This window comes from Euprymna scolopes, chromosome 1, assembly GCF_053919585.1.
Source record: "Euprymna scolopes isolate OS-2025 chromosome 1, ASM5391958v1, whole genome shotgun sequence".
In the NCBI taxonomy this organism is placed as follows: domain Eukaryota; kingdom Metazoa; phylum Mollusca; class Cephalopoda; order Sepiida; family Sepiolidae; genus Euprymna; species Euprymna scolopes.
Window position 1 is genome coordinate 58,752,774 of NC_136482.1, and position 72,089 is coordinate 58,824,862.

The following is a 72,089-nucleotide window of genomic DNA, read 5'->3' on the forward strand; positions in this document are numbered from 1 at the left end:
CCAGTAATTGTTTTTAGAAGGTGAAAAGTGAACCTGGTCTTTATCTAACAGTACTCTGCAATGCTTTCACTCACCATCTAATATATAAGGCTTACATCTATGTTGATACTTGACGAATTACGTTGCCTTTTCTAACGCCTTAAGAAATACGTCGTAGTTGTGTATTTGATTTATATGAGTAAGATATATAGCAAGATAGATTGGTTATACAAAATCTATCAATATGCATATTATAACATATTTACCGTGATATAATTTAGAGCTGACATCAACATTTCTTTAAGGGCTTTAAAATGGCTGACGACAGAATCGTTCAGCGAGGCATTGCAGAAGTTGCTCTGATACGCTGTCGTTTCGCCAGAGTTGTTCAGGATCATATCGCTGAGGTTGTTGTTGATGTGTTGTACAGTTTATTCCGCAGTAGAGAGAGGTTGCCAACCTCTCTGTAAACCCTCATTTTAGTAATATGTGATAGATTGGCTCAAGTTTTTACACACTTTGTTAGATAGTAACAGGCAAAAAAGCTCCGTGTCTTATTAAACGAATCTATCATTTAATTTCGATCAGTGTGCTGGAGTCAGGCTAACATTTCATGAGCAAAACTTTTTAACAAGATCACTGGAGCATTCGATGTAAAGAATTTAATATTTAAGCGTTGAAAGATCAGTCGAAGGCACAGTTGATTTCAATAAACACTCCTAGTTATGAAAATAAAATTGAATATGTTTTAAAAAAATTTGAATAATGATATTTTATTCGGGAAATACAGTTTTTTTATATTTATTTTGTGTTTCCTACGCATCATGTTGGAGACGGAACGCCCTTAGAGGTTGAAAAATTATGTTGAATGATTTAAATGTTCGATAACTGACCTTACGTTTAATCGAACGCAGGGCCAGATAATAATAGAATAATAGAAATCCTACTGTTTGAAAAACAATCGATATAAAGAACTTGATATGTAACGGGAGAAAACCAGAAAAGTGAAAAACGAATCTTAATAAACATTTGCCTGTATTGAAATAAATTTGAATTCTTTTTCAAATTCTCGGATAACAAATTTACATTTATTGTTCTTCTTATGCATCAAGGTTAGGATATCACATTCTCAGAGGTTGGAAGGTACACTTGACTGATTTTTAATGCAAGGTATGAGTTATAACGTCTGGTTTAACGCATGTAGCTGCTGGTGGCAGTTATCTCTTTTTTTTCTTTCTTTTTTTTTGCAAAATTCGTTTTTTTTTTAGTTCTGTAATGGTGATAATTCATTTGTTGTTGTTCCAATTGTTTTAATGTCTATATACTATTTTATAATGTATCCAAACACGGTTGCTTTTTAGAGGTAACCAGAATGAAATATTATCTTGTCAAAATGAGTATTCATGAAATTCAAAGAAGTCTTAAAGGTTTTTTTTTAAACATGTCCTGGTATGTTTATAATCCTACAATGTCATATTTCGTAACACCCCACCGTTTTGCGGTTTTCGGCATTAAAATTGTTCAAGACACTTGACAACCACTAAAAACAATATAAGAGTAAGGGATTCTAAGAAATAACTTTCATAGAGCGTAATAATGATCACCCTTGTACAAATACAGTTTAACGTATAAAATATATTAAGGCGATTCTCAATTATTTTTTATTTCAAAACTGGGTGAAAAACCTTCTCTTTTTTATTGCTACCATATACAATCCTGTTTTTTCGTATGTGTACGTGAACAAAGAACAATAAATAGGTATTAGTATATACAAACGGCATTAAAATTTTACAACTTTAACAATTATAGAAAACAAAAATGTCGCACAATCTAATATATAGCATGTAAATCCAAAAGTTTTGTTTTACTCCCTGAATAAAGTATAGCTTGCTGCGTTTATATATAAAATTCGACGTGATGATATTTCCTGTTACGTTTAAATGCACGATGAACATTGTTCTCAATCCATAATATGAATAACTTCGTTTTTTGCCATTAGTAATGTATTTTCCTAAATGCAATGATGATCGATTCGAGATTCCTTGAGGACAAAATTGTCAGTTTCTATTTGATACAAGTAGATATGATTTTTTAAATTTAATTACATAGTGAGAATTATGGAACCCACGTTCTCAAGTCATTATTAATACAATTGAACCTATTTTTCCTGTGTATTGATGTTCTTGTCATTGGTTGACAGAATAATCGTTAGCCAGTTGCTATTAGAAAAATGGATACTTTCATTTTATTAGTCATCGCGCAAATTTTCGGAATCTTCTGTCGATAGGTATTATAGCCGAGATTATGAAAACACAAACAGACAGGGGTGCAGATAATATGTTTAAAATGTATATTCTTCCCTAAAAGATGCATAAAATAACAAGCTACCGAGAGTAACGTTTCTCGGTTTTCTCTGACGTACTTGTCGCTAAATCTATTAGCGCAGCCCTTACTCTATGTTCATTTGTAGTATTTATGGTGGGCGGAAGAGTTCATTGGGGGGTAGGTACCAATAAAATTAGATATTCACAAAAATAACACCACCAGTGATTTTCTCTGATATAAACTTTTATCGCAAGAAAGTACACGTGTTCAATCAAAAACGTATGATTTATAATGATTATGATAGTCTGAACAAATTATTTTTACATAGTTGTCATTACTTATCAAGGCCTAGAGGGCACTCGAGAATAAGGGTTGAAGTGTGTACAGCAGTCAATTGAACCATGTAGTAATAGATAATAGTGGAAATTCAGTATTTTTTTTAACTTAAGTGGAACGGCCCATCAAAATCTTGTTTACGTTGGAATTGAAACCACCCATTCTGCAGTCAGCTGGAATGCAGGAAAACAGCAGACTATTCCACAGGCATGCAGTTCTAAGAAAGAAGCATTGTTCGTGTAATCTACGTTCAGATTTAAGCACAGATAAAGTGTGGGGGATTATTGAGATTTTTTCCAACTAGATAAGTGTTTCTTGTTAACGTTTGAAGGGGAGGAACCATAGATTGGAGCTCATTCGATCACTTGCCATGGAACTTACGATAAAGCGAAGACAACCGCGCAATATATTTTCTAGCAGCTCCTGCCCAGATGTAGCAACGGTATTCCATCCTTGGACGTACATGGATCTTACATAGATAGATAATTGCATTAGCAGTTACATATCTACTGGATCGATAGAAGGATCCCACCTTTTTCCAGATGCTTTGGCAACATATTTGATATACGTGTTCCATTTACGATCAGGAGTAAAGGCCAATAACAAAAGCTTGTCAAAACATGAGACCCTACTAAGACGAGAGCCATTCATTTCAATTGATGCCAGATGGGGATCAAAGCGTTGATGATGTAAAGATAAAAGTTTGGTTTAGATGCATTAAAAGTAGCCAGCCACTTCTTTCCCCAGGGTAACACAGTCTTAAGATCAGAAGAGAGAGGACCAGAGAGAACTTAATCGTTTACGGTATTAGCTGTGTTACCATAGATGGTAGTGTCATCAGCATAAATGTCTACGAACGATGTAAGGATGTGGTTTGGAAGATCATTAATGTAGATAAGAGGAAGATTTAGGCCCAGGATGGATCCCTGAGGGACCCCAGCATTAATACTGTGAGCTTCTGGTTTCTACCCATCAACTACTACTCTTATGAACCTATCAGAGATAAATGATTTAATAATTGGGGATACATTATCAGCTATAACATAGCTGGAAATCCTGTGGAGTAAACATTTTTGCCATCCCCTATCAAAGACCGTTGATATGTCAAGAGCAATTGCCATAGAACAGTTCCCTTCGCCGAGAGATTCTCATGAGATATAACGGTAAGCACATCCGCTGTTTATTTAGCAGTATGGAAACCATATTGTAGTTCACTAAGAAGGTTGTTTTTGCTAGGATGCTATATATATCAGCAATGCCTTAAAAAATCAATTGAATTCCTCATATAAATAAATTTTAATAAAAATACAAGTTCTATAACCTAAAAGAAATGAAATGTCAATATGTTATTTTAAAATAATATTTTATTTTAGACCTGCATTTAACAGCACCAGCTCGCTTTCCTTGTGTCCAAATTCACTATTTAATAATTTTCAATAAACAACCTTAATATTTTTAAACATTTAGAAAGTAATTAAAAAATGATATCGTTTTGAATATAATGCATTTCTGTAATAAATTAATTGGCACTTGCTGGTGTCATTAGAAAGTATACATTTTGAGACATATTCATATGAAATCGTTCTTTAAAATATCATTTATTTAAGTAAGGAAATGATTATTGTATACCTATAATTACGTCTTCGTAATTTTTAGACGCATCTAAAGTTATGAAATTTATTTTAATCGCTTTCAAATGAAAAGTGAAAAATAACAATATCCTCATTGCATTAAAAATATAAAAATATAATAGGGAATGAAAATGCCTCACATCAGAGGATAGCGACTCCAAAAATACAGTCAGAGATGTTCCATAGAAAATAACAAGTTATAATGGCGGCGAAGAATTATGTAGTAAAAATAATGTGGAACTATAAGATAGTGGCGGTGGTTGTAGTATACCAAAACATTAACTTAATTTTCTATATGTATGCATACAGGCAAGTTTGAAAAAATGAAAATAAATGCAATTGATGATGTTCTCTGAAAGCGTGGCGTGTAGTAAATATGACTACCTTAACTGTGTTTTACTACCGGGGTTGAGGATGATCTTCTAACGTTCAAGAAAACTATAGCCTTGTAGTTATTTATACTAGTAGAGGACGCTGCTTTCGTTATAAAAACCCTATCCTTCTTTGTAAAGAGTGACTTTCTTTTTTCATGTTACCAAACTAATAAGAAGATCTGGAAAGAAGATTGTATTTTTTCGCAACCTCAATTCAGTCTTGATATTCACAGTTATTTATATATTTTTTCAATTTGCGAAAATACAATCCGTTCAACAAGAATTATGTACGAATAATAACAGCAACTAGCGACAATTCTGGAGATTGTTCACTAACTCTTAAAAGGATATGGAAGCCTCTAAATACATCGATTGTGGCAGATTCCAGAGAGAAAATCTTTAACAGGATTTTCATTTTGTAGACGAAAACCAAGGGAAGGTTTCCATTGTCCCATGCCGCAGAAATTACTCCTGCTTTATTTTCAGTATTTCATCAAGAGATTTTGGAGGACATTAACGAGATCGAGAAACCTCCACTTTCCTGTGCCTAGCAGGAGGAGGGTGAGTTCATGGCGTCTGACTAGCTTCACAGTTTTCAATTCAGAATAGAATTAGAATATCTAGCGGTCTCTGCCCCCTTTTCTAATTACATCCTCCGGAGGCTAGTTGTTATTCGGAGCGACCTGCAGTCCTCAATATGCCTGAACCTACTATGGATAATACTCTTTTATAGTTTTCAGTTAGACTTCCTCATGTACAGTTCACGGGACCCACGCTCAGTGCATATGACGTGGAAAAACATCGAACGAGTTTTTACAATTTTTTGTGTAGATTTGAAAATTGTGCTGCAGGCATGGCAAATGAGACATTAAAAAATGAAATTCTTAAAAGGCTCTATGTCATTAAGACATCTACTGCTAATTGATCACTTCCGCTGTGTCAATGCAAATTATCTGCCGGCACTCTCGATAGGAAATAGGGGAATATCTGGATGGCAATTATAGCATGTACAAGATATTTCAAGATATCGATTTCTCCTCCACAAAAGAGGGCTCTCATGAGGATCTGTGGAGTTTTATCAGCAGGAGTACTTCTATTTTGGAAAAAAATGGTCAAATAAATTGATTGCGATTTCTCTGAATATGGTTATGCGGGGGATCGATTAATGGCCCAATCGAGCTGTTAAGTTCTTTCCTTGAATCGAAACAATCCACAGGTGAAGATTTTGAAAATTTAAAGGAGCCGCTACAGGGCGAGATGATTATTTCCGAGTTGTGTCGGGTATGCCGTCTCTCTATGAAGACTCTTGTAGACTACCCCCTTATAATCGTCGAGGGGGGAAGAACTGTCTCTGTGAATTTCCTATTGGATACTGGCAGTGGCCGGACTTATTTGTCTAGTGATGTTTTGCACTCCTTTAGTCCGTTGAGTTATGACAGTTTGGATTGGTATTTGAAATTGACTACCTTGATTGAAAAATGTGAACAGATATACAGAGATGTGGAATTGCACGTTGAGTTGGGGTCTGCCAATTCTGGGCACTTTCCGGTGCTGGTTGCTAGCACACTATCTCTATCTTTACATTTGAATATTTGCACTTGCTCATATAGGAGGTCAAATAGTCTGGATGTTTTCTGGCTGGACGATTTGAGTGTGGCACTGATCTGATGCGCAAAGGTGTAATTATGGGGCAGGATCTATTGTAACATTTACATCCCTTTTAGTCGGACCCTTGGCTGAAAGGTCAGGCTTTCTCTGCCTCTGCTGATTTGATTCCTTTTTGTGAGGTAGACTGTTTTTTTTCTACAAACCCGCTCTATGTTCCAAGGGGTTCTACTTTGTTCAGTTCAGTAATAGAAAATATTCCCCAATTGGAATCAGCTCATGTTTGCTTCGTATTGGAAAATGATTCTTCCTGTGACGATCCTTGGGCGTATGTTTTCCCTTTAGCAATGTCGAGAAAATGTTCAGCATTAATTCGTTGTGCATTTAAGACAGAGATAATATTTCAGGATATGATCAGTGTATGATTCAGGGTATGATTCAGCGGTTTCAGAAATCCATAACATTTAAGGATGTAAAATATCACGAGAGTGATCCAGTAATGCAGATAAACTACTCAGGTATGCAATTGTCTTAGACATTAGACATTTTGGATAATGTCATTAAGAGCCGGAGACATATAGGCTGTATCAAGAGTGTGTGAATCTATTCCTTCAGCAGAACCAGTACGAAATTATTGCGGAAATAGGTGTAGATCCTCAAAAGTTTAGACATTATATCTGGATACCACAATAACCAATTTTAAGGGCAGATCTAACAGCTTTTACTAAGACCAGGTCAGTCTTTAACTGTAGACTGAAGACCACTGACTGTACATTACTAAATGAGGCTGCTTACTCTGATGTAAATATTACGGGAGATATGTTAGACATGCTATCGTCTTTATGTCAAATGAATTTGTCGTGCATGCTGATATTAGGAAACCGTCTTCATTGGTCGCTTTCTATTAAAGAAGGACAAAATAGGTTTTGTTTTTTTCTTTTCTTGTTAAGGATATTGATGTTCCGCTATTCCGAAAGTTGCATACAAGAAGGAAAAGGAGACGCAAACTCGCACAACAGCTCGCAATATCACCGAAACATATGTCTAAGGAAGCAGTACTGAACGCACACCACAATGGTAATTTAAGAAATTCACGGCGTCGATGAACATCTTATAAATTATAAGCATGGTATTCAGCAATCAGATGTGTACAACGATCAAATAAATGCCTACGTTGAAACCATGCCACGCTTCAATGTTCGAACACTTGCTTCTTAATTGGGCATAAAGTATACGACGATTTTGAGAGATATCGGAATTACAAAAAATATAAACGTGCACTTCACGAATTGAAGTAAAACTAAAAAAGAAAACGCCGTTATAAAGTTTCATCCTCCCTACTTATACGCAACAAAAACGACCAGTTTCTCGGCCGGGTTGTGAGTTCTTTAAGTCAACCATCGATGCTTAGGTCAATTGTTAGGCACCTGCGAAGCTCCAAGACATTTTTTAAGACAGATTTGCACCAAAAGAAAGTCATGCTGACCGTTACGTGGTTTGCGACCGATCTCACCCAGTACATTTTTTGGGCAAGCGACACCATTGCAGCGATGAAGTACTGGCAACAAATGGGAAATATGCATCAAAAACGTCGGCAATATCACGGAGCATTAGTCAACAGAAAAGTCCAATGCTCCTCAACATCTATGACAGACAGGACGTTGCTAAACAGACACTGCAGAAGTTGAACGAATTAGTTACTAACTCTGTCTCATCCGTCCCACTCTCTAGAATTTTCACCTACCGACTACAACTTTTTCAAGCATCTTTACAACTTTATGCATGCAAAATATTTCAAAAACCGAAACGCTATTAAAAAAAAACCTGTAGCAACTGCAACGATGTCAGCGACTTCAGCGCAATCAAGGTATTTACGTTAGTGGCATAAATACACTTGATTTCCGTTTGCCAAAATGTGATTTTGATTGTGCCGATTTTCACTCAATATTTTTTTCGTTTCAGCCGAGATATGCCCATCTGAATGTAAATGGTAAAAACATCAAGATACTTTTCAACCTGATATTTAAACATAGATTTAAGCGAAGAATGCAAAAATAACATACCTATTGATGCATCGGATTAAAATTATCAATTATATAGATTTAACACTGTGCTATACAGATGTATTCATTAAATTTTTTATCGGAAATAAGTATTTAACTATATGAGCATAATCAGCTTACATATGTATGGAAGTACATGGCAGCCCGACCTATCGAAATAAGTTCCCAATACTTAGTTACTAAAATGAAAACCAGTGAAGCGAACATTTGTATCCACATGGAAAAAAACAAACAATAAAGGAGTATCCCTTTGTCAATTTTTCTTTTAACAACTGTATGTATATTTTATTATCGATTTTTAAATACGTTATCCTGTTACGTAAATCAAGAGTTGAGAAAACAATTGATATTTTTTCGTTTGCACATCGTAGTCTAGTAATTGAGGACGAAACCCTGGTGTCGTTGCTTTTTTCTGCAGACTACAACGAATAACCTTTAGTTCAATGTCAATTAGCAGTTGCCATCAGGAGTGTACATACTTATGCAAAATGAGTCCATATCATACATAATTTCAAATAGAATTTTTCCAGTCATTCTACTTTAACTGCAAAATATTTTGTCAACCACTAATCTCCATGGTAAATACCATCATATTTGTACACCCATTACAGAAAAAGAAACTAGCACATAATGTTTACGTAAGCTTAATTTGATCATATACACTTAGATATCTAAAGACTCTTTCAAAAATCCTTACTGAATCTAAGGTTCTAGAAAATCACTCACATGAAAGAGGAGCGTATATATTTAGTAGGTTCGAATGTACTCATACATTTAGTATTGCAAGAACACCTTGAATACTACTTCTACATCGGTTATCTCACTTATAGAACGTGCGTAAATAAGTGCTCCAAATTTCATGGGTCTTGCAATACCGGCTAAGCATTTACCTCTGCAAATCATCACAATGTTGAATATCGTTGCCTGTGTTACAAATGCTTTCTATTAATATGCTCTGATGGCGTCAGCGGAATTGCACCCTGTTAATATATATAGTCCGGAATAAGATGACAAGCAGCGATATCTAAGTTCGTAAGTTTTGATACCTCTATATTCCGGATTTTCTAACTTTAATACGTTTCTGCATTAATCATTGTGTTAACCATAAAATTTTAAATGTATTTTAAACAACCAACTCGATTCCTGACTCACCACAATCCCGGTGTAGGCATGATGCTAAATTATATATTTATGTCGCCCAATTCTAACGAGAAAACAGGTTAAAAATGTCATTAATTGACATATGCATTGAGACAAACAGCAATTATTTACGTGCAATTATATTGTCTTTATAATCGTCCGATCAAATTACTGCAGAAATAATCATCTTATGCCACCTTGTTCTGGATGTATTTTAAAGTTACTATTCTTAATGCTTTAAACACATGCACATTTGAATGTAACATTGTTTCGAGTTGATTTCGTCTTTAAAGCCGACGTTTGGTATATAGGAAACGGACGACAAGTACAAAAGAAAGATAGATCTTTGTTAAACTAAACAGTTTCCCATAAAGTGCATAATACAGTGACAGGGAGTGACACTAAACGAAACGCGTGGATTAATAGTGTCTTACCTCGCTATAAAGACATCTTTACAAAGAAGAATTACCCTTGAACCCATCCCGACCGACACCTAATTAATCTACTTGCATTAATACTCTTGAGATGGTAAATAAAACAAGGTCGAGAAACATATGCTCCTCTTGAAGTCAACCAGATTACTCACTCTAATTATACAGGGTTCAAATGTCAACTTTACCATAAAGATGTCGTTAAAAAGATGCACCGCGATTGGCTATATATCGCGTTTAACAGAACTAGGAACATTGTGCTTCGTTGGTAGATAAGGGCAAGGAAATTAGGCCTGATTACTTTTAGAAATTCAAAATAAATTGCTTTCGTCATTCCATGACATCAAGTTTGGGATGAAAATCATCCCGCCGAAATAAACTTACACACACACACACACACACACACACACACACGTGCGCGCGCTCGCGCATATATATATGTATATATATATATATATATATATATATATATATATATATAAGTCTAGTGGTTAAATTTTAAATTCTACAAAACAACATCTAGACACATATATTCGATTTACGAATTTATTGTTTGACAAAAGGAATATACAGAAAGGGTTATGTTAATTTCCTTAATCCACAGATTTTCAATATTATCTCGTATCATCAGAGGAAATGAAATGCGGTTATAAAAATGTTCAGCTGCGAGTGGACGCTATTTTGCTTTTCAGCACAATTATTGAAACTAGTTTTTGGTGGGTGTGGATAATTATATGGAAAAAATTACGAAAACAGAAGTTGATACAACCTGGACAATACATTATCGGAAGGCGTACACAAGTGATATTCCCATATAGCGAAAGCGTATTGCTCTTTATCGCTTTTTCGAAAAGTATACGGGCAGCCTTATTCGTTGTTGTGTTGATTGTGTGTTGGTTGATGTGTTCCAAAAGCTTTCTCGGTGTTGACAAAGTTTATCCGATGTTTGGTGGATATACCATTCAATTGTAATTATCCTCGTGAGAAATAGAATTTGAGCAATGAGTTATGAATTCAATGGACCTGGATATCAATAGTATAGGTAGCAAAATATCAAAATAGCAGAATAATCCGGGAGATGATATTGATTTCGAGGTCCATTGCTCAAATTCTACTACTCACGGGGATAATTACAATGGAATGGTATATCCACCTTACATCGGATACACTCCCCCTCTCTCTTTACCCTCTCTACTTCACCCCAATCTCCTCTTTCCCTCATCTAAAAGGCTTACCTCACCACTATCAACAATAAAGCGAAGTATCTTTACCGGGACTCACACTAGAAGCAAATTGTCCAACGCTCCGCTCTGAATATCATATCCCGGATCATTTTGCTATTTTGCTACCTATACTATTGATTTCGAGGTCGATTGCATACATAATTCAATGCTCAATTTCTATTACTCACGGGTATAATTACAATGGAATGGTATATCCACTCAACATCGGATACACTTTTTCAATACCGAGAAAGCCTTTGGAAAACACAAAACAACACACACTCAACGCCACAACGAATAAGGCTGCCCCGTATACTTTTCGAACAATCAATAAGGAGCAATACGCTTTCGCTATATGAGAATACCATTTTCTCCCCTGTATATATTTTCTACTCACCTGGATTTATAACCCCGAAGGAAATTGTACTCCTTCCGATAATGAATTGCCCAGATTGTATCAACTTCTGTTTTCGTATTTTTTTCCATATAATTATCAACAACTACGGAAAAACTATTTTCAATAATTGTGCTGAAAAGCTAAATAACGTCCACTCGCAGCTGAATATTTTTCTAGCCGCATTTCATTTCCTCTGAGGATATGAGCCAATATTGACAATCCATGGATTAAGGTAATTAACATAACCCCTTCTATATATTCATTTTGTTAAACAATAAAGTCTTAAATCGAATATATGTGTCTATATGTTGTTTTTCAGCATTTAAAATTACACCACTAAACTAATATATTGCTCTATTCTTAAATATTGAGATTTTCCTTTTTGGCTAGGATCACCTTGAAAGTATCACTTCAAGTTATATATATCAGGATTTATCATCTTAATTCTATCGGTGTCTTATCTCGCTTATATATATATATATATATATATATATATATATATATATATATATATATATACACCGTTTTAATAGCCATTTAAAACTTTGAAATTAGCCAACGTTGCAATGGGGTTATAAAGTAAATTCAAACGATGTATAATTTTTTTATTGACATTATATTTCTAATTGCTATTGGACTGTGAAATATATCGTTAGAATATCAATCAGAAAATATCTATACATATTCAAACAGCTATTATACAGTAATGTCTGAAAGCAAATTGACTCGCTTAATATATACAAATAAATTAAATATCTCAAACATAAAAGCTACACAAGACTGGCTTTACAATATAACTTACATATAAAGAGGTTATATTTGTTCAAGAAAATGTCTAGCCTTTGAGAAAATGTGATACATCAGTCGCAGTAATCTCATATTAATCACGTTGAAAGTTGTTTCCGTGTCTCTTTTCTGCAACCAAGCGACTAAGGAACGTCATCAAAAATTGTAAGTAATAACAGGCGAAACAGCATCCTATCAAATAATAGTAAGGTGTAATCATATATATTCCACTTGGACTTTGAAAGTAATAACTGAATTTAGAGCGATTGTTTGAATAAGTAGCCTTACTAAAAAAACGGTATGTTGCATTCTGTTACTATACACTTGAAATCAGGGATATATTCGTTATACGAGTAAAGTTTAATACAATGCGATTACCAAAATGTCATTTAGCGTGTTCTTAATTTAATTCTGAACTCACTTAAAGCCGCTGGATTTTACTTGTATGTATTTCTTGTGAGTGTCAACGATAACATAATGCAATCATAAATATAGAGATTGAAGAAAACGTTTGTTTTGTATAATTCCGTCATTTATTAAAATTCAGTGAGAGACGTTCATAATTATTTTCAATTTTCGAGCATATATTGATTTTGTTAGTATCTTGTAGAACTTTTAACTCTATTGTTTTAAAAAATATATAAATGCACACATAAAATCTTATTGTAGTACTGTCAGCCCGATTTTCTGATTAAGCTTATTTCATACGCCGAGTATTATGCAAGTTTTTGTTGAAATTTTTTCACGAAAAAAAAAATTAGAATTATTTTCTCTTGGTAGAGGGTTAGACATGGGGTATTCTGTATAAATTCCAAAAATTATTTGATATGATATGATACGAAGAGTAATACAAGAAGTTTTTTATGGTATTAAATACCTTAAAATTGGTACAAACATGCCTTCCTTATACCTGCATTTTCTGGTGCAGTCGAAACGAATAAATGCAAAATAATGGATTCCATTTTACTTCGTATGTTTACAATATTGTGACCTTACATGCAAATAGTATTCTTCCGACTTAATATTAAAAAAAAATGATTTCTTCAGATATTGGGTTGATTTTTTATTTGGACGTGGAGTAGCAAGTCTTGAAAGCAGTTCATCAATGTTTATAGTGAACGGTTTTTGACAACATGGCGTCTAATTTTGGAGGTGAGTATTATAGACTAAATTTTGTTGTTCAGAAATAGTTAAGTATAATTAACAATCATTAAAGTTTGCAGTAGGTCCGTTATTTCTTTATTATTGTTACAAAATATATTTCGGTGCAAAGAAATTGTTGACGAAATCGTGTTGGAAAAGGCTGCCATATTGCTGTTTGTGGAGAAGGTGATGTGATCATGTTGATCAAAAAGATACAATAAGTAGCGATGTAACAAAATTTTGAATCCCTTGTGAGTTTTATTCTATTTTCCATTGAAAATGAGCTTGATATTAGATAAAAAAATAGATGTGTAGCTGTTTAAACTAGAGAAGTGACGCCATTTACGGCTCTTTTGAGCATAAAATAACCTAAAGCAGTTCAAGTAGGCAAATGTGTCGCTTCATATTTGAGCAGGCAAGCATGATTACTAGGCATATGTGGTGATCATATATGTTAACTTTCTGTCTGTACGTTATATTGGTACCATAACAACAGTTACACGCCTCGAGATAATGAACGTTAGAAAACTATCATCAACTGTAGGCCTTTAAGTCACCAAAATAATTTTCAAAACAAGAACAGTGGTTCTGAGTACACAAGTCAATACCAAGCGAAATAAAAAAAGTATTAGTATTAAAGATAACAAAAACTGAAATTTATAAAAGATTGTAAGGAGATACCGGAAGGAAAGGGCAACGATTGTGGATAAATTGGGCACATTGCAAGATATTCTCCTCAACGTAAGATAAATGGTCAATCAGGGATATTTTCCTCGAGTAGCTACTTCGACATGAAAATGAAATTGTTGTCCTAGCCTCTTCGGATAAGAAGCGTGATGGTGAAAATTATGGCAATTATGGCATTTGCCCATATTAGGTGCACAGATTCTTTAATCAATTATACACTCATCAGTGCATGCAGTAAAACCAGTTGATGGAACGAATATAAGATGTAAATTAAACTCGCAAATGAATATAAAACACGCGTAAAATTGGAGGCTAATTTTTAGTCAAATTGTTGATAGAATTCACGTCAAAATTTGAATGGATGTGATCAATTAAATGTGACTATTAAGACAAGTAATACAAACTTTGGAGATGTAATCAGTACTGTAGCCGGGCATTAGGCGCACATTTGTTTGATTGAGGATAAGGACTTTGAGGCAATTTTCGATGTAAATTATTGCATATCAGTGCGTGTGAAGTTTCCTCAGCAGCAGCAGTATGTGACCAGCATTCGAAGAGATAAGCAACAAGAGCAGCAACAGCATAAAATCGCGCATATGTAGATTAGTTTACGCGAGCATAGGACAGAAAAGAATAAGAAAAATGCAACAGGTGCTTAGACAGAAAAAAGGTGGGCATCGAGGAGAACGGACGTGATCGGACGCAGGCGAAAAAATAAATTGGCAGGCTGTTTCCGGTATGCTGTGGAAAGAAGAACCGCTATCCAGGCTAAAATGCACATGTGTCATCGGGAATAAAAAAAAAAATATTATTTAATTGGAATTCATTATTGGGATGGGTATTATTAATTAATTTATTTATTGCGAACTAATATCCTCATCTTTCTCTGTTGACGTTTCGCCTAACTTGTACTTTGGCCTTCGTCAGATGGTAGGAACTCCTAATTTCAACAATAACTGCCATCAATAGTTGTTGTTTTCTCACCAGGTTTTGGCCAAGTAAACCTCTGGCCGGCTTGGGGTAGAACTGAAACCGCTATATTCAGACAATTCTCACCTGGAACCGTAGAGATTCAACGTCTGTATTGAATTCACGTCTCTATTACGCCACAGACCCTGAAAGGCGATCGAGGTTGTTTTTGTTTTTGTCGCATAAATCCACGTTTATTTAATATTCAGGTGAGAGATTCGGATTTCCTATCCCGTCGCGCTTACAACCTGGCGAAGGCCGGAGGAATAATTGGCCGAAACGTCGTGAAACATCAACTAAGAAACATGAGGATAATAGTCCGCCAGTAATAAATAAATAAAACAATTTTGTTGAAAAAAAAAAGGTAACGACCTGTGTTTTATTTATATATTGCCTTTCTTTTTGGTAATGGCAATTAGACAAATGGACAGTACAATGCAAATAAATTGTGTGACCCCCGAATATTACGGAAGACTATGTACGAATTTTCTTAGAAAGTGAAAAAGCTCAGAGTTTGGGAATGGTTTTGTAAGACGAATAGCGGAATATATTCTTTTACGATGGGAAGGATAAAAAGTTGTTATCATTTATGACAGTGTTCCGTGCCACAAATTAGAAAGTTGCACCAGTGTAGTATTTTGTGACTTAATATCGTGGCATATCTTTAGCAATATAATAGATGTGTGTAATGACAATATGAACAGATAAAGATGGTTGGTGGGAGAAGCTACGGTTGCGGAACTTAAGTCTACTTACTGGCAAGCACGCCTTCCAAGGGAAATATGGGAGTATCAGAAATGAATGCAATAAATATATAAACAAAACCATTTGCAATACATTTAAACGACTTTGGGATGATAGCAAACTCCTCAGATGCTCTGGACGAAAGATGCATCACCTGGCCTTCAGATAATTACAACAGAATCAGAGAGCTGATATAAAGAGGAGGCATCTTGATTACAGTAAGGGAAAGATAATGACGAGGGTTATTTTTATTTGTGGCTAATTTTTAGGACTATCACGTTTTTGAATTATTGCAACCCTTTTACTGTAGCTTGTTCATATCTGAAACATAAACAGACTTGGTGTGGTGTGTTGCACGCAATTAAGTTATGATCGTATAAATAACGATATTAATGGAGAAGCTGCAGCATGACTATGAAAAACTAATGAGAATGATCCAGTTGACGTGGACAAATATAAGACACTGTTCTAAAAAGAATGAAATGTAACTATAACATTTGACCAGAAAGAAATTGAAGTACCGCAGGACTCGCGGTATTAAGTTGGGTGAACTCTACCGATCATTAGTTTAAAAATGGGAACTAAGCGTACTGGAGAAAGAATTGTAAAACGGGAATTAAAGATGTTAGGAACAGTAGTAACTGTGAATGGAGGCAGTGTTTGTGCTTTCGGAAAGAAACGAATAATAAATATTAACTCGGTTAAAAATAGTGACTTCTTTAGAGAAAAATGACCCAGTATCCCGCGTAAAAAAATCCCTACCGAGAGAAGTAGCATGTCATACACCGAATGGGAGTTGGAAGAAGATTATATTTTGTGCGAAGAGTTGATCCACAAAATAAAAAAAAACGGATGAAGTTGAGAATTTTATTAAAATTGCCCCAAATATACATAATCGTAAAGATATGGAAATTTCAAAGATGGAGATATCACTATTGAGGAATACCATACTAATCAATGATTGGCAGGTTGGCAATATGGTGGAAGGAACGTGCAGAATCTGCATCAGCAGTTGCAGATCGATTGCAAAATGGTGAATTTGCATCAGCAGTTGCAAATTAATTCGAGTCTATTAAAAGAAAGCGGTTATGAGCAATGACACTGTTTTTCGCTCGGTTTTTCAAACAATGTTAAGCAATAGAAATCAAGAATTTATTACTATTGAACTGGAAGAACATAAAACAGGTATGTGATATTATCGGGCAGTGAATACGATAGCTGAGAGTGGAAGCATATCAATTGAGAGGAACTCATTTTGGTTTTACATGCCTTTAAGTCACCAAAATAATTTTCAAAACAAGAACAGTGGTTCTGAGTACACAAGTCAATACCAAGCGAAATAAAAAAAAAGTATTAGTATTAAAGATAACAAAAACTGAAATTTATAAAAGATTGTAAGGAGATACCGGAAGGAAAGGGCTACAATTGTGGATAAATTGGGCACATTGCAAGATATTCTCCTCAACGTAAGATAAATGGTCAATCAGGGATATTTTCCTCGAGTAGCTACTTCGACATGAAAATGAAATTGTTGTCCTAGCCTCTTCGGATAAGAAGCGTGATGGTGAAAATTATGGCAATTATGGCATCTGCCCATATTGGGTGCACAGATTCTTTAATCAATTATACAGTCATCAGTGCATGCAGTAAAACCAGTTGATGGAACGAATATAAGATGTAAATTAAACTCGCAAGTGAATATAAAGCACGCGTAAAATTGGAGGCTAATTTTTAGTCAAATTATTGATAGAATTCACGTCAAAATTTGAATGGATGTGATCAATTAAATGTGACTATTAAGACAAGTAATACAAACTTTGGAGATGTAATCAGTACTGTAGCCGGGCATTAGGCGCACATTTGTTTGATTGAGGATAAGGACTTTGAGGCAATTTCCGATGTAAATTATTGCATATCAGTGCGTGTGAAGTTTCCTCAGCAGCAGCAGTATGTGACCAGCATTCGAAGAGATAAGCAACAAGAGCAGCAACAGCATAAAATCGCGCATATGTAGATTAGTTTACGCGGGCATAGGACAGAAAAGAATAAGAAAAATGCAACAGGTGCTTAGACAGAAAAAAAGGTGGGCATCGAGGAGAACGGACGTGATCGGACGCAGGCGAAAAAATAAATTGGCAGGCTGTTTCCGGTATGCTGTGGAAAGAAGAACCGCTAGCCAGGCTAAAATGCACATGTGTCATCGGGAATAAAAAAAAAAATATATTATTTAATTGGAACATTATTGGGATGAGTATTATTAATTAATTTATTTATTGCGAACTATTATCCTCATCTTTCTCTATTGATGTTTCACGACGTTTCGCCTAACTTGTACTTTGGCCTTCGTCAGATGGTAGGAACTCCTAATCTCAACAATTATTGCCATCAATAGTTGTTGTTATCTCACCAGGTTTTGGCCAAGTAAACCTCTGGCCGGCTTGGGGTAGAACTGAAACCGCTATATTCAGACAATTCTCACCTGGAACCGTAGAGATTCAACGTCTGTATTGAATTCACGTCTCTATTACACCACAGACCCTGAAAGGCGATCGAGGTTGTTTTTTTTTGTCGCATAAATCCACGTTTATTCAATATTCAGGTGAGAGATTCGGATTTCCTATCCCGTCGCGCTTACAACCTGGCGAAGGCCGGAGGAATAATTGGCCGAAACGTCGTGAAACATCAACTAAGAAACATGAGGATAATAGTCCGCCAGAAATAAATAAATAAAACAATTTTGTTGAAAATAAAAAAAGGTAACGACCTGTGTTTTATTTATATATTGCCTTTCTTTTTGGTAATGGCAATTAGGCAAATGGACAGTACAATGCAAATAAATTGTGTGACCCCCGAATATTACGGAAGACTATGTACGAATTTTCTTAGAAAGTGAAAAAGCTCAGAGTTTGGGAATGGTTTTGTAAGACGAATAGCGGAATATATTCTTTTACGATGGGAAGGATAAAACGTTGTTATCATTTATGACAGTGTTCCATGCCACAAATTAGAAAGTTGCCCCAGTGTAGTATTTTGTGACTTAATATCGTGGCATATCTTTAGCAATATAATAGATGTGTGTAATGACAATATGAACAGATAAAGATGGTTGGTGGGAGAAGCTACGGTTGCGGAACTTAAGTCTACTTACTGGCAAGCACGCCTTCCAAGGGAAATATGGGATTAACAGAAGTGAATGCAATAAACATATAAACAAAACCATTTGCAATACATTTAAACGACTTTGGGATGATAGCAAACTCCTCAGATGCTCTGGACGAAAGATGCATCACCTGGCCTTCAGATAATTACAACAGAATCAGAGAGCTGATATAAAGAGGAGGCATCTTGATTACAGTAAGGGAAAGATAATGACGAGGGTTATTTTTATTTGTGGCTAATTTTTAGGACTATCACGTGTTTGAATGATTGCAACCCTTTTACTGTAGCTTGTTCATATCTGAAACATAAACAGACTTGGTGTGGTGTGTTGCAAGCAATTAAGTAATTAATATGATCGTATAAATAACGATATTAATGGAGAAGCTGCAGCATGATTATGAAAAACTAATGAGAATGATCCAGTTGACGTGAACAAATATAAGACACTGTTCTAAAAAGAATGAAATGTAACTATAACATTTGACCAGAAAGAAATTGAAGTACCGCATGACTCACTGTATTAAGTTGGGTGAGCTCTACCGATGAATAGTTTAAAAATGGGAACTAAGCGTACTGGAGAAAGAATTGTAAAACGGGAATTAAAGATGTTAGGAACAGTAGTAACTGTGAATGGAGGCAGTGTTTGTGCTTTCGGAAAGAAACGAATAATAAATATTAACTCGGTTAAACAATAGTGGCTTCTTTAGAGAAAAAATGACCCAGTAGCCCGCGTAAAAAATCCCTACCGAGAGAAGTAGCATGTCATACACCGAATGGGAGTTGGAAGAAGATTATATTTTGTGCGGAGAGTTGATCCACAAAATAAAAAAAAAACGGATGAAGTTGAGAATTTTATTAAAATTGCCCCAAATATACATAATCGTAAGGATATTGAAACTTTAAAGATGGAGATAGCACTATTGAGGAGGAGCATACTAATCAATGATTGGCAGGTTGGCAATATGGTGGAAGGTACGTGCAGAATCTTCATCAGCAGTTGCAGATGAATTGCAAAATGGTGAATTTGCATCAGCAGTTGCAAATTAATTCGAGTCTATTTAACGAAAGCGGTAATGAGCAATGTCATTTTTTTTTTCGCTCGGTTTTTCAAACAATGTTAAACTATAGAAATCAATAATTTTTTTACCATTGAACTGGAAGAACATAGAACAGGTATGTGATATTATCGGACAGTGAATACGATAGCTGAGAGTGGACGCATATTAATTGAGAGGAACTCATTTAGTTTTACATGGCTTTAAATTTCAGAGAGTGACTAAACTCATTGATCAATTATTTATATATAATGGGGATACCCAAACTCCATTTTTACAAAACCCATTTTTTTTTGCAATCAGAAAGCTACCCCAAAATCAAAATAAGAGGAACAGTTTGATTGGAAAGACCGAACGGGGGTATATCCACGCGATGTGTTAAAAGCGTGGTTACTGAGGTATAATATCCTGAAAATCAAGTATATGCGGTATGACGCAGCTTACTTTAAGATACAAACCACGTGGTTCCTGTACGCATAGATGTAAATTCTAGGTCAGATAACAATAGGGTTAAAACAATGAAACTGTACAAACCGCAGAGAGGGCATACTGAGAATATCTGGGTACGAGATTATGTAATTTAAAATGACATTTAAAGTACAGAGGTTGGGTGGTCTGAAATGCTTCCAAAAACAAGACGCATTATTCTTCTGTGATTAACCGCTTAAAAATTGATAAACACTTTTTTTCTGCGCAGCCAGTAGGGTACATTTCAGTAAAAATATCGAAGACAAAAGAAAAAAATGCTAGTTGTTTCCATTTATATACTTGAAATATTATCAACAATTGTGCAAATTAGATGTTTTCCGTTTGAAATTAAAACAAGCTTTTTCAGAGATTGTTTTTCTGCATGTCGATATTGGCGTTTCAAAAATTGCCAGTTATGCTTCGTTTTTTTTAAAGATGAGAGCTGTTGATAGCATATATATATATATATATATATATATATATATATATATATATATATATATATATATATATATATATATATATATATGTTGAAGGAAATTAGAGCATCGTATATATATATATATGATGCTCTAATTTCCTTTAACATACGTGAACAACGTAGTAAGGTCTCAGGTTAAATAACTGATAACCCTGTAACATGAATTTATAAATGACGATGTTTTTACTGCTCTTACGGTAGGCAGAACGCTGTTACCACTTTCAGCGAACATTTTCATCTCTAAACTAAAAAGAAAAATACACTAGTGTTTCCAATAAAAAAAAAACAAATACATATCATTTGCACTGTTTACATTACACTCCCAATATCTTTATCTCCATAGGTAGTCATTTATCGTATAACAACTTTTTAGAGATAGGTAACAACATAATTAATTCGTATTAGTAATAGCCGATAATCATAATCAAAACCAGATGGGTTACATCTTAATTATAACGTGTTTTATATGTGTCAACGGCGGCAGATTTCCTCAAAAATAAATTACATATAGTATCCTTATATTTCATGCTTGATACATAACTTGTAGCATGATATCTAGTAACAATTAACTTCTGTTGCAGCTGGTTAAACACGCCCAACTTGAATACCGTTTTATCTATTTGATGCTATACGTGACAGTCTGATTTTTATGTAGAGAACATAGTTATTGTTTTTTTTTTTTTTCATTAATATACGCACTGTGCTCCTTTATTAAAAGTAAAGATAACGCATTTATTAAACGGTAGAATCTTCATGTTTTTTGATACTACGGATAATTATATTAACAATCTCATCTTATAAATAAAAATGAATAATTAGAGTATGGATGGTCATTTTCAATCTAGCAAAAAAGAATAAGATATGATCCATGTGGACTTCCACCCATTTAGACCGTTGCATACAAAAGTTATTTTCTAAGAAGTATATTGGATTAGCAAAAATAGACTCCGTGTTGGGAAGACATATTAACAGGTCGATTGTTAATAATTATGCATATCTCTGTTTGGGAATGTTACAATACATCAACAAGTAAAGAAGATAATATTACATCCTCACATAAATTACCCCCCTTTTCTGGACGGAATATTAATACAGCTTATTGTTTTTGTACCCACTAATTCTCATAAATTACATCCCCCTAGCTATCACCTGCTCGATGTTTTGGATGAAAAGTAAAGTGCAACATAAATACTATTCAACATTCGTACTCATTAATTGAGTTACTTTAAGCGATAGAAGTAAATTCGCACATCATTAGATCATCCCTTGTATTCGAGGAGGTAGTGCACATGAAAAAGCTCACGTTTAATGCATATTATCATTAGATTGTATGAGAAACATCAGGTTTATAAAAAAGCTATTGCTGTTTTTATTATTTTAATTCAGATGTATATATCTCGGATCAAAAAAAAATATTCATCGAAATAAGCATCCTCAGAGTCAACACACGTTTGAATACGCAGTAAACGTTTATTTATGCCAGAAACCTTAAAATCTTGTGTTCTGATGGTGGTGGAATAGCTGAGGCGTTGTTGATCTCGCTTTGGTTTTTGACGCACTTCCAACGCAGAAAGTTGTCGAGATTTTTGAAAAAAGTGGCAGTCTGTATATGAGAGGTATTGAGAGTATGGGGGATCAGCCCAAGCCCATGTCGTTCAACTCCTTAAGGATCAGTTGAGCAATCTGCTGTCTGGCATTGTCGTGGCGAAGAATTAGGCATAGTGTGTTGGCAAATGTGTTTGTCGAAATTTCTAATGGATTTCTTTTATTTCTTTACAGTCTCTACGCGGTACTGGTTTCGTCTACATACTAAAAAACTGTGTGATGTACGTATCTGGGAGTTTGAGATTTTCTAGAATTATATTTTTTTCTTTTTCAAATAAGCCACTCATGGCAGACCAAGGCGAATGCCACAATATCATTTACTCCATGTGTACTTTTTTATTGATAAAGTTTTTCTATAAATTACAACCAGTTTTACCCGTGCATGATTGTTTGAAATAATAATATACGGTTAAGATAACAACAATATAAATCTGAAAATATTTTGAACATCGGCTTTTTCATTATTACAAATGTAATCGATTAAAATTACTGTTGACATCATCATTATTTCATCGGAAAAATAGTTCGAGAACTCCGTACCAGTTTGTAAGTATTAGCAACATCTCCTATCCTAAACGTGTTTTTCTGTAATATACAGGTATGTTAGAATGGATGGCACACAGGTAATATTGTATAAAAATCGTTTAATATAAGATGTGAAGGGACAAAAAATTGATCATATAGAAGGGGCACTCAAGGAATTAATAAGGGGTTGTGTTGAAATAAAACGGCCTCATCGCGCTAAAGTTGGTTGGTTGTGTTTGTTTTGGGCATATCAACCCTTTTCAGGTTATTTAATGCCGAAACTCGTGGTTAAAAAAAAACCCTTTTTAATAGAATATATTTGTTTTGTTTTTTCAAGTGTTTTTCTATCTAACCCATAGTTTGGACCATAACAGGTATTACCACTCTGGCAATTAGAGGGTGGCTCCACACTCCCCACAGTCCGCAAGCTGGGGTCTCACCATTGGATATAGTTTAAGGTCATATCCAGGACCCCGCGCTAAAGATCTGAGGGCAGAAAATGAGTACGATGCAAAAAATAAGCACGCGCACAATTGTTAAACGACAACGTATGCTCAAACTATGATAGCGTGCGTTGTTTTTTACATGGTAGTCACAGTTTGTCAAAGCCCGAAAGCAACTCGGGGATAAGGGTTATTGCGTGTACAGTAATCAATGGGATAATATCCTAGTAATCGTTAGTAATGGAGATTTGATAAAGTGTCTTACAAAAGGGGTGTATCAGGAACTTTGGGCTGCCTTACCATATGAGAAGCCACGAATGACACAACTTGAATCTAGTAAACTAGATGTGAGTAAAGACCACGATAGAAATTACTTTTTCCATCGCACATTTTTGAAAGGCTCAAATCAATCAAACATCTAAATAGTGAATTAGACGCAAACAACTTCTGTGCGATAACAAAATTTCCAGAAAATATTGAATCAAATAATCTATGATCGATTAAGAAATAAACTGAAGGATTGCGAATCTAACAGGAATATGCTTCCTAGTTGAATCCAGCTAATGATGCATTCAGTAAAATGAATGTAAAACAAAAACCAAAAGAAGGAAATGAATACAAAATAAAAAAAAATAAATTAAAATAATCAAGGTCTCAAATAACCGAATAGAAAAACATATGAACAGAGATTAAGGATTCTTCATTCCTTGACATGTTCGATGTGTTTTCCATCAGTGTTAAGGGCTAGATAATAGATTAGATGCATATCGGCGTGTTTTTTTTTAAATTTCTATGCCTTTTATATCATGAATGGAGCGTATTGAATTGCGAGGCTTCTTTATTTTCGATTATTTATTTTATTTTCCCTCGCGAATATTATCGATTTTGACACATATCCGAATGTAAGAGGGAGTTAAAATGTTTTTATCAATACAAAAATGAATAAAGAAATACAAATGGATTAATAGCATTGGTGATATTATCTGAGTTCAGGCAAATCAGAATAAATAATATAAACATGCAAAACACAGAATTTAAAGTAGTGTGACATTTAAGTAAGTTTATACTATATCATCATTTTCCCCGATTCATTGTATATCACTTCTAATTATAATATCACATACAAACTTGTATTTAATTGATCGTATAGATTCTAAGATAAGAGTATGTGCGGAAGACATATTGGATGCAACTCATTCTCATCGCTGCTTCATATTCTTAGAAACAATCTTTTTTATCGTGTTCATATTTGGATACACGTATAAGAATGTAAGCACGGCGACAATTACTGCAAAATAAAAGACTGAAACCAATACTCGAAACGTACAAGTGATTGGGATTCGTTGTGAATGTAATAGTTCAGATTGCCTCTTTTCTATTAAGCGATGTATTCAGGATAGATACCGTACTAGGTAAAATGCAAGTATATCTAACAGCCAAATATGTTTACGGGATAGAAAATTGTATTATTCTAATGTAGCTTTTATCGAGATTTCTTAATTCTTAGTCAATCTACAACTTTTGTCGATTAAATTTAAATAAATATAGCATTCAAATGAAAATCCATCAATACATATAAAAAGCTAACGCATCCGTTTTAAAAATAGACGTATTTAAATTAAGGCAATCAATTTAAAACCTAATAGTTTCAAAGTAAAACTAACACATACATAAAAAAGACAATATTTTAAAACAATTTTATATCAATTTATTATCACGTGTTAAAGTATATACACACATTTTTACGAACATCTATGCATATACATATATATGCATATATACACATGTATATACATATATATATATGCATATATACATATATATTAATATATAAATGTATATGCATGCATATATACATATGCATATATATATGCATACATATATACATATATATGCCTATATATATACATATGCATATATATACATATATATGCAGATATATATTTATATATACATATATATATGCAGATATATATTTATATATACATATATATGCAGATATATTGATATATATATAAATGTATATATACATATATATGCATATATATGTATATATACATATATACGCATATATATAAACATATATGCACAAATATCGTATATGTGCATATACATATATGGATATGCAAATATATATATACATATATATATATATATGTATATACATCCATATATATATATATATATATATTTACATATTATAATTTAAAATTAAAAGCCAAGAACAATGCGAGATTTTTTATATAGAGTAAAATTAAATGAAAAAAAAGAAATAAATTTCTTTTTTTTGTTGTTTGTTTTTTCTTTTTCACACAAATTTTAACTCTAAACAACATTAAATACTCCCACACTTAACAATAGACAAGAATTGAGCTCCGCTTTTATGATATAAGTTTAAAACATAAGAAAAACAATAATTAAAATACTAAAAAGAAAAAATATTGTTTTAAAATAATTAAAAGATTAATAAAATCTCACAGAGTTACCTCCATTCAACACTTGATTGAATAGTCATCTCCCTTTATTCACAGACGCAACAAGTATTTTAAACACCAACTGATTTATTTTAACGTTCTCCTAACGTTATTTTTTGTTCTATATTTCACGGTATTCCGATGCAAACTCTGTAGCTGCTTTTCCAATTTTGAACACTCTTCCGCTGTCTTCTCTTGAAAAAGGACTAATAGGTCTGAAATATATAGAGATTTATAATACCATAGAATACAACAGAAAAAAAATTACTGTTGTTTAGAGTTAAAATGTTTGTGAAAAAGAAAAAACAAACAACAAAAAAAAAGAAATTTGTTTATTTTGTTTTCATTTAATTTTACTCTATATAAAAAAATCTCGCATTGTTCTTGGCTTTTAATTTTACCTCATAATTTTCTTCCACAATGCTTCAAGCAAACTACAATCTACTTATATATTTACGTATATATATATATGTATATATATACATCTATATATATATATATTTACATATATATATACATGTATATGCATGTATATACAACTATATATGTGCATATATATACATATTGATGTGCATATATATGCGTATATATTCATATATATATATGCATATATATGCATATATACATATGATATATATGCATATATACATATATACACATATACATGCATATATACATATATATGCATATATATGTGTATGCATATATACATATATATATGGATATATAGAATGTATCATACTATGCATATAAATACACGTATATATGTATGTATATACATATATATATGCTTATATATGAATATATGTGCATATATATGCATATATATACATATATATGCATATATATATGTGAATATATATGCATATATATACATATATATGCATATATATATAAATATATATATACATAAATATATATATATATACATATATATATTATGCATATATATAGATATATACATATATATAGATATATATATACACATGTATATACAGATAGATATATACACATATATAGATATATACACATATATATAGACATATATAGATATATGCATATATAGATAGATATATAGATATGGATATATAGATTGATATATACATATTTATAAATATAGATACAGATATATAGATAGATAGATATATACATATACATAAAGATGTACATATATATATATACGTATATATATATATATATACGTATATATACATATGATATATATATATATATATGCATATATACGCATGCTTATGTCTGCATATATATACCTGTATATACATGGATATATATATATAGCCATATTTACATGTTTATACATATATAGGCATACATACATGTGTATACATATATATATACATGTATATACATATAAATGCATATATACGTGCGTATACATATATATGCATATATATGTACAACCAATTTATACGCATATATACACGTATATACATATATATGCACATATACATGCATATACATATATATTCATATACATGTAAATATGCCTATATATGTATATACATGTATATACAGGTATATATATATATATATGCAGACATAAGCATGCCTATATATGCATATATATCCATATATATTATATGTATATATACGTATATATAAATACGTATATATGTATATGTTTATGTATATGTATATATCTATATATATATATCTATATTTATATATATATGTATATATCTATCTATATATCTATATCTATATATCTATCAATCTATATATGTATATATCTATATATGTCTATATATATGTGTATATATATGTGTATATATCTATCTATATATATATACATGTGTATATATCTATCTATATATATGTATATATCTATATATATGCATATATATATATGTATATATGTAAATATATATATGTACATATATATATGTGCGTATATATATGCATATATATACATATATATATACATATATATACATATATATGTGTATATATATATATATGTATATATATATATAAATATATATATTTATTACAAGTTAAATAATGCCATGAAACGGGGTTAATATAAAACAAGAAAAATTGACGGCAAACGCTGTATATCGACGATTCACACATTCGTGGAGATTGTATTACGGTAGCAGAAGCAAATGACTGTAATGAAAGTATTAATACAAAAGTCAAGTACGATGGATAAATTGTGATCCGAACAGAAACATTTTTTCTGGAGCGCCCCGCTCATATCAAATAATCGGTTATTTATTTTATGAAAATGTCCTACTGTTAATGCAATGACAGATACTCTAAAATCTACTTGTGATCTTAGTCTGTATAAGAGGTTTAACATTAGTCAAAATCGGTATATCATTTATTTTATGGTGTTTTACCGATCAGCGATTATCCTAATTCGATGGTAACCTAAAGTATTCTGATAAAAAAATTACACCACTGCCCTACATATAAAGTATTTTTTACTCAAATTAAAAAAAATATATATTGCCCAATTCGCAACAAACACAGGATCACCCACGCCCACCTACAAAATAACTGATACCCACATATTTATTAATGTCCATGATTATTCTACTGACCATTTCAACGTTACCATACAACATTTTGAGAAATTTTAAGCAACGCATCGCAATGATAATATATATGTACAATAAAATATACTTAAATAGCAACACGGGTATTCTGCATAATACATTGATGTGTAAAATCGCAAGAGCCTTAACCTCATCTGGGATATTTACACATGCAATGATTGTAAAAAAGCATATGGATTCTAAAACAACTATTAGATATAACATTCATTTAGAGTATTTCTTGAGACGCTTAATTTCCTTTCTTTTATAAAGGTGACAACATTTGTAAGCTCCGGCGGCAATATTATGTTATGCATTGTAAAATTTGGAGAACTCCAAATGCATCTTGAAGTATTTTAATCGGCAAACCGAAAGTTATACTTAAGAATTACAGTTCCCTTTTAAATCAATGACATGCCCCATAAACATCCCGTAAGGAACTGTCAATAAATAAATCGAGGAAGAAGATTCCAAGAACAAAGTACGCCAATAAGAATAACACGGTATAAAAGACGGAGATTAAGACAACGAGAAAGACGATGTTAAAAACTACATAGATTGTGAAAATGAAGAAACAAGAACGATGTCGAAGACAACAAAAATAATTATTTTTATTTTTTTTATTTTACTTGTGTTAGTTTGAAGAGATCAAGGAGATCCTTCCTGGGGCTAACACTTGATTCTATTATAATTTAAATTTATATCCATTGGTGCTCTTAAGAATAGACACTGTTCCCTTTATGGCTGCTATATGTATTTCCTTACAGCTTGGTTTTCCAAGGATTGCTTCTAAGTATTTTTGAAGGTTCTTTTTTTACTAGCCCAGTTGCTCCTATCACAACTGGTATGATGTTTATTTCTTTCAGAGACTATGTTGATTTTAGATCATTTTATAGGTCCTGATATTTTGTTATCTTTTCCCCTTCTGCTCTATTAAGACCAAAGTCGTTTGGAACTGTGACATCGATAATGAGTGCAGTCATTTGGGGCGTGTCCCATATTACTATATCTGGCTTGATGGCCTTATATTTTATGTATCTGCCTGCCTGTATGTCTTTGTCGTAGAACACTGTCACTTTTCCATTTGATGTTATCGGTGATGGATCATGTTCCCAGATATTCGACGACCTATCTAGTTGCATCTCTCCACAGATCTTCAAATGTAAGTATCTACATACTTTGTTGTGGCGAACAGTGTAATGGCCATCGGCTAGAAGGATTTTGTCATCCAGACATTAGGCGGCTTGGGTTTTCAGCAGCTGAGTGACAGAATCTGCATTGGTCGGCGTTTTGTAGACCATCCATTTGTGAGTAAGCCTTGGTCTTCTGCAGATATCAAACGGACATTTGTCACTTTTAAACCATTGTAGTGAGACTTCCTTGTCAATGTAGTTCTGGTTCAGTTCTTCCATGAACCTGCCTGCTCTCTTATGTTGTTGACATTCTTCTAGTCTTGTCTTCAGTTCCCTTTTTGTATACTCCTTTCTCTTCTTTCGGGTGATTAGGGTTGCTGGGTTGTCATATTCTTCTATTGTGTTTTCCAGTGTGTTACCACTGTTTGTTATTTTTTGTAACTAATTAAATGAGGTTTGGAATTAAATCAATTATGTTTTATTAATAAAATAGCAGACCAAATCATTAAAGGCTACTCATGGAGCATACAGACCGTGATGAATTAATAATGTTATAATTTAGAAACCCAATCTCAGCAGTAATGGACATCATTTTTTTTTAACTAATCGATACATTGGTCTAACAATTTAATAATCCAAAGCTACCTGAATTGAGTTTGACTTGTAACTTCTTATCTTAATATGATACGGTCCGTATTCTGGTTAACTTCCATCAAACATGATATAATTACTTCTGTGTTCGGGAATTAACTCAGCTGAAATGAGACCGGAATAATGTATTGCCATGTTAGCGCCTATAAGCCGAGTGATCGAACAAGCAAGTTGTTATAGGCATTGTCCGCTTAGAAATTGTTTCCACTCAACATTAAACTAGATATATTATACTCTGCAGAACCTTCGCGATGAAGTAGATATATCGTTAAATATTGAATACATAATATTTTAAACAATAGTTTTTATATCAAGAAACAATTAAAACCGAAATGTACCTATGTATCTATGTGAACGCGTTATTTTACAATACTATTTCTGAGAAATTCAATTCATTAGATGTGTTTTGTTTATTTTATTGTTACGTAAAAGTGCAGCTAAGTTACACCACCCCCATTCACATATTAGAAATAGCGTTCTAATTAATAATCCTGGTAAGCTTCATTTATGGAAGGTGGAAATTTGTGCAACCTATAGCGATAATTCAAAAACGTTGCTGTCTTCCAGAGTACGTTTAGGCAAATTAGAAAATAATTTTGAATAATTTACAAATAATTAATCGAGAAAAACCTTTGTACTATTAATAACATATTCTATAAAACTCACAGAAGAAATTATTTATATGTTTTACGTGAATAACTAAGAGCAAAATAAACAACATGGAGAAAATATAATAGGAAAACCACCGCTCTGTCTGTTCTCCTACATAAAACAGTTTGTTTGTTTACGTACGGGCGAAGTAAGGTCTGATCTTCATTGAAAAAAACATTGAATGTGTTTATTTATAGGCGAGGAATACTGACTAAAAGAAGAATAATGGTACAAAAGAAGAGAAATACAGCGACGAAAATTAGAAAAATAGCCTGCATCGTGTGACTGTTTACCTGATGCCATTTTGTTAGCTATTTAACAGTTTAAAAAAAAAAAGAAACCGTTATTCGCAAAATTCGAGGAAATCAAACGAACAGCCAACATGATTGAGCGGGCTTGGTGACGATTAAGTTCATTATTTCACGAACTGGAACAAATAAGTTAATGCCAAATGTCGCTCTAGGTGAATAAATACGAGCGCTGAAGAAGTAAAATTACCGGCGAATGTATCAAACATCCGGGGTTCGAATGGCAAAATGCGAGGAGAAAATTATTACACAAAAGGTATTTTCTACCTGCGTTAAGTAAAACGTGATTGTATTGTGATGCTCTCAAAACAAAAACAAAAATATGATATTACTATAACAGGTAAATGTGACTTCAAATATGTGCTAAACCTATTAATACATAAAATATTGACTGATGGTCTGACAATAATGACTTTATATGTGGCGTCTGCATTTGCTAAAATATATTTTTTTTTCTCAAGGTATATAACTGTTCCCATATAAATATACAAATCGACAAATGAGAAATGCATGTTACATTTACGAGCTGCAAAGATCTTTGAATTTTGAAGAGAAAATATATATGTAGTCTTACAAGAATGCATAAGCATATACTCTCCTTATACTATAAACCATGAAAAAGGTTTTCATGCAAGTATAAAGGACTTGTCCTGTCTTGATAGAGTTCAAAATAGACTTCGTAGCCTCGTAGGAGATGTCCTTTTCTCTTCCTTGCAACCTCTATCTCACAGAAGAGATGTTGCGAGTTTGTCTCTGATGTATCGTTATTTTCATGGAAAGTGTTCGACTGAGCTTCAATCTATGGTCCCCCTCGCAAAACTTTCACAAGAAACGCTCGTCTAGCTGTAAACACTATCAATAATTCCCCCCACTCTTTATCTGTGCCTAAACCTAAACGTAGATTCCATGAACAAAGCTTTTTTATTAGAACTGCACGCCTGTGGAATTGTCTTCCGTTTTCCAGCTTTCCAGCTGACTACAATATGGTTGTCTTCAAGTCTAACGTAAATAAGTTCTTGATGAGCCGTTCCATATAAGTTATCAAATTTAACAAATTTTCATTACTAATGATTATTATATTGTCCAATTTCTACTGTATACTCTTTAACCCTTATCCTTGAGTGGCCTGTTGGCCTTGATAATGTGTTGATACCTATGAAGAAAAAAAGAAAAAGTCCAATGTGAACAAGTTCTAATTGAATCGTCCCCCTAAGTAATCCCAGTTACAAAATTCCCACTGTTTACTATGCTAAAATCACAATGACTAATGTATACCTATTAACCCTTATCCTCGAGTGGCCTCTGGGCCTTGATAAGTGGTAACACCCATGTAAAAAAAAATATCAGAACGGAATATTATATCGCCAAAGTAAATCATACAAGGAATATAAAACAACACAATGTATATCGATGATTTTACTGAAAAATATAAATATGTATAAAAACAAACAAAATAAAACGGCAACGTACACATGTTAAGTGCTTGTAAGTATTTGTTATTTGCAGTAAACCATAGATGGCGGGTTTTGTATTATAAGATATTTCTAAAATAAAAGTGTCAGGTAAATCTGCATAATCTACTTAGAACACCAATTAGTCGACTGTATATATATATATATATATATATATATATATATATATGTGTGTGTGTGTGTGTGTTTGTATGTGTGTGTGTCTGTGTGTATGTGTGTGTATATTTATGTGTATATATATTATACGGGAATATATATATGTATATATATATATATATATATATATATATATATATATATAGTAAGTTATAAAATGTATTTGGCGAGTAAGCTACACTGAATATTCCGCGTTTCATCCACTGCAGGATTCTTCGGGCTTATGCGCGAATTCTGTGTTTTTTTATTGTTTTATATGCGCATCTTCTATTGAAATTTTTGTTAGCCAATCAGAAGATGCGCATAGAAAAACGACAAAAAACACAGAAGTGAAATCATGGAGCACCAGTGAATAATTGAAAGTATGATTCAAACATATTCATTTAATGGTTAAAAATAGTAGTGTAAAACTTACAAAAATATCTATTAACAAGAAAACCAATACCTGAGATGTCTTCTTTTTTTACTTTATAACAGCTTTTATCCGTAGTTGCAGGTGATAGGATGTATTTTTTGCACTCTTCATTAAGTTGAATTTTTATTCTTGTTCATGGAACATTTGTGCATACTCACTCTTTTCCATGTAAGAGACCACGAAGTATAAATAGAATTTACGCCCGGAGAGTAAGAGCCCGTTTCATCACGTTAATGTTTTTTTTTCTCAAACCGACCCAATGAAAATTTGATGTCTATCATTTTCATTGTCATTCTTGTTAGAAGGTTACATCACGTGAGAATGTTATTATTAAATATTTAAGTCAAAGAGATTAAGTAAACCTCATACAGCATGTTAATATATTTTTTTAAGGTCTTTCTGCCCTCACATGCGTACACCATTCCACTATTTGAAGAATTCATGCAAACCTAAACCATTACGCTTACCTTACATTACAAAAATGAATAGTGGAAGCACACAATCCCGATGAAATGGCATTTCTTTCTAACCGCTCCAGTGGCGCAAAATATGTGATGAAATAGAAGAAATGGTCGTGATTTTGAATTAATGTTATGAATGTGTAATTACAAAAAAATCGCTTGTTCTTCCAAAGTTTAAGAAATAGCATCGGTTAACTTACTTCAAATTACTTTCGTCAAACCAAACAATTTTGGCGCAATCATCAGACGTCCGATTCTTTTGTATTTTCTTAAATTCTAATCGTTTTTTCACGTTGGCCCGAAAAAGTATATCTTCAGTCTTGCTTTGCATTTTATAAATCTCACTTTTTTTGGTGAGCTTTTGTTTAAGTTGAAATTAATATTCTCGATTGTTTTTTATTTTAATTGTATACCTGATCGTGAAGATGTATTTTGATGTACTGAACTGTTGTTCATGTTAGGAGGTTCCCTTATTTATAAGTAGTAATTTATCATGTTTTATCTGATATTATACAAAATTTCTTCATTTCTGGTGCCTCTTCTTAGAGCTTCAAAACTATTTCCTTTATAATTCATTTTCTTATATATCGGTACCACGCATCACCTCCAACAAGAACGTGACGTTGCTTGCATTTTTTACAACTCCATTTACCTTTGTATTTTAGTACTGCTTTGAGATATATCATTATCTAATACTCCAATTTTATATTTCGATGTGAATTGTCAACTTGACAAATGTGAAGCGTGTAAATCTTTTCAATATCATTATTAACTTTCCTGTTCGTGAATTACTTCGCAGATCTTGCTTTAATATAAGATGAATTTAGCGTAATTTTACAATGATTTGTAGATATGCTTACAATATTTATCAGTATTTTCCAGACATACAAAATCTAAATGATTTACTCAAGATCTTATAATCCACACATCATTACATTGTTGGATAATGAATAACATGTACTATCATGCGATGTCTAGGACCCCGTTGCAAATATTACTTTTCCTTTACCCCAATAAGCACAATGCCATTAAATCATCAGGCACTAATATTTAGGGTCAGATCTGCAGATATACTGTCTTGGAATTTGCGCAGTGGGGCGTCTATACACGCAATATTTAAACTTATGCATATTAGTGCAGTCAGAGATTCAAAAGCCTGGGAGGGAATTCCAAGGTTTAGGTGTTCGAAGTTGTTGGTGTACACGGCTTTTAATAATCTACGGATCCCTACGGTGTAAGGACAAGAGTTTTGCGTCTTAATGTTTATCGGGGGTAATAACGTCGAAAGGGTTATAATGCTTAAAGTTGTCCGAGACGCCTAGCATTAAGGTATTTGTACAATATGCAATGGAATGTTACATTTTGACCATGTGACAGATATTGGAGTTAGGCCGAGTATCCGGGAACTATTAGGTTGGTAAATATGTGTTAATTCTATCCATGTGCTAGAGACTAGTATCAAGCGCATCAGCCTATGACAACAATATTCTATGCATGGACGAGCAGTGGAAATGCAGATACTTTCCGCTATGAATAAACTTCTAGCATGGTAGCGAGACTCCAAATTCTTTCTAGCAGCTTTTGCAAATATCCGTGATATATTGGATCTATTTTTTTTGTTGTTTGTGAATGTTAAACCAAGGAACTTTATAGAAATACTTTAGCCCTAAAAATCAGTGGTTTTTAATGTTTCTTATTATTATTAAATGAATTAAGCTTAATTTCGACGAAATTTAACGTCATAACTCAGTTTCGGCACAATGCCATTCAGACTGCTGGCTTACTTTTGAGTTTGAACCATGTTATTATAGCTACTCATTCGTCCCCCTCTGTATTGTGTTATGAAGCGTAGCGTCATCAGTATTATATCACTCTCAAATAGAATTAAATCAGGGGTGTCACATATGAATATCAGTAATAATAATGTCCGGGGATGTACCACTGTGGCTCACCCGCATTTACATCATATTGCTCAGATGAACGGCAATCAAGGTTAATCTTGTCTGTTTCTATTTGAATTTACTTGATAAAGAAAAGTGTTTACGAGTTAAGGAAAAAGAAGTCGAATTCGGCCAGCAGGGCAATCAATACTTGAATGGGTTTCATCTCTCGCCAGAAATTTTGAAAACTAGTTCACTAGAAGCAATTTACCAGTGGCAAAGAAAACAGAATTAAGTTAGGCATTTGTTGAAGAGTTTGGGAGATTCGGAGAAACCTCAGCGGAGCATTTGTTAAAAATAATATTAAAGGATAAATTAAGCCGACATCCCTTCTAACTGGCTAGGTGTTATTGATGATTTCTAGATTATCTAGTGTGGCTTCTGTCCGCCAATTAGCGATTTTAGAGGCGGCGTTAGTTTGGTTTAAGTGGAGTTGGAGGCAAATTTTCGGGTCAGCGGATTTACCTTCTAAGTTTCCATGCAGATATTTTCGAGGTTGTTGAATACAGAGGTTAATATTGATTTACCATTATTTATTATTTTATGAATTTTCCAGAAATCACGAGTCCCTAATTTCAAATACTCACTGCCTTCTCTAATAGTTCAAAATGCCTTCTTTTATCTGCAGTTACGTCTCTCTCACAATTATAACTTGCTTCTACAAACGTTCGTTTATTTGTATCACTCTAAAGTGTGAAGAATTCCTACTGCCTTTAAGCAATGTAAGAAGTTTACGATTCAGGAGAGTGTTGGAACATGCGATTCAATTAAAACATTCCCTAATTTTAACACTGCTCTATTGGAAGAGAAAATAAAATACACCATGGGTCTTATCAGATGTCAAACCTCATGAGTTCTCTATCCAGCTCTTATATTACCTTGATGTTTGAGTAATTATTCATTTTTTTACAAGGTGGTCACCACTTATCAAGGCAACGAAGCCACTCAGGGATAAGGGTTATTGTAAGTACAGTACGTTAGTGTGGATATTTAATAAAATGTCTACTAAAGGGGGTGGTTCATCAGGAATTGGCTTATGTTGGACTTGAAGACATTCATGTTTTAGTCAGGAGGGAGGCAGGCAGACGGAACAGAGTTCCGCAGGCGTGCAGTTCTAAGAAAGAAGCTTTGGGAGCAAGTTCAGGTTGGAGCTGTTTTAACACAATATAGGGATGCCGTCAGGGCCAGTACATTTACTGGGATCAAGGTTCTTGATTAGCTGGGCGACTTCATGCACAGATATTTGTATGTTACCTAACGTGTTCTGTGTTACAGGAGGAAATATTGGGAGTCAATGGTTTTCGTCGCATAGGGAAGAATAAGCTGCAAAGTTCTTTGCAAATAGTTTGGCCTTGTCTGAAGCTGAGGTGATGTCCTTTGGTCCGTTGATAATGGTTTGGATAGAACGCACACTTTTGTTCAAGATCCTATTTGTTATTTGACAAAATGGGTGGAACTAAGCAGCTGATCAGCTACCTTGGATTTAACAGACTGGGCACTTTCGCTTAAAAAGAATATGTCCGGTGTCGTCTCCTGTAATTGGGGTTCAATCTCTGGAAGGTTGGAACGTAGACCCTGATGTTGGAGAAGAAGACCTGGTAGTAGCGGTCTACGTTGGAAGATGGGGTTCTAGGTTTATTCGAGTTTTGTTTCTGGAGATGTGTCATGTTGAGTTTTGGGAATTTGTGGAACATGTCGGCATACTTGGTTAGAGTAGTACAGAGAGCGAAAGCAAGAGAGAAAAAAGACAAGGTGTTTTTGTAGCACATGAAAAGTTAAAGCCGTAACAATTACCTACTAGTATGGTATCGACAGGCACCACCAGAGACTACTGCATGGTCCATAGTCCATTTCCCAAATGGCAATACATCAGTCCCATTACTTTGCGCCTGCTGATAGGACAGCCTCCTTAGTGGTTAATCCAAGGTTCGGGTCCCTGACTATCAGGCGGATAACGTCAGCCCAGACGAAACGTTCACTTCCAGCACCCTTGCTAGTTGCATGCCCACAAGGATAGACTTAGAGACCGAAAAATTTCCGACATCTCAAACTACTGTTCGCCAACTACTACACACCTTTAAATAATCAAAGTGATTTGTAATGGTATCACAAAGTAATCAGACTTTTTGAGTCTACTTTGCTCATTTGTTACAGAGCCTCAGAAACTCAACTATGAATATATCTAAAAGTGTGGTTTGGTGATACGGTCGACTCAGGAGCTAGGACGGAAACGTGAATGTCTGATGTTGAATGACATATAGAGGCATCATATGTAATAACACCAGTTGTGTGTGTGTAGTTGGAAATATCATGAAAACTACTGTAGTTAACACTAAATCACAAACACATGCACTTTATCATTAGTATTTAGGTAGAGTGCTTGATCTATGCTGTCAGAGACTTGGTTGATAAGAGTATAGTATGGAAAGAGGGAGAATTATATATATATATATTTATATATATATAAGGAGTTCGCTTATATATATATATATATATATATATATGCAGACTGACCTTTATAATATGCAACTTTATTATTTTTTAAGAGGTTGATGTAGTTTGCGTAAAACATTCTATAGTGTGTAGTTAAATGCAATATGTAGTTTTTTTATCTAAAACCCGTTTGATAATGTATCCGAATGTGTGTCACATTTGGCAAAACCTAATGCAGACTACGTATCAGCATTGATTTGCATGCAGCTTAATGGACTAACTCCATACTTTATGCGTCAAACTTCTGTAGTCTCAATTTCCAAATGAAACATTTGAGATCATATAAAGCAGCCATGAGCTTCGTTTTACTTTGCAATTTTAATTGAATTATGTAGTAATGCACACAACAAAAGGTCGGCCATCAACTCTACGTTTTTTAACTCAAAAATGTAAGTATTGCTGGCGTCAACAAATGATTTTTATAAAGACTTTGTGCCATGATAATCAATACACTCCTGTATGGAATTCTACATAGATGGACTAATTACAACAACTGCTTGAACTGTCGATTGCTGAGAAAACGATTTCTGATGAAGTTCCCTATCTTTATGACAAAACACAGCACGTTTTAAAATTCAAAATCTTTAGATACAAATTCTTCTGCTAAATGCTGCAGGAAAATGTGTAAATATTTAATTTGGTTATAAATTTCACATTACGGTTTGAAAGTTCGTTGTAACCCCATTATATCTACAAATGAATTCCGCTGTACCATGCCTACAGGTATAGGTCTGCCTATGGGAAATGTGGCGTTTTTATGCAGCCAATAAGCAGTTTACATAAAGGAGAACGCCTGTCAGCATTCTACAAACATTTTCTACTAAAAAAAGAGTATGAATAAAAACACAATATAAAACATAATTCCCGTTATTGAATACTTGCTGGCTATTTTTAAGTTGTGTTTAAATAAACAGGAGTCAATTTCGAAAATAAGTATCATGTTCTTATCTTAGCTGATCACCTTACTATGTTTTTAGGGGGAAAACATGTGTTTTAAAAATAGTTCTCTATATCATTTTTTAATTAATTCGAAACGTATACCTGTGATTAAGTATTACAAACATAAATGATTGAAATTTAAAAATAAAATATGTCATCCGTGTTTTGAAAACGCATGCCTAGTTTACTAGCATTCTTTACGGACTGCTCTTATCTAGTGATTAAATTAAGAAAAACACTACGATAAGATACGTCTATTGTTAACTACTGTCTGTTTTTCTGCTGTGTTTTTCTGTTGAAATATGTTTTATATATACTTACTTTTAACAAAAATATGTTTTCAAATATCTTTTTGTGTTATTATATTCTAATAAATATTTAAATAATTAAAAGATTGAAAATATTTTAATGAAAAAATAAATCATTTTAATTAAAGGAAAATAAATCTACGATTTATACACTCATGAATCTTATTGTCATACATATTACTTAATAAATAGTTAACTTACTGAGCTTAAATGAAGAAAAAAATTACAGAAAATATTTGCAGTTAAATTATTTTAAAAAATCTCGGGTCGAGAGTTAGTTAAAAATGATTAACTATGAATAAATATACAAATGATAAAGTATTAATTCGCAGCTATGTTTTCATGCATAAAAGACATAAGTTCCCAGCTTAGAAAAACTAATAAGTGTTAGGTTTTCATGGATATGAATGAAGAAAAATTTAAGAAAATATCCAACAACAATTGATGTAAATATTTGCTTCAATATATAATATTTAACAACATTTTTAAAAAACAGCTAAATTTTACGAACATTAACGAGTAGATGTATTTTAATTTCGTCTTTAAATTCGAAAATGTTTATTTTCAAATTACGATATTATTAAAAACATTTCCTAGTTTTGTTTAAAATCTAAAAGAAACTGATATTATTCGCACATATATATTATATATATATATATATATATATAGGAAATTTTATATGTACGTTATCTGAACTGTAGTAAAATTTTATTATATATATATATTATATGTACGTTATCTGAACTGTAGTAAAATTTTATTATATATATATATATATATATATATATATATATATATATATATATATATATATATGCGTGTGTGTGTTTGCGGGAGGTGCATGTGTGCACATAATGTTTTTGACACTAAGTAGTGCCCGGGCAAAGAAAGCCGGGATGAACTGCTAGTATATATATATATATATATATATATATATATATATATATATATATATATATATATATATATATATATATATATATATATGTATGTATATGTATATGTATATATATATATATATATATATATATATATATATAAAGACAGAAACGGACAGCGAGAAAGAGACAGAAAGAGAGACACATTTTTACATTCATATATGTGTGTGTGTATGCAGGCGCGTGTTTTGTGTGGTGTTGATAAAACATGATTTAAGATAAAGGAGAATATATGCAGACAGCCAATATAAAATGTATAAAGTTAATCATAATTAAAAACACTCGATGCAGCTACTTTTTGAAATATACCAATTTTTAAATATGTTCCACTTGTTAAATGACTACATTATGTGTATTAATCTTTATTCATCTCAAGAGATAATTTTACGTTGATCATATTAACTCAGGAATTATATCAATGTGATTTTATATATTACTAGCAGTTCACTACGTCTTTGCTCGGACCCTGTGTACGGTGTATAAGTTTATGTGCATACGTATATATATAGTAAAAATGTTGACTTATGTCCAGGTAACCTACATCTAAAATTTTAAGTGTTTAAACACAAAAATAACGGTAGAATCTGCAAATGTGAGCATATTCAACTAATATCCTGGCAGCTAAAATGTCGCCCAAATGCTTATTCCAAAGGTTGCTGAATTTCTGAATCCCCCTCATGTAAAATTTATACATAATTAGATCACAACTTTGCTGAATAGTTTGTTAGAGGCCGCAAAGGTGATATGCCATGACATTTAACGCTTTGGCAGCCAAAGTGTTGGCCAAAACCGATTAAAAAGCTTGTCCTATGACTGAATTCACTTTATGTAAAATTTCAAATGGTTAGACCAAAAGTTAACTTAGAGGTATTTTTTTTTAAATTCGACCCCTATTTTGTTCCCTTCGCATTCATTTTTTTGGGGTTAAGTAAACATGTAGAACCATGCCCGAAAAATACTACATCTTAGAATTCAAATGTTTAGATCCAAAATTGGTAGAGGAAGTAAAATTCAAATCGTGGGATTTTGATGCTTTGACAGCAAAATGTCTGGCCGAAAACTGATAAAAAAGTTAATCACAAAACTCAATACCCATTCTATCAAACCTCGAGTCAGTAGACTAAAAATTGACAAAGTAAGTGTTTAAGGAAATGTACACACACAGTCACACAGAGAGACAATATCACTTTTATTGATTGGGAAACTTTAAAACTTGTAAATACGATGTCAATGAGAAACTTCTATAATACTCTCTTCTTTACTCCGTTTTTTTCTGTTTATTTCTGTCTCTCTCTCTCTTTCTCTCTCTCTGCCTTATATATATATATATATATATATAGAGAGAGAGAGAGAGAGAGAGAGAGTAACATATGTTGTTTATTTGATTTTCTTCGCGATATTTTGGAATGAATTTAATTATTTATTAAAAAAGTGCATTTTGACCTAAATTTGAGTTGAGAATCATTTCCCGTCGAAAAATCTGGGACACGCAAATTGGCTGCGGAGCATGTGCTGGTGTTAAAGTACGATTATCAAAGTGATTCGTCGTCTAGGTCAGAGTGGGTGTTATCTCTCTCTCTCTCTCTCTCTCTATATATATATATATATATATATATATATATATATATATATATATATTTATATATACATACATTGAGTAAATTGATTCACAATTTTTAATTAAAAATGGTTTCAAAAGAAAACGCAAAACTCAATAAATTGTACGATCGTTTCGGAAACAATGTTTTTAATGAAATAGACAATACGTCTTGAACAATAATTTTATCATTTGATTTCATAAAACAAAGGCTCCTTATCGGCAAAAATATTGCGAGTGGGTTTACAGACACCAAATATTATACTAGCATCTTTTAAGTAAGATATATCTGGAAAATATTTAAAAATATAAAGAAAATGTTACTTATTTCACGTTGATAAATAAAATAAGATACAATAAAAAAGAAAAATAAGTTCTAGTGGAATAGTAAGGATCAGAGGGAATATCTTAATATTTCTAATAAACCACACACATACATACACACACAACCACACATGCGCACACGCACACACACACACACACACACATATATATATATACATATATATATATATATATATATATATATATATATATATATATATATATATATATATATACATTTTATTAGCCGACATTTTAAGCCTGTAAGTATCTTAGTCTATCCATTCATTGGCGTGTTCTTAAATGTAGTTTATGAAGGGTTGAAATGGTGATATATAGAAAATTTAAAAGAAACGCTTCTAAAAGTAATATTACCAGTTTAATATCGTTGGAAACATTATATTTGAATTTCAATTAATTATAACTCATTTATAAAGAGTGATAACTGCCATTTTTGACAAATGATACTTTAATAAAAAAAAAACTTTTATTGTTCAAAGGGAGGTAACCACTAATTATTTATAAAATTAGTTATGCTTATATAATGTTTTAACCATAGTTATATTAATAAAATCCATATTAGTAATACTATTAATCGTTTTGGTAGTAATTAAAAGATAAAATTAGTCATAATAGTAACTATAATAAAAATATATAATAGTAGTAACCACATATGAATTATATTAATAGAACTCATATAATTCCTTCTCACAGATTAACCATAGCACACAATTAATCAAAGGCAGCGCCCCCATTAAACAATCTTTTTGATTAAACTGCTAGTAAGTCAAAGATCTTACTTGATAACAAAAAGTTAAGCAGAGGGAGCATGGTAAAGAAGAACGTGAATGGACAACCAGATGAAATGAAAAGCATCCAATGACGGTAAAATCCAAAAATGTAAGTCCAAGAAAGTTAATTTAATTTTCCATTCGCACAAATAAAATTCAACGAAATCGCGTAATTGAAAGATTGTCCAAAATAATCCAAGAGGCCGAAATCCGTGGAATAATTCACAAATATGTACAATAAAATGGGGAAAAATTCCAATAATATTAATAAAAGAAAAATAAGAAATGCTTTCAACACGGCTGCCGAGAACAAAGTGTAATTAAAGAAAATCAGTAAAGAGAGAGAAAAAAAATTAAATGATGATAGAATTAAATATAAAATAGAAAAGCAAATATTAAAATGATCCAGACAAAAAGATGTTAAAGGAGCGATTATATAGGGCAAAAAAAGGTCAACTGAAATGTGCAGGTTATTATTAAAAAAGTGTTAGCAGATTTGTTAAAAATACTAAAAGGAATAAATAAAAAATAAATAAACACTATATTAAAAATTAAATAAAATAAAATATAAAATAAAAAAATATATTTTTAAGGAGAGAGGATGGCAGGTATCTTCAAATTCCAGATAAGCAAGTAAGTATATAAGTGCATGCATATAGTAAAATATAAGTAAATATACATAAAGGATATAGATGCATGCGTATATTTAATTGATAGGAATATTTAAAGACTAAAACAGAAATTGCAGATAAAAAAACCGGCCAAGAAAAGAAGAAATAAAAATAAAAATATAGTATTATAAAGTTAAAAAATATTAAGAAATGTAGAAAAAACGATAATGTTCAAGAAAAATTATATATCTATGCGAAAGGTTAAAGTAATAACTACGTAATTTCAAAATTACGTTAATTAAATGTATACTTATGTTTACGGAACGAGATTAGTTCGATTTAGAATGTATTATATTGTAACTTTTAAAGGAAGTAATTATAGTTATAGCTTCTGTTGTGCAGAGGCAACATGATTGACACCCTGGAGTATAAGACTTAACCTTTTTAGGATAGACCATTTGATTAAGAAGAGGTTATTATTAGAGTTAAATTTTTTAATTAACGTAGTTAGAGAAAATCCTTGGTCATTATTAGAATTATGGTTGTTAAAAGAAAAAATGTGGTTTGATATTCTTTTCTTAATTAATATGCCGTAGCGCCAATATATGTATGTACTTTATTAAAAGCTTAAGGTCTGATATTAACAGTCATTTGCTGATTTGTATTAGTTAAATAGTTTGAATTTTGTCCATAGTGTTCAACTAAGGGTGGGACAATGATTGTATGAGGACTATTTTGGAGGTGATATATAGTGATGGCTGTTAGGAGAAATATTATTATTATTATTATTATTATTATTATTATTATTATTATTATTATTGCTAGTTGGATGATTGTAGATGGAGGGGCTACTCCAGTTGTATATTGAATGAGTAACTATATCAGATAGAGGATGGGAAGAATGGTAACTTGAAGACGAAATATTAGTGTCTGTTATGGAAGGATTGCGTAGGAGTTCAGTAATTTTGCATGAATATATAACATCGTTATGGATGCAACCATTATTGAATTGGCAGAGGTGTTTATTATTACAATTACAGTTCGTTTTGGGGTAAATTGGGAAAGGGATGTTGAGGCTGATTTAATTTGTTTGTTATTAGAAGTTATGAGTCTTCGTGCTAAATTAGGTATTGTTTAATAAGAAACCCTAATTAATATTTTATTGAAAATAGAACTATATATGTGTGAGTATTTGAGAAGTTTTGTACAATGTTGAAGAATTCATTAGGTATATTAGTTTTGACATTTACGCTAAATGGAGGATTAAAAAATATTTGTCTTTCTCCTGATGCGACTGGTTGGGTTAGAGGTATTACGATTAGTATTTTGGTTTAGATTGTATATGTAGACTGTTTCATTGTAATTGATAGAGGACGATCTTGTTATTTGATCTGATTTCTTACGAGTCATATTGTGTGTGATTACAGATTTAAGGCGGCCTGCGGGAGGAGCATAATGGTTGTATGTAATCTTTTCCTCGTGTCCTGAGTTCCTTAAGGCATTATTGAAGAAAGTAGCATTTTGATTAAACGTTTTTTTTATCAGCAAAAGAGCAGAAATTCTTCTAGAGACCGATGTTACGATGAATTTTATAATTCAGTTGGGGTTGTTAGAATATTTATGGTCGTATAAAAGCGTAAGGTTTGGGTTATGATGAAGCCTATGAATTTCAGTGTTAAGATTAATGTAACATCTAGAAAATTTGAATTTTTTTTGTTTGGTTCGATAATTGTAGAAAGGCCAAAGTTATTAAAGAAGTTATGTAATTTTTTAACTGTATTGTTGTACTTCATTAGCTTGGCTATTGTAGTAAAAAGGGCATCATCTCTATAAAGGCCCCCTAGGATATGTTTGAAGTGTATTTAAGTTCTTTCAGTAAGAAGAGTCCCACTAAATCGAAAACCTCTGCAGAGTAAGAAGGCCCATGAAGATCTCAAAATTATCCGGGGTGCCCTTACTAGTCCAAAACTTATTATTAAATTGTATAAGTGACTTTTTCGCTGGGAGAATTAATTTAATTTCTAAATTCGATAATTCAGAATTTGTTTTAGCAAAGATTAGAACCTTATTTAAAAGGATCGGAGAAATTGATTGATAATAATTTTGAATGTCAAAGGTTATGAAGGAGGTTTATTTTTAAGGGAGAAAAACCAATATATACGGAATCTGAATTTAGCCAAAGCGGGAAACTTACTTTTACATTAATAGAAGGGATGATTCTATCTAAGATATGTTTGCTTACAGCACATAAGTCAGAGTAAGGTTGGCAGATCAATCTGATTGAAGAGTTGTCATAGACATTAGGTTTATGATCTTTGAGGGTGAATGGAGGGTACCAGGAGAAATTGTTTCAGTGAAGTAATGAATATGCATAGAAGTCAGTAAATGTTAAGCTTCATAATTAATGGAAGCTAAAGTCTTAGGAAGGACTATTTTATAAGATTTATTAAGTTCTTTATACAAAAGTGTAGGAGAGTCAAGTATATAAACATTTTTTCTCTAATACATGTTTATTCTTTTTAACTTTTTCGGCAAAATTATTTACTTTTCGAGTAACCGGATTATAATGGTGTTTTTGTTTTTTAAATTTAATTTTTTTTTACTAAATTTAACATTCTCAAACTCCTCAAGGTAAGGGTTGTATTTGGGGTGGGCAGTGGTTTGTAATCCGTAAAATTTGGCAAGGATTCTTTCTATTTCCTTTGGTTCTCTATGAGCGTTGATAGGGACTTCATTTGTTAAGATTTCTGGGTGAGGTTGGTCTTCAGAGGAAATAGGCGCTTTAAGTTTTTATTCATATATATATATATATGCATATATATATACATATGTATGTATACATACATTATATATATATAAATATATTGATAGATAGATAGATAGATAGATAAGAATATAGATTATGTATATTTATATGTATATTTATTTATCAGCACTACATTTGCTGCATATTCGCACAAGTGTTGCAACCTGTTTTAGAAGAAGCCTATTCAAACTAACATTTTCGTTTCTGTGATGTGACCGTTTCGTTCGAATATATTGCACTGACATCGTATATACACATATCGGCAATAACATTTGCATGTATAAACCCTGTGTATCTCTTTATCGCAAGTCAAACTTTTCAATTTTTAAATTGCTATGGGATTCAGAGAAGCGAAATTTAAAACGCTGGAAGACCATTACATGTGTAATTATTTCCCTGAATGTTTTGGAATTTGAACCAATATTTTTTCAAATTATTCTATTTTTGTTTATTTTCTGCTTATTTAAAGTGTGTTATTGAACGTGTTGCTAAATGCCGGAAAGGGATCGTATGGCAGCTAGTGAAAATGAACGTGCATTGCAGGCCTTTGAAAAGGTTTATCACTCGTAGATCTAGCCAAGCAGCTTAGAACAAATTGAAGAACATTGTCTTTATGCGTTAAAAATCCAAACATCAAACGAGGGGAGGACAAACACACAAGAAAGTCAGTTCCTGCTCGTGATGTTAAAAAAATCCGCTGGTAAGTTATCAAGCAACCTGACAGATACAGCGCTGCTATATTTAACCAGGCTGGAATACTAGTCAATATAGATACGCTGCGATCTCTTAAACAGAATTACAAGAAGTATTAAGCCGATAGTAATACCTCATTTCAATCAATCCCGTAGGAAAAACCTTTGGCCTTGGCTCACAAATACATGAAAAGCAGCTTTGAAATTGTTCTCGTAAACGCTAAGTCCAGAGGAAGGCTTGATGGACCAGATGGGTTGGCCTAAGTTTGGAGTCCTCTTTGATTCCCTACCCCTCATCAATTCCGTTTTCAACACAGAGGAAAATGTGTTGTTTTGGGCTGGAATAATTTGCGATGCACTATTTAGATATTTACGAGTGCCAACAAGTCTTATAGTTTATTTTTACATGAGAATTTGTCACCGTGGCTTGATGACCTTCCGTTGGTGTGTCACCTCCAATTTATTTTTATGTACGACAATGTACCATCTCTCTCAGCCAAGGCTACACCATCTTAGTTGAAATTATTAGGCATTAGTCGAAATAATTTGATGATATGGCTACATTCTTCTACATATAAAACCTAATTGAGCAGCTCTGATCAATAATAAAGATAAAAGTTTATGAAGGGGGTGTTCAACTTTCGTCGAAGGATGAAAATTTAGGGAGGATTTAAAAAAAATTCCTATAGCATCAGAACATCTTAAATAACTCGACTGACATCATCAGTTGAAAAGAGGTTATTCAAACGTATTTTGTAGCATGGGAGCTATGTTGAATAATGAATATTTCCTTAAAAAAAGTGAACTTCGTTATGGTTCTCGATTATTATTGTTACTGGACATGCCCTTTATTTCATATAAATTGAAATATGAACTAAGAATGTGTTTTTAATTCTGAAGGTGCACACTTTCTAGATACTTAGAATGAAACGACACATACTTAAAAATACTTGAAAATAGAAAAATTAGTATAATTTTCAAAATATTTGTTCAGATTTCAATAAATTCTGAGAAACACGGCGATTTGTTTTGCTTTTCCAAAGTACCAAATTCAATATCTCTGGATTACTAGCAATTTAACAATTCAAAAAAATATATTGACCTGCAATAAACCGATGTGCAGTGTTTAAGTACGATCTGCGTGTGAGTGAGCATATCTAAATAAATAGTAAACTAACAGTGTATTATATTTAGGAATGTACAACAATGCAATTATTTTGTCTTCAGGGAGGTCAGAATTCTTGATTTTCTCTTGTAGGATCTCATTCGACGTTCTGCTTCATTTCTCAAACTTTGAAAAATGGTAGCAATATAATAATACCTTCTTTTGTGCAACTGTCCAGGGTTGGGGTTTTAGGCCTCTTCTGTTTCCTTTTCTTGTGGTTGCACATGATGGTTTGGGGCCAGGATCTAATCCACGATCTGTTGGCTGATCAAAGTGGACCTCTGTCATGGTAGTGCCATTATCTGAGGTAAGAGGGTTCATACCTTCAAATACCTTTTCTCGTCTGGTGTGTGAACGAGGTAAGGGACCCTTTTTATCCTGGGCGACGGCCAGCCAGTATGTATTATTTTCGGTTTTCATTTTCATTTTATTTCCTCATTGTCAGCGGCTTTTGATTTAATATTCAAAGCTACCCCCTATAAAAAGAGGGGTTTCCCTATCCGCAACCTGGGGACGCTCTGCATGGTTTGAGGATACATCACAACAATTATATATATATATATATATATATATATATATATATATATATATATATATACACAATTATATATATGATATTTAAAATGCTTCTTAAAGTATTTAAAAACATCCTATCAGAGTACTATAAATGTTATGTTCCAATTATTAGTTTGTAAGTAAACTGAGACTAATATGTAAATATGAATATGATAATTAAATTTAGCAGGTTTCACCAACCTAATTGCGTGTCCCGTTAAAAATTGACGATGGAAAAATAAGGAGGATTCTGTGCACTTTTAAATAGGCTCACATACATACGCACATTATATATACATCTATTTCTATATCTATCCATTGATGTATATCAATATATATTTATATATATATATATATATATATATATATATATATATATATATATATATATATATGCATAAACCTTCACCTATTAAAAAAACAACAATGTAGTATAGGAATATGCTTTTTGGAATGATTATAAGCTGTTATAATTCTAATGTGGATGCGCCACTAAAATTAAATGAGTATGCAATTTAGTTGTGGAATTTGTTGACGGAGTATCTTTCTCTCGCTCTCTCTCTCTCTCTCTCTCTCTTTCTCTGTATATATATATATATATATATATATATATATATATATATATATGCATATATATATTACTTACGTTACAATGTATTCTATGGTGTAAAATAGTTAACGTGTGTATAAATTTACATTATTTACATTTGATAGGAGCTATTTTTATGCCGATAAATTATAGACACCTCTTCTTTGTTTAATTCTTCTTTAATTTACGATAAACGCTGATTTAAGAAGTTCCCTAACGGTTTAGTTTGCAGCCATATATCTATTATTACTTTTTTAAAGTAACATTAGTATTATTATTATTATGCTCCAAAATTAGAGAATATACAAGTCAGAGGGCAAACCTATTAGTAAGATATGAGTGAATATATCTTCATAGTAATTTAAGTGCCAGATATTATTAAGTAAAGAAGTTCAACAAATTATTTCAGCATATGAATGATGAGAAAAATACACATGTTTTATCTAATCCTAAGTTACATGGAAGGTAAATAAACGTTCAGTTTGGGTAATTATAATTACTAATCTTAAACAAAGTGTTATTACAGGTTTTTTTTTATAAACCCCAATTTTATTTTGTTACATTTTGATTAAAGTCTATCTATACCTTCGGTTTCTACATCTGTAGTTCTCCTGTAATATATATCATTGACTGTCAGGAATATAATACATATATAATATATTCTACTTTAAAGATACATCATTTCACCTGTTTACACATCTTTCAAATCTCGCGAACAAATAAATTATTTTCGTTTTAATAACATTATTATTATTAGTCCTAATCGCAGTAGATTCGGAATAGTTTGAAAATGCATGTTTTCAAATGGATAGTATGACGTGACCGTCTAGAGGAGCGATACTATTCCTCATCGGGAAGATTGAACCCCCTAACACCCTGATTGCGGGCATGTAAATATGATGGGATTGTCCGTTAAACGTGGATTGAAACCCGGACAGCGGCAGGCGACCTATAAAAATGGATGCATTTATAGTACTTTGTAAAAACATACATATATTATATTGTTTTAAACTATGAGAGGAAATGTCAGAATAATGTTAAATGAAATCGTGCATACGTTGCCCTGAGGAACACTTGTCAGGCGTCTTGGCTTCCTGAGTGACAGGAGTGACCTTTTGTGGGTAGTGTGAGAGAAATTTTATTTTGGTTCCAGATTCGCAGGATATAGACGCCCTGTTGAAATACACACATGAAAAGAGTCGGGTATTTCTTGTTGGACGTGTTTGGTTCTGGCTTGTTCGGCGGATTGCCCGACTTACCCTGTTACCTTAGTATTTAAGCAAATATCCAGGCCGAATTAGACAGATTGAAACCAAATCTCGAGAAAATACACGCTCCATAAACGTCACAGACACCCATTCACTCACCCTGCCCGCCATCGTAAGACAAAAAATAAGATTTTCGGAGAATCTTGATGTTTTTGGTGTAATGAAACTTAACGATGTATATACGTAAAAATGCGTAACTTTTGTGAAATTAACTTTTTCTAGTTAAAACATCGTGAGTCAGTTATCCTATTTTAGCCTGCATGAAAAGCTAATTGATTTTAAGCATAATTGACAAGACACCTGAGAGGGTGAGAATTTATGAGAGGATCTCCTGGAAGAAGACAATCAAGACCATTTGATTTTCGATGAGGTCAGAGGCCACCTGCTGAGCTTGGTGGCAGAGGCTTCCAATAGCTTATGAAACAGTCACTTTTGCTAAAGGACAATTAAACTCTTATGGTTTCGCACGTTTTACTTCTGAAAGAGAATTTCTGAAAAGGACCGAATAGACGACACAGTATTTTTTCTTTGACTCAGATATTGTCGCCTTTGGTGAATTTCCCATCTTGCGGATGAATTAGATTTTATCACAACGGACCTGGTCGATTTCAGTCGATTACATTTCAAATAGATCTGACCGCAACAATTGAATGCGATACAAAATAATTTTATGATTTTAAACACTGCCATTGCAGATTATTTTACAAATAGAAATGGCGCGGCTAAATAAAACTCTCTCAGAAGACTTAAAAAGGGGTTATACGTATTAATGATAGTAAATTATTTACAGTTTTTACTTGAGCTGTAACATACTGGAGAATTTTAATACAAAGATTACCAACAATAGATTAAAATAGTAGTACACTTGTATTACTATAGCGTTGTTATCAAATGTTTAAACATTATGTAACAATAAAAATGATAATAATAATAATAATGATAATAATAATAATAATAATAATAATAATGATAATAATAATAATAATAATAATAATAATAATAATAATAATAATAATAATAATAATAATCTGAAAGAGATATGGATGATGTTAAGAATCAAGATAATACCTATAATGGCAAAAACACTTGGAAAAATTAAATAACAATCTTTTAAAAAGGATGGGAGAAATTCGAATCAGATGAATAGCCGGAAAGTTACAACGAATAACAATAATAAAAACAGCTGAAATATTAAGAAAATTGTTAAATAAAGAGACACATCAGCTAAATACGCATGCCAGACAAAACTGCTAAAGAGTCAAAACATGAGGAAGCTTTCCATGATACCAAGAACATTGAAGCTGTATATATAAGTTCTCTATCTCATCACCCATCCGCCATTACCACATCCCTGCTCCCCAAATGAGTGAAGCCAAATATTCGAGAAGGGTCAAGGAAAATATAAAACCTAAGAGAGTGCTGACCCGAACTTCGCTAGACAATTGGAAAGAGAACTCCGACAGTGGGGACGCTTATTGCCACTTTAATTTCAGAAGATACCAATGATCACTGCCTGCTGGAATCAATGGTAAGCGTCTTTATTTGCAAATGTTATCGAAAGAGGAAGAGAGTACTGGAAATCTGAGGAGTCTTGTAGTCACTCAGCTTCCAGGGAACCCAAAGGTTGTTTTCAAGGAGAGATATATACCTGTGTGAAAGCTCCTTGTAAGCCAATATAATATGAATAATGCAACAAAAATCTTAATATAAACCCATAAATAAATAAAGGCAGAAAATAGCTTGTATTAGATTGGTGTAAAAATCTTCGTCGTTCATCTTCAAAAAAATTTTAACACTTTTTATTCTAAAGTTTATTAATGGAAGCAAGAACCATAAAAATCAATACAATCCTACCAACGAGAAAAAAGGGGCATTTATACCATGAGCATAGAAAACCGTAGTTCTGAAGAAGATTATAATCATTGAAGTCTGATTCAGCATCTTATCGGCTTTTGAAGAGTTTTCTGCTCAGGAAGTTTTCGAGATGCTTAAATCAGTGGGCGAGAAGTCAGGTGACTATGGTGGGTGAGGCAGCGTCGCGTAGCCCAATTTATTCAGCTTCTGCAGGGGCAGTTTTACAACATGCAACCGACAGGTTATATGAAAGAGAATTGATCCCTTAATATCAACAAATCTCGAGCACATGAAGTGGAGCTTTTATTTACACAGGAATCACGATTATCGAGGTCCGTAGGTTACTCGAGGATAATGTTTAATGGGTATACATTAGTCAATGTGATTATAGCGTAGTAAATATAAGTAGTGGGAATTTTGTGAATTGGCTTACTTAAAAGAACGGTTCAGCAAGAACTTGTTTGCGTTGGACTTAAAACAATCATATTGTAGTCAGCTGGAAAGTTATTAACTTCTTTTCTTTATTTAAAAAGAAAACAGTTCTAAAATATCTACTTTACTACAACATTGCTAGTTTAATTTGGTGTTTTAAACCGACTATTATTTTTACTGACGTGGAGACTCTTTTAAAAGAGAATATTTTTTTCAAATTATTGTTCAAGACATTGTTTATTTCAATAAAAACATCGTTTCTGAAACGATCGTACAATCTATTGAGTTTGCTTGTTTTCCTTTAGAAACTAATTCCACATTATACATCGGTTTTCCTCAATATATATATATATATATATATATATATATATATATATATATTATAGGAAATATGTGAGGGTATTTTATGAGGGTCTGAAAGGATTTTTTTTTGCACCTCAACAATGTGGTACTTAACCCATTATGGGGGCAGATGGTACAACCTGGTTGACTTATAAAAATGACTTCCTAAACCGCTGGAAGGACCATTTTGAAGGATTGCTGAATTCTTCTTCTGATGTTGACGGTGATGTTTTGAGTTATTTGCCCGCAAGAATCCAAATGCCAGAACTACATGTGATTCGTAATTTTTCTGAAGTTTTCGTAGCTGTAAAACAAATGCTACTGAAAAAGTGTGCAGGTGATGATGGTATACCCACTGAAATATTAAAAGTTAAAGGGAACACACTTTTGAAAAAACTTTTGGATTTATTCATAATGATCTGAGAAAGCGGTTCTGTACCTCAGCATTTCAGGAACTTGACAATAATCTATTTCTTCAAGAATAAAGGAAAGCGCATTGATTGTGATAACTACCGTTGAATATCACTGCTCTCTCTCTCTCTCTCTCTCTCTCTCGTTGAAAAAGTACTAGTCAGGGTTATTTTGAACAGGATTATCATTCATCTACTAGAAAAACATTATTTTGAGACGCAGTGGGGTTTTAGATCTGAAAGGGGGACCGTCGACATGATCTACTGTCTGCGCCAAGTTGCAGAGAAGGCACGTGAGAAAAATCAGGATCTGTTTGCCGTTTTTATCGACCTAACCAAGGCATTTAACTCTCTCGACAGAGTAGCACTTTGTAAGGTTTAAAATACAGTTGGAATCCCTGAAAAATATTAAATGTAACAATATCTTTTCTATGGACAATGGAGGCACGTGTAAGAGCATACAGAAAATTCTCTGAGCCATTCAAGGTAAAAACCGGTACGAAACATTGTTGTGTTATGACACCTGTGAACTTTGCCATCTTCTTTTCAATCATGCTCGAGCATGCTTTTAAAGATTACAAGGTGTCCATTTTGAGTTTAGAACTACCGAGGGTCTTTTTAATCATCAAAGATTCCAAGATAAAACGCTAACAAGAAGCAAAATGGTTCGTGGTTTTCTTTTTGCAGACGCTGCTGCACTTGTGGCCACTTCATTTGAAGAAGCACAAGAATTAGTTGACAAGTTTTCCAATGCCTCAAAATCATTTGGTTTGACGATTAGTATTAAAAAGACAGAAGTTATCTACCAATTAAAGCCCACCCCGTCGCAGCAATGTGGTGTGAATATTCCGAGAACAGAATATGTGGAACCACCTCAGAAAATCTTATTGAATAGACAGCCTCTAAAGTATGTTTAATCCTTTGTATATCTCGGACGTAAGGTGAATTCGTTAGCATCACTTGATGATAATATATTGAGCAGAATTTCAAAGGCGACTAATGCTTTCGGCAAACTGCGGTTCAAATTATGGAATGAAAGAGGTTTGACTCTAAAGATTAAAATCTCAGTTTATCGTGCAGTGATTGTTTCGATACTCCTGTACGGATCGGAAGCCTGGACCTCATACCGTGGGCAGATTGAGCAACTGGATACATTCCCTAAGCGCTGCTTCGCTGTATATGTTGATTAACATGGAAAGGCAAGGTCCCTAACTCGGCATTGTTTGCTAGGTGCGACATTTTAAGTATTGAGGCCTTTCTAATAAAGTCTCAGCTTCGGCGGGCTGGTCACCTTGTTCACATTAATGAAAACCGTCTTCCTACGCAACTAGCAAACAGTCAACTGAAAGAGGGTAATCGAAATGTGAGTCGTCAATTTCTGAGGTACAAGGATAATCTGAAAGACAATCTTTAGTACGCAGGCCTGAACCCAAAAACCTTTGAAGAAGTTGCTGCGTATATTGTGGAGGGAAAATGTTTTGCGGCCATTAACACATACATTGACACACGGCTATCGAATCAAACAAATCTTCGTAGAGCAAGAGTGGTGACAGCATCTTCCCAGCCTGTATCCTGTGAGTCGAGCGGTTTGGTTTGTGGGGGAAGTGCGTGCCTCGTGTCAAACATGCGTGCACAAGCATTGAAGGTCGAGTGAAACAGAGCGAATTTTTGGCCCTTATGCGTCAAAAACGACGGGAGAGTTCATTATATATATATATATATATATGTGTGTGTGTGTGTTTGTGTGTGTGTGTGGGTGGGTGTATATGTATATATGTGTGCAGCTTCCTAAATATGTCTGCAATTAAAATATTTTCCCTTTAAATAAAATTTATTTTAATGGCAAATACAATTCTGTAAAATAAAATAAACTTTTTTTCAAAAAATTAAGAAAAAGAGACATAAATACGCATTGGAAAATGAGAACCGTCATTGAGGGTAAGCCTGAATAAACAGTTGATAATAAAAAAATAAACAAGGGATTTAAACTATAAAAAAAATTTCCACTAATTTTATCTTACATTAATAGGAACTATCTGGAGGCTTATACTTATACTTTTATATGCAATTACAGGGTAAGAGTTGTTGCATATATCCTTTCTTCTTTTAAAAAACAATGTCCAGCTGTCTTCCTATAAGCTTATCGATTCTCACTTATAATTATATAATAGGTTGCAAACTAACCTCTAAGATACACACGTCTACCAAATCATGAGTGATTACTTTAACCCTCCTATATGCTTTCTTCTTTTGTTTTTAGCTTTATAGCTTCTTTGAGGTGTTTACTTTCTCTACCCCTTGCTTTCTTAACTCGTTATACCTACTATAAATTTAATCTAATCAAGAAATATTACGTAGGCATGACTTCCTTAGATTTCAAATCCCGATACCATGACCACAAAAGCACAGTCAACAATAAAAAACACCGTATAAAATCAACACTAGCGAATAAATACTGGGAACTCAAAGAAAGCGGACATTCCCGGTAGTCGAATGGAAAATAATAAGACAAGCTACCACGTGTAGGCATTTAGACGACCCATGTAAATTATGCCTTCATGAAACATTTGCTATCCTGTACTTTAAAGAACCCCAACATCTATTACACTGTAGAAGTGAAATAGCAAATAACTGTGTTCACAAAATAACATTTACTCTAGGATGGTGATAAAAAATAGCTTTAAAACTAACAAAAGCAGTAGAAAAGAAACGAATAAATAAATTGAATAAACATGAGTATACATAAACGATCACACATATATGTATTTATGTATATATATGTATATATATATGTATGTACACATATGTATATTTATATATAAAAAAAGAAAATGTCTGCCTTAAACCACTAACCTAGTTCTCAAAAATACCCTTTGTTCAATAAATTTCGTGCTTTGACTTATCCTCTGCTTATTTAGCTAGATAGTTAATTTCCCTTCAGCATCTCTCTCTTTCTCTTTCTCTCTCTCTCCCTGTCCCATGCGTCTGTTTCAAAAGAGATACACGTACTCAACTTTACAATACAGAAAATGTTAATAACTAGTATTGATCTACGCTTTCGTTATTTCTATCCATACTTACACTACCACAGTTACAGTGAGTCTATTGCTCCTTTTTCTTTTTATATTTCTTTCTTTCAACTTTTTTCTTCTATCCTCAATTTTAAATGTTTGGAGTTTTAAGGTCATATAACCCCTTTCGTTGTCCCCCTAAATATCAACATGATTTTTAAAAACGTATCCTCTTGTCTTTCATCGAATAACTAGCCCCTTCCATTGGAAGACAAACGTTATAAATTAGCATGAGAATAGCTTGCGTACTTGACCGACCACTTGCCAGAATAATTAGCATGTCCAATACAGCGACCTCGTACGCTTGTCTACATCGATAATATATATATATATATATATATATATGTATATATATATATATATATATATATATAAGTATTTTTTAAAACTCATCAAAAATGTTTTTTTATGTGACCTTGTTTTTACACTCGTTTTTCTTGTTTTATTTATGTATTTGTCTGTATTCTCCTGTCGTATTCTTAACCCCCCATGCTACAAAGTAAACAATAAAAACCAACAAAATGCCGGAAACTAATGATAAAATAAAAAAATGCCGGAAATTATTCTCTATTAGAGAAGATAAACTTAGGATTTATTAAAAAAAAAAGTTAGAATTTTTTTAACAATAAAAAAAACGTAAATTAAATATTTACACATCCGAACGTAACGACTTTTATTCTGTAAATAGATAGGCACTCGTCCAAGTTTTCCGGAAATAGAAATCTTCTTACGCTCTAGACAGACACGACGATATGCGAGCTTCCGGTTGGCAAAAAGACGGCGGACAGAACACAATGGCAATAACGTTAAGTATTTTTTTAAAAACTATTACTTTATGTTTTTTATGTTACCTTGTTTTTATACTTGTTTTTCTTGTTTTATTTATGTACTTGTCTGTATTCTTCTGTCTTATTCATCAGCCCCCATGCTACAAAGTAAACGATAAAAACAAAGAAAATTCCGGAAACTAACGATAAAAAATGCCAGAAATTATTCTCTATTGAAGTAGATAAACTTAGGACTTGATTTAAGTAGTATACTTAATATATACTATTACTGCAAGCTTGCCTGTATTGAAAATGTTTGCTTCCTTGCTAGCTAATCAAACAATCTTATATAGTTACCCTTATTTTCAAGTACATTCGAAATATAATAGAGTGCCATAAGCAAAGAAAAAGTTACCTATGAAAACGCACCTCCTAAAGTAAAACCTTGAATAATTATCTTAACTCGAATGTAAATAATTATTAAGCAGACTTTACAAATTGATAATAGATAATTATTGGATTTTAATGAATTAAAGGTAAAACTCTAATGATTTAATCTCGATAGATAACGACAAAGTTCCGCCCATTAATATGGGAGGGGAGTTTATCATCAAGTGTCCTGAATTGTTAACTTTCCACCGGACTTACTTCTTAGATATAAATAAGTCACTTGTACGCATTCCCTTCTTCCCCCTTTTTCTTTTTTTTTAAATGAAGAGTAGATAATACAGTGGATGTTTTATAGGCAGCTCCAGTAACTCTCGCTTCTCCTTTTTTGTTCCTCAGTACTCATTCAATGAGTGTGTTTTTCTGACAAAGGGTGAAGAAAAAGCTGCTTAAAAGTCGGTAGTACTTGGTGACCAGTAGTCGTAGATGTCGGAAATTTTTTTGTCTCTTTCTGTCCTTGTGGCCATGTCACTAGTAAGGGTGCTGGATCTAAACGTTTTGTCTGGGCTAATGTTATTCGCCTGATAGTCAGGGACCAGAACCTTGGATTAACCACAAAGGAAGCTGTCCTATCAGCAGGCGCAAAGTACTGAGATTGTTGTATTGCCATTTGGTGAGTGGATCTGTACCATGCAGTAGTCTCTGGTGGGGCCTCTCGATGCCATACTAGTGGGTAATTGTTACGGCTTTACCTTTTCGTGTGCTACAAAAAATCCTGTATTTTTCTCTCTTACTTTCCCTCTCTGTACTGCTCTACCTTCGTATGCCGACATATTCCACAAATCCCAAAACCTCAACATGAAATATCTCCAGATAATAAACTCGAATTAACCTAGAACCCCTTCTTCCAACGTAGACGGCTACTACCAGGTCTCCTTCTCCAAGATCAAGGGTCTACGTTCCAACCTTCCAGAGGTTGAAACCCAATTACAGGAGACGAAACCAAACATATTATTTCTAAGTTAAATTGGAATAGGGACGATCACACTTCCCTAGATGAATTCATTATTAACGGATACTCAAATTTGACAGCTAAATCTTACCCCCAAGATCGCCATGGGCATAAAATATGTGCCTATATTAAGGATGGATTCCCGTGTGACAGGGCTAAAGAAGATCCCAACTTACCCTATATGTGATTCATGGTTGCACTTGCTAACACCACTGCATTTATATTTGCCCTCTATCGGCCCAACTACAGTGAAGTTACTATCTTTAAGAGCATATCTGAGAAAATAGACAACATACTGTCTGCACATTCATCGGCAAACATCCACATCTGTGGTGACTTCAACGTCCATAACGGGGAATGGCTTACCCATTCAAATAAGACACAGGATGAGGGGAGATTTTGTCATGATTTTGCCATTGCTTATCACCTCACTAAGATTGTTCGCGACCCCACCCGTGTGCCCGATACACCCGGTCAATATGCAAGCCTCCTAGATATTTTTCTCTCAACTTCCCCAGAGTTATGTTCATGTTCCGTCCAATCTCCTCTAGGATCCTACGACCACTCCGTCGTATCAGTTAAGATAAAAACGAAATGTATGAAGTCCCCACACGTACCCCTCCACCGTACTGTTTACCGATACTCTATGGCTGACTGGGATGGCTTCCGTGCATTCATATCTGATTTACCTCTGCACTCCATGTTTAAAAAGGAAGTGTCCTCTATAGTATCAGATCTGACCGAATGGTTAATTGTAGGCATAGACCACTTCATACCATCTAAAAAATTCCAACAAAAACCTAACAGCCAGCCATGGGTCTCCCCAGAATGGGCTGCTGCTATCGCGCACAGAAATCACTTTTTCCATAGCTACTAACGTAATAGATGCACTGAGACTCAAGCTGCTTTCAGGATTGCCAGCAACCACTGTAAAAGAGTAATAAAAAATGCAAGAGAGCTATATGCCCAGTCTGTTAAATCCAAGGTAGCTTATCAGCGGCTTGGTTCCAACAAGTTTTGGCAAATAACAAATATGATTCTGAACAGAAGTGTGCGTTCTATCCCAACCATTATCAATGGACCAGAGGTCATCTCGTCAGCGTCAGACAAGGGCACACTATTTGCAAAGAACTTTGCAGCTAATTCTACCCTATGCGACGAAGGCCATCAACTCCCCATATTTTCTCTTATAACACAGAGCAAGCTAGGTAACATACAAATATCCGTGCATGAGGTCGCCAAGCTAATCAAGAACCTAGATTCCAGTAAAGCAACTTGCCCTGATGGCATCCCAATTATAGTGTTAAAAAAGCTTCAACCAGAACTTGCTCCCATACTTACGAAACTATTTAAGCGCTGCCTTAAGGAGAAGAGCTTTCCGACTCCCTGGAAGACCTCATCAGTTTGCCCTGTATTTAAGAATTCAGGTGATAAGTCATCTCCCTCTAAGAACAGACAAATAAGTCTCCTGTCTGTTATTAGTAAGTTCCTGGAATCCATATTAAATAGAGAAATAGTCAACCACCTCAGCAGGAATAACCTTCTTAGTGACACACAATATGGTTTCCGCTCTGCAAGATCTACCGCAGATGTGCTGACGGTTATATCCCATAGGATTAGTGAATCTCTTGACAAAAGCTTCCTTTCAAGGGCAATTACTCTTGACATATCAAAGGCCTTCGACAAGGTATGGCATAAGAGTCTACTTCACAAGATTTCCACCTACGGTATCACTGGAAATATTTCTCAATCATTAAATCATTTCTCCCCGATAGGCTCATAAGAGTAGTGGTAGATGGACAGAAATCGGAGGCCTGCAATATAAATGCTGGAGTCCCTCAGGTGTCAATCCTGGGGCCAACTCTCTTCCTGATCTACGTCAATGACCTCCCTACACACATACTTAAACCATTCGTTGACATCTATGCTGATGACACGACCATCTACGGCAACACATCAAAGGCTGTAAGTTACAAAGATCTCTCTGATTCTCTCTCCTCTGATCTCCAGCGCGTGGTTCAGTGGGGGAAGATGTGGCTGGTTACCTTTATGCATCCAAAACAAAACTCCTGCCCTTACATCATCAACGCTCTGATCCCCATCTGGCATCAATTGTGATAGATGGCTCCCGTCTGGGTGAGTCCCCGTGTTTTGACAAGCTTCTGGGTTTGAACTTTACTCCTGATCTTACATGGAACACGTACATCAAGTCTGTTGCCAAGGTCGCTGGAAAGATTGTGTGATCCTTCTACTGCTCCAGAAGATATCTCACATCTGATGCAATTCTCTATCTATATAAAAGCCAAGTACTCCAAGGATGGAATACTGTTGCCATATCTGGGCAGGAGCTGCTAAAAATAGCCTATCCTGCCTTGACAGAGTACAAAATAGACTTCGTGGCTTAGTGGGGGATACCCTTTTCTCTACCCTGCAACCTCTCTCCCACAGAAGAGACGTTGCGAACCTATCCTTGTTTTATCGTGATTTCCATGGCAGGTGCTCGTCTGAACTACAATCTCTTGCTCCCCTCGCCAATCTTTCACAAAACACCCGTCTAGGTTAATCCACTGTGAAAAATGTCCCCCACTCTATATCTGTGCCTAAATCAAAACGCGGATTCCATGAACAAAGCTTCTTTCTTAGAACGGCACACCTGTGGAAGTCTGTTCACTCTGCCTGCTTCCCACCGGACTACAACTTGGATGTGTTCAAGTCCAACGTTAACAAATTCCTAATGAAACGCCCCCTTAAGTAAACACTTCATCAATTCTCCACTCTAACGTAATGTATTTGCAATAACCCTTATCCCTGAGTGGCTTCCGGGCCTTGAAATTGGTTATCACTGTGTAATATATATATATATATATATATATATATATATATATACATATATATACATATATATATATATATATATATACATATATATATATATATATATATATATATATATATATATATATATAAGAAGAAGAAGAAGTCTTCTTCAATTCTGGACATACTATGGTACCCAGGAAGTGTTGCTTGCGCCTGAAATGTTTGTGGCAGGAGGTGTGCAATCCCACACCAGAGACGAAATTGTTAACTACTAATGACACAGGATGACTGGAAACAAACACTGAGAAATGCGGAGAGCACATACAACACCTATAATTCTAAAATGATCACCCCTATTGTACTAACCAGGCTCAAAGTTGCTTAACTCCGGGGTATCAGAGGAGGAGAACCGGTGTTTCGACGCGAGTGTTCCATTATATATATACATATATGTATATATATATATATATATATATATATATATATATATATATATATATATATTGTGTGTGTGTGTGTTTCTAGGTTAGTTTCCTTTAATCCCTGAAACTGTTGGGTCACTATAATTTAAGTTCACGCTAAAGTGTTTGATATGATGAAAAGTGTTCGTAGGTTTGTTTTCTATCGGGAAGCGTCCGAGGACTATCAAAAATGGATGACAGAAACGTCCGATTAATGAACGAATTTTGTATATAACGATAGTTTACACTTTCATAAATAATTAAATCATAAGGGAATTAGAGAACGAACGTGAACTGCATTTTTGTTACAATTCAGGATAAAGTTTGAATAAATATTCCCATTTATATCATAATAAGACATGATACTTCGCGTTGTTTAACTTTTATTTAAGTCATTGTATAAAATAATAACATCAATTATATTATGATATTATTGATAGGATAAAAGTGCATTCGAAATAAAGGTTTTCATTTCGAAATAAATTAACAAAGATATATAACATTTGCATTTATATTTTTCATTTAAGCCATTAATTACAGATGATTTCATATAATCATCAGTAGATTCTCTGCAGTCAAATGTACATCGCTTTATATTGTGGAGTTGCTTACTGTGCCGTTTCATATAGAGCTTCCTTCAAGTACACTTCAGAGGAGCTATAACTAGGGCATGCAATAACTTTTATTAAATGATGTACGATGACACCAACTTATAAAGAATAAGATTATGGGGGTGGCTAGGGCATTCGTTTAACATCAGTGTATCGCGGAAAAAGCTCGCTCAAAATTGTAGTTTAGTCAAGTATGTGTGTATGCATCCCTGTGCCTGAGTTGTTTCATTCATGCTCACTATATCAAAGTCATTTTTAAACTATCTGCTGAATGCATATTCAGTAACATTCGTCAATAAAAAAACAAATACCAGAAAATACTTTTGCAATAAAGGGTTATCTTATCTTTTTATTTCATCGTTGAATACAGTATTTTCTATGAATATGTATATTATTTCAAAATGAGCCTCGTAGGAGATGCCCTTTTCTCCTCCTTGCAACCTCTATCTCACAGAAGAGATGTTGCGAGTTTGTCTCTGATGTATCGTTATTTTCATGGAAAGTGTTCAACTGAGCTTCAATCTATGGTCCCCCCTCGCCAAACTTTCACAAGAGACACTCGTCTAGCTGTAAACACTATCAATAATTTCCCCCACTCTTTATCTGTGCCTAAACCTAAACGTAGATTCCATGAACAAAGCTTCTTTCTTAGAACTGCACGCCTGTGGAATTGTCTTCCGTTTTCCTGCTTTCCGGCTGACTACAATATGGTTGTGTTCAAGTCTAAAGTAAATAAGTTCTTGATGAGCCGTTCCATATAAGTCATTAAATTTACCAAATTTTCATTACTAATGATTACTATATTGACCGATTTCTACTGTACACTCTTTAACCCTTATCCTTGAGTGGCCTCTGGGCCTTGATAATGTGGTGATGCCTTTGTAAAAAAAAAAAAAAATGAGGATACTTCGTTTTTTGTTAATCTTGCGAAATAATATACAACCAGTATGTGAGGCACGAGTAATGCTACAGACTTCGAAGATTTTCTTAAAGATTATAAAATATTTTATTGAAAACATTTCGAAAATAGCTAAATAAAGTGTAATTTCTACTAGATTAGCCACTTTTTCTTCGTTTTCTAAGTATTATTTCTCGTAAACAGAGAAATATTTTACTTCTTACACTTAAAGAAATGTCCATTTGATGACCTAACTTTTACTCACATTAAATCCGTTTTCTTATTCTAATCTTAATTAGAAACAAGTAAATATTTTACCTCTTATATATACTTGCAAGAAGCTGTAAGAGAACCTCAACACAATTCTAATTTAACAAGTGAGAGTTGCTTTCGATTTTTTTGAATTTCTGTAGAAAACAAAGCAAGGTTTTAAGTCATGTTTCTCTAAAAGAAGACTGACTTGAATGAACACCAGCAGTGTAAATCCATCCTGGGGCTCCGGAATTTATGTTAAACAAAATGGAAATACAAACTTTATCCAGAAATTACAATTTAATTCCATTACAAAATATTTGCACTTACAATACACTGATATACAACGGTTTACCCGCGTTGTATTATTTACTAACCTGGGTGCCTTACGTTGCCCGGGTGGTTGAAGATCTGCCTTGTGCAGAAAAAATGGATCTATACCGCAAAGAGCAAAAAACGTGAATAAGAAAAAAAAAACGTGACGCCTTTGCTGTTGCGTCCATCACTACAACGACTGTGACAAGATTTTAATTAAGGCTAGTCAATCGAAAAGAGGGGATGACTTTCGAAAATATCGTCGAAAACAGCGATCCCTCCCTGTAGAAAAGTGTCCAGTTAAGGATACAGGAAGTAATGTTTGTAGCCAATTTTCGATATGTGTCGACCGAAGTGTCGAGCTTAAAAAATACCAAACTTGTGAATATATTTCTCCTGTATTGAAAGTTTTAGGCAAACATACAAATATATATACATACATAAATACATACATACATATATACACGCATACACACACACATTTAAACAGACAAGCGAGATTTATATTACAGCCTAGCGGGAGTTCCTGATGATGACCGGGTATTTAGAGCTGTGTGTTGGGCACAAAAAAGTGGTAGTAGGCAGGCAGGCTCAAACCCTTGACATTAAAGCGGAAAAGAAAGTGAACGAAAACCTGACATCATACCCCAACTCCATGACGCGACTGGAAGTATAAAGCGATAAAATTAGACGTAGTAAATCAATAAGATGACGTTGCTTTTAAGCCTACAAGGAGGATCGTTTTTAATGTGGAGGGAAAAGTAGCTATGCTAAAAAAGGTGCACGCTCAAAATGTAAATGTCTCGTTTGAAGGGGTTAACCTATATTGAATAAACGTAATTACTTAAGTGTCAAATGAAGCATCAGAACAGATACTACACTGTGATCCAGGTCGGAAAGGCCAGGTACGCATGAATTTTCGTTGGATTAGTTTCGATTTATTTATACAAAAAAGACAAACAAACGCTCGAAACGAGGACATTTTTATAACGATCAACAAAAGCTCGAGACGATGTCCGTTTGCGAAACTTAGATATTACGATCTATGACGTTAAGGAAATTTCTCTCGGAAAGTAACCGACGCGCAAACCCTGAGCAAAAAAAGCCTATTGTGGATATACACAAACGCTCGCGTCCGTCTATTATGTTTTTTATACAATAGATCAAAGGCAAATTAAAACCTGGGTATATTGGGATTAATAGTAATCAAAGAAAAGAACATAGTATCGAATAACAAAAAAAGTGCAAACATACATACTACATACATGCAGCTCTCCATCGTAAATAAGACTCATAATATAACTAGGGGGCCTCTCCGATTTCTTTACTAAGAAACTTACAAAGTTCAAAACAAAAATGTATTGTACATAGTTTCATTTTACAGAAAATATTAATTAATGATGTTGTTCTACTGATGCATTATTTCTATTTCATACTGTTTAACTGTCGTTAAATAGTATAAACGAACATAAATAATACAGCGCAAAATTATAGAAAAATTATACGTACCTTCTCGATTGTAATATTATACAGATAGAATTTTATTATTAACAGTTGTTTTTATTATTTTTCTACACGTAAATTTACATTTTCAACGTAAGGAATTGAAATTAAAATTCATGTGCGGTGCTGCCGCGCTATTCATTCATGTATTGTATATACTTTTGGTTCAGCTAACAAATATGTTTTGGCTAGAGTAGATATTTAAATTAACCTCGTAATACAGAAATAGAGGAACAAAGAAGAGGAACAGAAATAACTGAAATAAAACGGACATAAAACCATATGATATATTCTGATCGTGCAAATGTGGATTAAGGAAAGAGGAAGAAAAGTTTATGCGTAATAAAAGAAGACAACTACAACAAAGAGTAAGGAGCTATAAATGTAAAAATTCAATATTGTATACGCAAATAAATTAAATTAGCTTTAACAATGGATTGAAGAGGAAATAAATATAACATAACAAAATAAAAATAAAGGCGTGTTTAATTTCACGAATGAATGTCTAAAAGCGAACAAAGATTAAGGAGCAACATTTATAAATAAAACAGGAAATGAAGTGGAAATAAATCAAATGATTCCAAAAAAGTGAGAAACAATGAATTCGAGAAATAACAAGATTTTCTAGATATTTTAGGGAAATTACGAAACGATCGTTTTTGTTTTCCTCTGTATTATGTTTTGCCCACAGGTCATCAAGCGTAATGAATGCTCCTTGAGACTTTTGAGGAAATAATCTTTGTTTCCGATTAATTATTTGTTTCTACATTGTGAAACAAATACAATTTATCAGAGAACACGCGATGATATTTAAAATTAACTTGAGGAAATTTGATAGTTAGCCAACATATTGTGGCAGTAGTAGTGTATTTTAATTCCTCTTTGGAAAACAGCAAAAGAATAATACGAATTGAATTAATTTTTTTTTTAAATCAATTTTATTTGAAAATAATGTCTCTATAGCGTCGCAATACGAATGTTCGTGTAGATGAGTTCACCGAAAAGCTAATTAAATCGTTCTAACCTGTATGTATTTTATATGAATAAAGCTATACGTTGAATTGAGAAAAAAACATAAGTTAGTTTTTATAGCGAGTTAAATATTCTCATCCGTGTTTGAAATTGTGACCTGGCTTGGGGTAGTTGCATGTCTAGCCGCACTGATGGGCTGTCAAACAGCGAAACAGTACTGTATGTGGATGACTATTATGCTCCCTATCTTGGGTTGAACATGTTGGGAAGTGATATAAAAATTGTCATTAGTGCATTAAGCGACCCTCTTTGTGTAAACAAATCGAGTTTAGGCATTTAAGCGATGCAAACATATCGTTATATATACATATATATACATATATATATATATATATATATATATATAACTACTGTGTGTATGTACAAAAATGATAATGGAGTAAAACATCTGTCACATCAATAAAGTTTTTTAACTGGTTTTTATATATGTATAAAATGTTGGAAATTCTGAAAAAAAATCAAGTTCTAGGATTGACTTTTTATTGGGTTAAAGAGAATATATATAATGTAATATGATAGTTTTCCAATTCCGATTATCATGTTTTTTCGGTCAGTTATTACCTGACATAGGTATCCATTAAGATGTGGTTTTGTATTACGATTAATATGTTGCAAAATTATGTTATTGATGGTTATTTATCAACATGAGCATCGGATCTTTCCATGAAAACAATTTTATTGTTACAATTTTTTTACAATTGACATGATTTATGCTATCGACACGCTCTGTCAAAACGATAAAATATGGCAGGGTGTGTCGGTTTTATTAAGCATGAAATTGTCTTAAATGTAATTTTTGTATGTTTTTAGTTAAACAACTGATTTTTGCGTGATTACATGTGCAGCCATAACATAATGTTGCAGACATGTTATTAGTAATAGGAAACAAAATTGTATTGGCTACTATTTGAAAATATAATATATAACCAAGTGAGAAACTTGATAATTGGAACATCACTGTATGTCATCTAAATACCTCACAAGTCAGCATTTCGAATATTTATCCTTTATATCTTTTGATCACAACGTGACCTTACTAATATCCTTTTTGTGCTTCTCAGTGAACATCCGGCAAACGAGTCGCTATGATCAATAACAATTAATTCACTATTTCCATAATTAGAAACCGATTATCAGTTTTCCATTTCCAATTTTCACCTTTAACACGAAGACTTCGTAAACAAAGTCTATTTTAATAAACTGTTCTTATCATAAACGCTGGCTAGAAGAAGGTGCCGACCATTCTTCTGTCATGTTTGCGAATCCTCTCAAGAAATAAATTGTTTTTAATATGGTGTGGTTACGTACATTTTATTAACTGTCCTCTTTATTCGCATAGTTTGTTTCAGACAATTATTTTTTTTTACCACAGTTCCACAAATTTCAAAAATTTCTAAATATAGTGAAGGTATTAACGTGTATTTATTATTTATTTTTGTACTGGATACGAAAATATAATTCCAGAGACAGTATTTTGGGAAATAGACCGCTTTCTGTATGTCGCGTGAACTGTGCTCGTTTTTCCGGTTCGACATTTAATATAATATTTATTAGCAATCGTGTCAATGTTTTATTTGAATTAAAATGTAAACGTTTAAAAAATGTATATAAATAAAATAGCCCAAGTGTGTGATAGATAGGCGCAAACTATATTTTCAAATTCGATCCTTTATTTACTATTTTATTAAACTCTAATCTTAACATCAGCATAATACACTTCAAAATTATAAACCGTATTAAAATGTTTATCAAATACGTGTCATAAAATTATTCTTGTATATATGATACAATCAGGGCCCGTTTGTCAATGTTTCTCTGAATGCCTGTCATTTAATGTTCGCTGATTCGATACATAATGATTATAGTAAAGTTATTTTTTGTAAGCACACATATTCGAAGAATAAAACACTGGCTTAGTTATTTGTATAAAGCTCATTTACACATAATATTTTGTGTTTTGATTTCCTGTATATATATATATATATATATATATATATATATATATATATATATATATAAAGAGACAGAGAAAGAGAGAGAGAGAGAGAGAGAAAGGGAACGTTGTCAGCATAGAACGCGTGAACATCGCACATGGACCTGCCGATGAGTAAACAATTTTTTTCATTTACAGAATCTGAGATCATGCGAGAGAGCGTAGAATAAAGAGACTTATTACACACTTTAACTGTTGTCTCTTTTAGAGTTGGAGGATCCATTCTTGCTAATATATTAATAAGTAAACTACAACGTTTTTTTATAGTTTTTTGTTTCCGTAAAGTTTTAGTTTTTATGATATTCTGAAGCACACAGTAGTAAGAAAGCCACGGTATTTAAACCGAGTGAAATTGGCTGTTCTGCCTTTTCTGATGCAGTTTCAATAGTTTCGTTTCGACATGCGTTCTCCAAATACGATGTCTTCCCGCTCGTCGGTGGTTCCTTTCCCTTCCTCTTTAAAACCCATCCAACGAACCTCTTCGTCTCTTATTTGCCTATCTCACACGTAAATTTGCATGACCGCCATACATATAAATGCGACGTCGGCATTTTAACTTTTCGTTTCGTAGGGAATAAAAAAACACGACATTCGTGCTATTCAGGTAAGTTACGGTTTTCCCCGCATCCCCCTCATATCATGATCACAAACAGAGCAAGGAGGTAGTATCCGTCTTTGTCGGGTACTTCTTGAAGATGAATAACGTGCCCCTAACTTTCGTGCGTACGCTCGTCAGTGGGTGGGCTCTCAGTAGACACCTCATCAGTTGGAAGTTTGCTAGCATCAGACGCATTCTCAAATTAAAATTGAATAGCGCGCACTCTCCTCAGAATCATTGTCCGCAAAATTACTTCCGTCACTTGACAAGTAGATCCGGGTAACTGGTGGAAGGTCTTTAACGTGCCTAGTAACCCCATCAACTTACCCAGACTGCAGCCTGATCACTTCAGTAACCCAACCAGTGTTATATTTCGCTGTGCACCTGCCACGTGGAATTTAAACCTAAACGATATCTTCTTTTTTCATATTCCCCCCAGTCGCTTTTGTTTTGGGCAGTAGGTTACCTCTGATACCTTTGATTTGTGTATGGTATCTATTTACTACGTCTCCTGGTGATGTGGAAGATGTGCAAGTAGACAGCCTCTGGAATTAAATGGTGCTTTTTTGGCTTGGATGGTCTTAATGGTTCTATGGCTTCGCTTTATAATATAATTTCCCCTTCGTGAGTACGCACATCAAAATTGCATATGTATGTCCCAATTTTTTTCAAATGACTGGAACTCCTTATTAGTGAAAGCAGTGGCGTTTTCGGTCAGCAGTTCCGTCCTTGGGCCTCCAGCAAGGAAAATACTCTCCAACTGTCGGATTTCTGTGGTCGTATCTGTCTGATGCAGGGACCGCCAGATTGCAAATCTTGTGGGGCCACTGTCGATAATAGTTTAAATATTCTCACCATTGTGGTGGGTTACGTCCATTGCCCCAGTTCTTCTTAACACCGATGTTTTCTTTTTTCCAGCGAACATCAGCTGGGTCTATTGATCGACATGTTTCACCTGCTTTCACGACAAATTTAGCAGTCGCTTTGGACACTTGCGGGACCACAATTCTGGCGAAATATAGACTTCGTTTTACTACTGGATGTTAACTTTGATGATGGATATCAGCCACCTGGTTCCCATCCAGTTGTCTTCCTGCTGCGCAACGTCCAAGCAATGGCTCTCTTCCCTCCTTTAGTAGATCCATCCACCTGCGTGGCACGCTGGTGGGACTATCTGCGTTATTCTGATCGGACTTTACGAGTTTTATATCGATGGACAATTCATATGCTTTTGCCAGTCATTTAAAAATTACTAACCGTCGCCTGATGAACATTTCACCAGCTGCTTTCATGTTCACACGCGTTTCCCCAGTCAAAATGTCAAAGATCCATCGGTGCACGCACATCGAATCAGTAAGTAAGTGTAGCGCTGTTGCATTCCCCTGAATGGACAAATTGACTCCTTGGAGTGCTGCGTCAAATTTAGCTAGATTGATGTGTTGAGCGTCGTTAGTAGAACGTAGCCCAACCCATCCTCAATGACCGTTCCACTCGCCTCCAATGCCACTCCTGTGGCTATGCAATTTGCATCCACCCAGACTGTAACCTCTTTGCCGACCATGCTCCTCCAACGAGATCCGCTACTCGTACTTTCCTCACGGTTTTTGCCAACGTGTGATAAAGAGAGCTATAATTGGTTACGCCATCCCAGCCTTTCGATACTGCAGTTTCTAGGCGCTTGATAAAGGCGACACCCTTGTTTTCATTGCAGTGTTCCGTCTTCCTCCCAGACTTACAAACCTAGAACGCTGGCTCTACTTTCAGTTGCACAGTGTCCTTAAAAAATCAAGTCATGTCGTTGCACGCGTGACGCAGGAACTACACTTTGGTTAGTAAAAATATCATCCACATATGCTGATGTGGCATTTTTTATTGCATGCTCCTGAGATATGCTGGCGTCTATTACAGACTTCATAATATGTGGCGCCACCTCAACCGCGTGAGACAAAAGCACTGGTCCCTGAAAATAACGGGTGTAAATGGTCATAATGCTTTGTCAACGTGGAATTGAAGATATGCATTTTTGCAAATCCATAAGCGACACATTAACTCCTTGTCGCCGCCACTCTCTTAGTTTCTATGCGCACACGTCTGCATTAGAAGTGAAGGCATCCCGGTAATCAAAAACTGGACGTACCTTATACTGCTGCTCCTTTACGGCCGCCACTAAGAGAATTGGGTCATTAGGTGGGACAAGTTCTTCTGAATATGGCACCAAGCATCCATGCTGTTGCCACCGTTGAATTTCTTTCTCATATGCATCTCTAGCATAGCCAAGGCATCGTGTATTCTTGCACACTGTTATTATATTTACTGGGATTGGAAACATTTGCCCATTTTCATGGTGCAATGCATTTTCTATTAATGCGATTATGTTACGCTAAAGTTCGGCTCGTCGATAGAGATTACAGCGCATTTGTTCAAGCCTCCAAAATGTGCTTCACCTGATTTCGTGAAATAAACTCCA